This window comes from Mauremys reevesii, linkage group 2, assembly GCF_016161935.1.
Source record: "Mauremys reevesii isolate NIE-2019 linkage group 2, ASM1616193v1, whole genome shotgun sequence".
In the NCBI taxonomy this organism is placed as follows: Eukaryota; Metazoa; Chordata; order Testudines; family Geoemydidae; genus Mauremys; species Mauremys reevesii.
Window position 1 is genome coordinate 250,877,209 of NC_052624.1, and position 72,089 is coordinate 250,949,297.

General features: G+C 45.6%; 1 protein-coding gene across 2 annotated transcripts; it reads right to left on the reverse strand.

Annotated features, from left to right (window-relative positions):
- Nucleotides 1-13,165: 13,165 nt before the first annotated feature.
- Nucleotides 13,166-23,752, reverse strand: ZNF706 (zinc finger protein 706). 2 transcript variants are annotated; one of them, XM_039524747.1, is made up of 4 exons: nucleotides 23,486-23,752; nucleotides 18,732-18,868; nucleotides 16,324-16,431; nucleotides 13,166-15,655 (listed from the first exon to the last, which is right to left on the reverse strand). In XM_039524747.1, the coding sequence occupies exons 2-3, from the start codon at nucleotides 18,864-18,866 to the stop codon at nucleotides 16,336-16,338; spliced, it is 231 nt and encodes a 76-aa protein (XP_039380681.1). In that variant the 5' UTR covers nucleotides 18,867-18,868; nucleotides 23,486-23,752; the 3' UTR covers nucleotides 13,166-15,655; nucleotides 16,324-16,335. The 2 variants fall into 2 exon arrangements, with proteins under 2 accessions (XP_039380681.1, XP_039380682.1); XM_039524748.1 differs by having other exon boundaries at nucleotides 23,430-23,547.
- Nucleotides 23,753-72,089: the final 48,337 nt, after the last annotated feature.

Here is a 72,089-nt window from a genome sequence, read left to right on the forward strand (position 1 = left end):
CACTATTAGATCCCAAATCTCCTTGTTTAACAGTGGAACAAAATGTACTTTTATGTCTGTGCAGTTTGTAGCGTCAAGCTTAGGCTCTTTTCCTGCTACCCTAGGGTGCTTTCGTTTGTGCCGTCAGTATGTTCCATTTCAGTGCAAAGGTGGACTCTTAATACAGAACCAACTTCTGTCCTTATTCGTCCCATTTCAATCAAAGCCTCTGCTTAGATGATACAGGGGAGCAGATTTTGGCTCCTAGATTTAATTATGTGATTCTTATGAGTCAGTTTAACTCAGATTTACATTTTTAAAGTAGTGGAAGCTTTGTTGGTCTCATTTTTTGTAGGTGTAATAATTATTTAATTGATTATTGGCTGGTTAGTTTAAAAAAGCAAGGAGGGGGTAATATTTTGATAGTTGCTTAAGGGAGTATTTCCCGTTAGCTTTCTCTGGAAATGAAAAGAAACCAATATTTAATATATCACTTTATCAAATAAGGTCATGATTAAAGATAGTTAAAGTCTGTAATACACTCAATGGGAGAACAAACATACATCAAAAGTAACCATCTGCACAAGTAGTTCGGAAAGTTGAACCCAATCCTGCTCCCATTACAGTTAACTAGGCATCTAGTACACATTTTTAACAACTTTTGGGCCCTGTACAAAGGAATATATTAATTATAATCATGGTAAAGCTCTCATTTATTTGAGGGACTGCAGAATCAGGTTCTTAGTGGCTAAAAAGTAGCTGCACTATAAAAAATAAATAATATAGCTAGAAAAGGGATTTGAAGACTCAGCTTAGAATTTCTTCTGACATTTATAACTGTTTATTAGTTCTCCAAAACCTTATAATCAGTAGACGGTTCTAAGAGAGGGGTAGAAAATGTTCTTTAAAAATAAATTCAATGGCTGCAATAAAGAGCTCAGCTTACTGCCAAGGTGGATAAAAACTAAGGATCAAATCCTGCAACCTTTACTCATGTAATTAGTCTCATGTGTAAAGGTTTGCAGGGTCAAGCCCTAATTGCTCACACTGAATAATTTGGTTCACTCTTACAGACTGTGCATTGCCAATTCTTGTTTTGCTTCATGCCTGTGTGTTTTTTCATATTCATTTCCTTTCATGTACAATACTTGTGTCCTGCCAAAAGAAAGCATTAAGTGGAGAATAAATGAGATGAGGCATTGTGAGGGTGGAGAAACAAATCTGGGTTGGTTAGAAGGTGGAGTTTGCAATATCTGATTTTCTGCAATTAAACTTGTATTAGACATTTAGCAAAACACAGTCTGAAGGGGCTAGTAGCTGAAATGTGAGATGAAAGCTTTCATCCTAGAGCCAATTATTTTCAATAAATGCAGCAGGAAACCAGGCCCATGTTTTTGGTTGGTTGTTTGTGTCCTCAGTTATAAAACAATAAAGCTCAATATGGTGAATGTTTAAAGCATGGAGATAGGGTGCCAATTGCTGCTTCTGGGACTCCCTTTAAGGGCTGGTGCTTTCACAGCCATGGCTGGGAGGTGCATTGCAGAAACAGTTACATAGTCTTACCTTTCCCAAGCATTCTGCATGGGGACAAGACATACACCCACCACTGGTTCTGCCCTGAGTCCTTTCCCCACACACTCTGCCTTCCCCTGGGGATCCCTGTCCCTAAAAAAGATTTTCTGTATGGTCCAGCCAGGGAGGAAAGGTATCAGAGAGTAAACTGTGGGCATGAATGGAGTGTTTCTGCATGAGCTAGGGTGTGGAGGGCCAAGAAATAGTCCCAGATTACTAAAATTATAGTCCAGAGAAGCAAACATCTGCTGGGCCAAATCATTAATTGTTTCTTGTGATAGAAATTCAGGTATGTGATCCCACTATTGGTCCCACAAAAGTTCTCACTTTGCCTTAGGGAACATCAGGATTTAGGCAAGTGAGGGCACTTGCAGCTATTAATAATTTATTCTACAAATAAAAGTAAAAGAGTGTGTGAGTTCAGTAGAAATGACAACTTCTATTGGAGCAAAACATATTTTCTGTATGGGACACTCTTCTCTAGGTGAATCATGACAAAGAAATGAATTATTCCCAAAAGTAATACGTGGAATACTCCATACAGTTGACTGATGGGGGAAGAAATTGTTTAAAGGTAGGTGAGTCCCGCTTTGTTTTAGTTAAACTAAAACCATTTATGAATGCACAAAAATGATTTTATGCAGCATTGTTGTAGCCGTGTTGGTCCCAGAATATTAGAGACACAAGGCGGGAAGGTAATATTTTGTATTGGACCAACTTCTGTTAGTGAGAGAGACAAGCTTTCAAGCTTACACCAAACTCTTCTTCAGGTCTGGGAAATGTACTCAGAATGTTCTTGTTAGGATATAGATATTCAGGCCTGTCTGCAAAGGCCTATACTTTAAGAATTTAGGTGTATTCTTATCACTAGCTAGTTATAGAGGTATAAAAGAAAGAATCAAAATCACTGTCTGTCTGTGTAATGGCCTTCTCTTACTGTGATAGGCTAAGGCCTTCAGCTAAGCAGCAGAGGCAGCCATAAGCTGGGAAGCGTATGGTCACATCCTCACATTCCAAACTAGTCACATTGAAATAAGGTGCATGTCAAGCTCATGCTCCAATACGTCTGTTAGTCTATAAGGTGCCACAGGACTCTCTGCTGCTTTTACATGTTACAGCATGTTAGGATTGGTTAGTTAAATTTCAGTAAAATGATTGGTTAAGGTATAGTTAAGGAGAAGTTTTACTATATAGTCTGCAGTCAATAAGGAAGTAAGGGGTGGGGAAATAGGAACAGGGACTGGGGATGGGGGAATTGGGATCACGTTTTGCTAAAGGGGGAAATGGGAACAGGGGATGGGAACAGAAACAGGGACACAGGCAAGGCTCTGTGGTGTCAGAGCTGGGAAGGGGGACACTAAGGAAGGAAACTGGTATCATGCTTGCTGGAAGTTCACCCCAATAAACATGGAATAGTTTGTGTCTTTGGACTTCGGGTATTGTTGCTCTCTGTTAATGCGAGGAGGACCAGGGAAGTGAGAGGGTGAAGGAATAAGCCCTCTAACAGTTCTTACCTCCGTTTCCCTAGAAACCAACCCAGGGTTACACTTATATTGGTTTTATTAAATGCTGCTATTGGATCAAACAGAGAAGGGACGGAGCTTATTCATGCACGCACACATTCATACCCTCATGCACCCACACACTCAAACAGGTGGAGAGTTACTGGAGACAGCAGAGGAAGCCGAGAAGCTGAAGCATAGTAGATCTGGTGCGTCCGCCTGCGGTCACGGATCCAGGTCGGCAAGCAGGTCAAGAAGCAGCAGCCTTGTGTGCATGCCTTCTTCCTTTTTGGAACTGGGCAGCTCCTGTCACATACGCTGAGTTTCTCTTCTGTGTCCGTCACCGAGAAGCATTCCTAGGCCTCGTTCCTTTCATGCGTACCAGGTTCTTCGTTTCTTTACAGCACCCCACGATTGCCTTCTCAGGGCAGATTACATCAGACACACCTGTCTCTGGGCTCTATTCTCCTTGCAGTTCCTCTCTGCCCAGTCCCACATACACTCCCTTGTTCACACTCTCTTATCTCCCACGCACACTCCCTTGTTCATACTCTCTCTGATTGAGTGATGGAATATTGCATAGCTTGGAGGTTTATACAAACTGAAAAGGTTACAAAGCTTGCAAAAGTTACAAAGCTTAAAAGGCTATGCTAACAACAACTAAAGTTACAAAGTTTGCAGAAGGTTACAGAACTTAATGATCGTACTAGCAATGACTGAAAAGTTACAAATCTTACAATCACATTCTGCTGGACTGAGTGGAGGCTTCATATAACAAGTGTCACAATTAAATACAAGATGGAGCAAACTGTTTGGTGTAAGAAGTTAACCCATATTTCAAGTGACCCATTAACACCCCTCCAGTCATAGCAGGGAGTGGAAGGAGGTGGGGGGAAGGCAGCATCACAAAACCAATGATAAACCTGAGATACATTGATGATATTTTCACCCTCTGGGCAGATGACCTAAACACTCTCACCCTTTCCACCACTACTTCAACATCCACCATTCATCTATTAAACTCTCTGTGGAACACTCCCACACTTGCATCAACTTCCCGGATACCACAATCAGTTTCAGCCATGGAGCCGTAGAGACAACTATATACAAGCAGCAAAGAATCCTGTGGCACCTTATAGACTAACAGACGTTTTGCAGCATGAGCTTTCGTGGGTGAATACCCACTTCTTCGGATGCATCCACGAAAGCTCATGCTGCAAAACGTCTGTTAGTCTATAAGGTGCCACAGGATTCTTTGCTGCTTCTACAGAACCAGACTAACACGGCTACCCCTCTGATACTTAACTATATACAAGAAACCCACAGATCACCAGACCTACCTCCACAGATCCAGTAACCACCCTAAACACACCAAGAAATCTGTTATCTACAGCCAGGCACTCAAATACCACAGAACATGCTCCAGACAGAAAGTTGGATATGCACCTTAACACACTTAAAACCTCCTTCACCAAACAAGGACACTTCACCAGAGAAGTAGGTTGCATCATGGAACAGGCCACTCATCTACTCTGAGAGAATCTGTTTCAATATGGAAATAAAACCCCTCTGACCAATATGGAAATAACCCCCCTGGTTGTCACCTACCACCCCACACTGGAACCCATATGGGGTTTTATTAAACCATGCTGGATGGGGACCATATCCTGAAAAAAATATTTCCTGAAACCCCACTTCTGGCTTTCAAACAACCCCCGTGCCCAGGCCCCCTGCCAACTGAGGGGCTCAAGAAAAAATCTGCCACTGGGCAGTGGAAGCTCAGAGCACCAGCTGCTCGGTGGGCAGGGCAGTGGAAGCTGCAGAGGCCCCTGACCCTGTCCCTGGCAGAAGCCACCATGCAGCAGGGAAAGCCTCCTGCACTCCACAACCCTGTCAGGTTGGGGGGGGGCAGCACCCAGACCCTAGTCTCACACAGAAGCATGGAGGGTGGGGGGAGAAGTCCCAGCACCTGGACCCCTGCTGCGGCCCCAGGACTGGAGGATATGTCACTCCCCACTGTGCCCCGAGACCGTGGCACAGGGACAGAGCTTCTCCTGTCTTGGGGGTGGGGCAGAAAGAAGAAAACAGGTTGTGGGGGCCACAGTGGGCTGTCAGAGTGGGGGAGGGGGCTGCTTGGAACAGGGGAAGGCCTGAGAGAAGGGGCAGAAAGGGGTTGGGTTGTGGGTGGGGCCGCAGGTGGAAGGGGTGGAGCGGGGGTGGGATCTCAGGCAGAAGGGGTAGGGAGGGGTCCCCCACTTGCTCTGGCCCAGGGCCCCTGGAAAGCTTAATCTGCCTCTGCCCCAGCCTCTCCAAGGTCATCATCAGAAGCACGCTTCCAACAGACCAGGATACACCAACTCAAAGTGGCACCAGACCCTGCCAGAACAACAGATGCAAAACCTGCAGACATAGCTCCACTGCTATGATGATCAACACCCACCACAACATATCTTTCAAGATCCCTGGGTCCCAGCCATGCCAATCACATCATGTGGTGTACCTCATCCAGTACACTACATGCCCTGATAACAATTATGTGGGTGAAACCAGACAATCACTATGCTCTTGAATGAACTCACACAGACACAAAAATGATAAAAGACAAATACACCATATCACCTATGGGTGAACACTTTTCACAAAACCATCACTCTGTATCTGACCTCTCAGTCCTTATCCTCAAAGGCAAGCTGCACAACACTTTCAAAAGACAAGCCTTGAAGCTTAAATTCATAACTTTGCTAGATAGTAAAACTCATGGACTGAATAGCAATACTGAATCTATAACCCACTAACAACCCCCATGCCCCAGCTGCCTTTTGTTATCCTCTCCCTTCCTTTCCCCACTATGACTAGAGAGATGTTAGTGGGCCACTTCAACCTTGAATGGTCCCTTGAAATATGTGCTAACTACTTATGCTAAAGTATCAGAGGGGTAGCCGTGTTAGTCTGGATCTGTAAAAGCAGCAGAGTCCTGTGGCACCTTATAGACTAACAGATGTATTGGAGCATGAGCTTTCGTGGGTGAATACCCACTTCATCGGATGCATCATGCTCCAATACGTCTGTTAGTCTATAAGGTGCCACAGGACTCTTTGCTGCTTTTACTTATGCTAAACAATCTGTTCCACCTTGTATTTAGCTGTGATGCTCTGAGTACGTTTCCCAGATCTGAAGAGCAGCTCTGTGTGAGCTCATCTCTTTCAGTAACTGGATCAGAGATAGGAGCCCCCTGAAGGAATGCTTTCCTTGAAATCCTTTTCCAATTCATTTGATCCGATAACCATATCCCTTCCCAACAAGCACAGGTGCCAATTTTTGGACCCCTCCCCAAATCCCCGCCCCGGCCCTGCCTCTTCCCCCGAGCGTGCCGCGTTCCTCCTCCTCCCCCTCCCTCCCAGCACTTGCCGTGTGAAACGGCTGTTTTGCAGCGCAAGTGCTGGGAGGGACGGGGGAGAAGCAGGACATGGCGGCGTGCTCAGGGGAGGAGGTGGAGGTGAGCTGGGGTGGGGAGGTGGAGCGGGAAGCTGCCTGTGGGTGCAGAGCACCCACCAATTTTTCCCTGTGGGTGCACCAGCCCCAGAGCACCCATGGAGTCAGTGCCTATGCCAACAAGTACCTGCACTGGACATCTGCCATGGGTTTTACATACTAACCTGCCTGTTACACCTCTCCAGGTCCCAGACCTGCTGTGGGGAAAAGGAAAAAAACCCACCTCACCTCGGTCAACCTAGCAGAAAGGGAAAAATTCTTTCCCATCTCCCAAAGGAAAGGGTGACTAGGTTAACACCCACAGTGAGGCATGAGCATACCTGGTCCTTTTACAGATTTCATGGGTGAGCTGCTAGCCCGATCCAGGTAGGAGAGGGATTTTCCATGACTGCACGAGGTATAAAAACCCCCATATGCTCTTCCAGTTAGCAGAAAGGACAATGCCTTGTCCCTGACCTGTTCCAGCTTCATCCTTCTCTTCTTTCCTGCTCTGTCTCTGTAAACATCTCCCCATCCCCCGCACTACCCATTGTAAGGGAAAGGCTCCCTTAAAGAAGGCAAGAACACTTTTCCCCCTGGAAAGCCAGACAAGGGCTCATCACAGCAATGCTCCAGGGAGCACAATTTCAGTCAATAAAGGCAGTGCTTACTTTGTGCCAGGGCTTAGCCCTGGCACCTCTGAGCTCCCGGTTAGCAGCCACCACTCTCTGGCCACCCAGCCATGCAGAGCTGCTGCCAGCAGCAGCACAGAAGTAAGAGCAGCAAAAGCAATACACTATGCCATGCCATCCTTACTTCTGAGCTGCTGCTTCCTTCAGAGCTTGGCACTCAGCTGCCCAGCCTGAGCCCCTCTTTCATTATAAATTAGGCACTGAATAAAGGCAACCTAGTTCATAGTAGTGTCTAAGCAGGACTCTCTAACCTGCTTGAGGTCTGAAATCAGCAACACCTTGTAGAGATGTGCTGGGGAAGGATTCCTTCTGGCTGTTGGGCCCATTACTGGTCTTTGCTTTGGCTGAGTTTACATTTTTGGTTCATGTTCCTGTCCTTTTGTACTCTCCTCTTAACTTGAATCTGTTTCAATGAGCATTTTTTGTTCGTTTTCTTCCTCAGTTCATTGAAGATGGAGCACTCTCCCCTTAAGCTATGTCTACACTGCAATCAAACACCTGCAGCTGGCCTGTGTCAGCTGACTCAGGCTCACGGGGCTCAGGCTGCAGGGCTATAAGATTGCCACCTAGATGTTCAGGTTCAGGCTGGAGTTTGGGCTCTGGGACCCTCCTCCCTCATGGGGTCCAAGAGCCTGGACTTCAGCTGGAGCCCAAACATCTACACTGCAATTTATAGCCCTGTGAGCACTGCAAGCTGAAGTTAGCTGACATAGTCAGCTGAGGGAGTTGTATTGCAGTGTAGACATGTTCTTAGGGGCTTGACTAGATTCACATTAACAGCATTTGTTCTCCACTGACATTTCTTTCTGGGCTGGTCCCAGTAACTTATTCAGTTCCTGGCTATGCACTTGGAAACAAATTCTTGTCAAATGACATTTGAAAGTTTCTTTACTGACAGTAATGGCTCTTTGCATCAATTTGAAATTTTACTTTGTCTCTTCGGTCTATTTTCTGAAATATCAATTCCATACCCCCAGTGCAGTATTGAATTTGGGCCAGTGCTGAGCCCCAACACCTCAAGGCTTGGCAAGTTATAGCCCCTGCACCTCTAAACTTGCTGCATCAGTTATGAAATCACTTATCATAATCTTTGGCTATGTTTGATTGGTGCATGTCATTTAATCTGTGTATTCATTTTAGATTTGTACCCAAAGAAGAGAACTGTGAGTGCAAGTTTGAAAACAGAAGCTTATCTTTGACAGGGCAAGGGGTGAGGGGAGGAAGAGAGAGAGAGAAGCAGGCACAAATATGTTACTTTCTTTTATGACTTAAGATTTATCAGAGAGTTTGCCAGGTAATAGCAGTTTTACTGTTTTCTTTATTTGGCATTTCTGAATGCATCCCTTAAGAATAAATTTTAGGTGGTGGTTCTTGTGTCTGTTCTTGAGAAAAATATCTTTTGTGGATGCCACAAAACACACAAACTCTTGGAGAGACACTTACAGTACTTTGCCTCTTGAATAGATCATGGCCATCATTAAATGATCAATCCTGAGTTCTTACAAGAGCTTAAAAACAAACATTTTACATAAGGAAATACACATACTTATTCGTATTGCAGTAGTGCTTAGGGGCCCGTGTCAGGGATCAGGGCCCCATTGTGCCAGACACCCTGCAAAAAGAAAATTGTATCTCACTGGGTTGGAGGAGGACACATGACACTTGGGCCCTGTGGAATCATGCAGTGAGTCTGAGAGACTATTAAGTTAAATCAAATTTAGGAATTGTCTAAGTCTTTAGTCCATCTTTTCAGTTATGACTTGTGAAATATGCCAGATGTGCCCTTCTTCATTTTGAATGGGTGTCCTCAGATCAGTTTCCCAAGACATGTTTCACAAAACATTGTGTAAAAATTAAACTAGGGATTAGTACAATTATTTATCTCTTACATACCATAAACATGACAGTTTGTGTCTTCTTTGGGGTAAGGAGCTTGCTTGAATTAATCTTTGTAATACAGAGGACATTACATCTAATTCGTAGAAACCTGACAAAGTAGTTGTGGGAGAGGTTGAATGGAAATTTTACAAAGGTATCAGAGCTATTGCCTTTCTGCGTTTGTCAAATGCTGAACTATTTAAATACATGCAATGATCATGGTTGCTTGATGTATGGTTCAAAAAGTTATTCTCTCTTCAGAGTTTAGAGAATATTGTATTATTAAAGTCTGACTCTGCGCCTACTGAAGTCAATGGCAAAACTCTCACTGATTTCAGTGGTGCAGGATCAAACTCTTACTTGGGAAGAAATGTAACCACAAAACATGAGCCAGGTTAGGAGACACCCTAGCTGAAGTTAAAGGGTTTTCCTCAATACCAAATTGCAAAGCTATGTTCACAGTCTTTCAGGTGACCCTACAAGGATTTACATTAGCAAAATATAGCTCACTCTTGTATCAAATATATTAAGTGAAAACAAACCATAGTATTTCTTCAAGGAGGCATGTCCTTGGATAAAATATTTCTTAGCTCTCTTCAAAAAACCCTCTTTACGGCTCATTTACAAGAGCCAACAGGAGTACTGCAGAATCCATTTACAAAAGAAACCAAACCATAAATACTTATATTCTAAGTATTACAATATTTATAACACTACAAAATTGTTAAATAAACTAAACATAACTCCTAAGTAAGAAACTTAGCAAACCAAAACCATTCTTAGTTTAATAATATAAAAACAACTTCCTCGACTAAGATGAGGAGTTTTGCCATTCTCAACTCCTGTATGGAGAAAAAACACACTTCCATTCACAAGGAATTCAGGTTCTTACACTGCACCCATTTCCAGATACAAGTTACAACATGGAGCACAATGGCACCTTTGTCTCTAAAGTGTTACCACGATACAAATAGTAATTTATCATAATTGCGTACAGAACTCCACAAGCCACCACAATATTAGCAAACATTTTAAAACTTTCTCCAATAGACAAATTAGCTCTTCTTTTGGTTGGAAAAAGACTGATACCCATTTTTTTTCATCCTTAAGATGAAGATCCATAAATACCTCAAAGTAAAACATGCTTTTCAAAGTTTTATTCAAAAACATAAAATGACTATTACACTGTGTGTGTGTGTGTGTATATATATATATATATATATATATATATATATATGGAAATGATTGACATAACAGCAACTGGTATTTTAAGATACATCCGGAATTAAATAGATTTAAAAAAGAAAACTCTACTCTCTTCAAGCAGAGAATAAGTTGTGTATAATTAACTATTTATATTCTAGTTCTCCCAGTGTACTAGGCACTGTACAAAACACTTGGGAAGGCTTGGTTTGTGCCCAATTCAGACAAAGGGTAGAGGAGAGAGAGACAACATATAAACAAAATGGGGAAGGTAATGACGGGCCATATCTTGATATTAGCATTTATTATATAAATTACTCCATTTCCACTCAATCATAATATTATTACTTGGTTAATTTGCTATAAGCATCCTGGTAGAACTAGACCTTTCTGGGAGTGGTGGGGCAGATTTAGCATGAGGAGAAGGTAGAAGCCTTGGAGACCAATTAGGAAAGAGATTTTGTGCCTAAGGAGTGGCATGGAAGAAGGCATACAGATGACTGTGGGGGAGGCAGACAAGTGGTATACTGAGGCTGACGTCAGTAGGGTGGAAGGAACTGGTGTCAAGTGAAAGGAAAGAAGGATGGGTAAGTAGGAAGGGATAAGTTTATGCAGGGCTTTGAAAGCCAGAGGAGGGATTTTAGTAAATATGGTCATAATGACATACACTGAGAATGAAATTAGAACCACATTTAATTCAGATTCTGAACAAATCAGTGCTATACAGTGTTTGAGAGTACATCATAACTGTTACCAAACACACAACAGATTAGAACAGTCTTGTCTAGGATGCATTCTCTTGCCCTGCAAATACTCTCATACCCCATACTCCTTTGTATGTTGAAATTTAGCCATACCCAGCACGTAGAGTAAATGCTTAGCACAGCTTAAATCTTTGTGGGAAAGTTTGCAGCTTTGACTTTTATTTGCCATTGATTTTTATCATAGTAAAGTGTTTATGGCTTTAATACCAATTACAGTGGAAAAAAAACATTCAAGGAGAAAGAGGCAGGGCAGTCACGTGAACTGCTCTTCTGCTTGATTTATTAGACCCGATACCACCTCAAGGGCAGTGTGTTGATGCTGTAGCCCTCTCTGCACTGGCTCTGAGATCCACTTTTAGAGAATTGAACATTGTTCCAGCTAAACCTGTATCAAACATATGCTGGCTCCCTGCCTTGCACAGGGCCAAGCTATGTTAGAAACATTTTTAAAAGGCATGGTCAGAGCCTGCTTTTAATATGGTTTAAGCAGAGTTTGTGTCTGTCCAGACTGGAGGACCAAATTAGGAAATACAGCACCATAACTAACATTTAGGCAGGTTAGAAGTCAATATAGTTAGGATCATCTTCTGCATAAGCAAAATTCTTGTGATAATTTACATGCTCACCCCTGGCAGTTAAGTACATGGAAGACACTTCAGCCATGTTCACATTAGCCAAGTTTTTCAAGGACTAGTGATTTTGAAATGTCTTTAAAGAAAGGTTTATTTTTAGAGAATAGGTGCGCAACACTTTTGAAAATCAGACCTCAAATTAAGTTCTCAGGTTTGACCCCATAAAATTGAGGCATCCAAAAATCACTAATCACTTTTAAAAGCTTGAAACCCCGTTGAAAAGTTTTAAAACATGATTTTGGGCACCAAGGTTTTTAAAAACAAAAACCCCACAGCTCTCTAATGCAGACAGACATATCCAGATCATTTTAAAACAGTTGTTGCTAGCAAAACTTCAGCTACTGCATAGACAGGGCCTTTAATATCCTTTTTGAATGATAGGACCTCTCTGGAGATACCACTGAATATGTAATAATTACACCAAATGTGTAAACCCAGAATGAGAAGCCTACAACACTTGGCTGAAGGTACAGCCATTGCAAAAGCCTTAAAGCAGTGGCTCAAACTTTTTTAATAGGGACCCATTTCATGTAGCAAGCTTCTGAGTGTGACACCCCCCCCCAATAAAAATACCTTTTTAATATATTTAATACTATTATAAATGCTGGAGGCAAAGCAGGGCTTGGGGTGGAGGTTGACCACTCACGACCCCCCCATATAATAACCTCGTGACTCCCCGAGGGATCACGAGCCCCAGTTTGAGTACCCATTTAGAACCTTTAAGGCAGGAGTTAACTAGCCAGGGGGCTCTAGTACAAAAACACTTTGCAGTAGTGAACTGAGTAGACATAAAGAAAGTTGACCCTTTACTCTGTATTCTTTAACAAAGTAGTCAGTGTGCTGGACAGAACTTTGATTTAAATGGTGTAAGCATTCAACCCTTTACTATGCTTTGACTTTGAATCGATAAACACATTGCAACTTGTCAATCTTCACTATGCTACATTTTTTAGATCTGCATTAGAACTTGACTCATGTTTAAATAAGATTTGTAGATTCTATTACATAATTTTAGTGATATTGTATTGTTTCAACAAAAGTAAAATTTGGAGGAACCCAGATCTTCATCACTATGTAACTTTCAAATATAACTAACGCTCTTGGTCAATCTTGCAGTGAAGAGCACTCTGCTTCACGGGAGAATTAAGAGATGGGGAAGTCTCCAAAGAGATTGCCAGAACACTGCACAAAACACAAGTACTGCTTTGTTAAGGTTACATATGAACTGTCCTTGATTTCTTTTGTTGCAGAGAGATTCTTCCACATCCTCAGTGGTAGGCCTCTAAAGGGGAGAAAGCAGTCCCTGCATAGAAGTCAGTCAGCCTTGCAGGATGAAGGTGGGAAGTTTGCCCTGCCACAGCTACCTTTTGTAGCTGATAGCTTCAAGATTTAGAGCCAGCATAAATTAATTTAATAAAAATACAGGAATACTTGCTTTTAAAAGGCAGGAAATATCACATTTTACACTTTAGGTTTTTTAACTTGCTCTTTAATCAGACACAGTACAATGAACAATTGTGTCTTTTTAGCCAGAGTTAACAGGGTGCCATCCACAAAGTTAGAAGTGAGGAGACGAAACTCCCCTATTCCTTACCCCACACACAACTCTTTAAATCCATACATTGAGTATTTGCAGACAATACTAAATGAGGATAATTCCCCCACTAGTCCTGCATTCTCCCCATACTTTTGGGTTCAATTTATGAGAAAATGTTACAGTATTTCAGATTGCAACAGCTGTAAATAGGGAGTTTATCAATGTATAAAACTGAAGATCACCCTGGCCTTTACCAGTATCAACCGATGGTTATGTAGTTATCATATAGTTTTCAAAATGCAACAAAATTCTTAAGTAGTTTAATTTGTCCTACCAGTATGATGCCACTTTCCAGCCACCTTATTTGCTCATTAACTACATTTGCTACACAATCTGTAAATTAAAGCAATAAAAACATGTGTTTCAGCTTAGGGCTTTTTTTTGGGGTAAAAGATGCATCCCAGAACCTTCTCCTGAGAAAAACCAGACTACCAAATATCAGTCAATGTAAGGAACATTTTGTTCAGGGTATACTCATCTTATTTTTTGATGAAATTACAGTATGAGAACATTTAGGTACCCCTCAGCAACAAGTTGAAAGGCAGATTTCTTGTCTTGTGGGAGTCAGGCTAACTTCTAACATTAAGAAAAAATGAAGAGCTACATTCTAATGTCAGTACTAGTGCAGTACTGGATTATTTTCAGCAAACAAACAGGGTATCTATAAAAGTTCAGTGGTATACAGATTATGTCAGAGTGGGTATATTACAACGAAACTTTAGGCCAAAGTGAACATTTACAAAGAGATACAACTTAATATCACAGTAAGGAGGGTGGGAGGCTAGCCTGACACAAGTAATTCATTAAAAAGGGAAAGTAAGTGGACATAGAAAGAGGCTGTATTTGACTTGATACACCAAAAATACCACTTATTTCACGTGAATTTCATTAAAATCAAAGAATGTGTTCAACATGTACCAATGGTTACTTGGTCTGTCAGAAATAAGATTAGTTATTGTGGCTGCAGTTTGTTGTAACCAGTTTCTCAGCAATTCATAACATTTCCCCTCTGTCTAACCAATTTCAGAAGGTCTGTTCTTTGGCAGTACTACCTCAAATATATTTAGGATGGCTACTACTGTATACTGCAGACCTTCCAGCACAATTCAAATACATCAGTTTTAGATTCCCCCCGCGCCCCCCACCCACCCACTTTTGTACTCTGAGATTAGAATCAAGTCCATGATACACTTTATGAAGGTTAAATCTGTCCTCAAGTGCTCTCATCTAGGGGTTTCAGGTAAAGCTTAAAATTTTCCCTGGTAATGTTGGCAAGTCAGGACTGATTTAAGTTTAACTGGAAGTGATGTAGCTAGTCAGTCATTTGGCTTGTGTGCTTTCCAAAAGGCTTATTTTAAAGTTAATTGTCAAATAATTAGATCATTAGAGTTTGATTACTTTGCACACTTCTTGAAAAAAGTTGCTACTAAGATAGCCAGAGACTTTGGAGGGCGGGGGTGAAACGCGTGGTTCACTGCTTATGTGCATTTACAATCTTTCCAACTGAATTTTACAATGAAGAGCACAGTTACTTTAAGTTGATATAGCATTTGTGAACATTATTCAGATAAGCATGTCCAGAAATATTAAACTCTATTGTGTCTCAGCTTTGCCAGCCATGTACTAAACATTAAGGTTCACTTGTCTAACAAGAGTCTCGCCAGTGCATGAATAGAAGGAACAAGTTCCCTTACAGCAAAGGAGACCTGTTCTAAATGGCTTGTAGTACCCACACTCCCTAATAAACAGAACAAAAAAAAGGAGGAAGTCCCATAATTCTTATGCAGCTTCTTAGAAGTTGGCTATACCTCTTGAGTCAAGAAATTAAATTTTAGTAACCGAGCTCAAGCAGGCAGAACATTGGAAGGTAAACATAAGCAGTTTCCCTCTTAGGTTAGCTTTAGCTCAGCTTATTCTAATGCACATTAACTTTCAGTGGAATGAAACTGCTCACGTTTCTGGCAGGATGGAGAGAATTCCACTTCGTCCTCATTAGGATTTTATAAGGCAGATAATGTGGAAAGTTGAAACAGAACTTCTACAAGCATTTAACCTGTGATATTGTAAAAATCAAAATACTACTTTATTAAATGAGTTATTTTACACAATATGAACATCAGTATAATTACAATTGTAAAAAATGTTTATGACAAGTATGGACTGGTTTTCAGGATTTCCAAATAGGGCACAACTGTACATTTACACAGAATCGTCTTTGCATGAAGCTCAAGAGGGAACAGCATAAAAATATGAATGTTTCTGTAACCCCTTCATTTTTGCTGATCAACAGTTTGTTAGAAAAGCAGCTGCAGTTTTGTTATGTAAGGTCTGACTGTAGACGAGTCAATAGGTGCCATGAATTCACCTATTAAAAAAAAACACAAGAATTCAGTTAAACTGAACTGTTGCCCAACACTGCTCTAACTACTGCTTAGCTTCCAATCAATGAGAAGTGATACTGAACTAACTATGAACCAAAGGGTGTTTGATTATAGGTTTTTTGGGGGCAATGGTTTAGCTACCCTGCAAGTGTTCTCAAAAGATTAGTATCTACATAAATACTTTCTCTACCCAAGCCAAACAGTATATTTTTTTTATGTTGTGTAACAAAGCCTAAACATTTGGTCATGTGCTCAACAGCTCTAACTTCATTAAGTCTTGTATGGCAAGAAGGAAATAAAGTATCCTTTAGATTAAAGCATAAATTTTATTATAAATACTTTTTTCAAACACCTGAATACTCACATTCATTAGTTTGTATCAACCGCATGGGCAAGCCTCTCACCTAGCATTATATTTTTTCCCTTTAAGCTAGTATCAGTGATCCAAGCAAGGACCAGGCCTCCTGCTGCTGCAGTAAGCATGAGAAGCAACTTCATCATTACTAGTGATCTGAGGATGTGTTTTTAGTGTCAAGCTAACTAACTTCGGAGAAAATGAAGTAATTCTCAGATAGTGAATTAGCCTTGCTCACTGGCTATGATGATAAACAGTACAACTCAGATTTAGTTTTAAAAAAGTATATGTAATGACCTGTAAACAACTTTATGCCTGAACATCAGCCAATTCTGGAGGAAGCGGAGTCTTAGGGTGCTTGCTCTCAAAGTGCTGTTTGAAGGTCTTGGGGTCCGGCATTTGTGTCTGATTAAAAAACAAAATTATCTTTATGCATGGCAGAAGAGTGTTAGGTAAAATCTTTACACTGCACTGTTCTCCCCATTTCAAACCTTAAATTTTCTTCACCAAGGTCAACACAGGGCTTGACTTATTTTATTTATGAATGCAACATATGTATATAATTACCAAGCTTAGTGCCACAGTACTTCCAGCAGACAGGCTATCAAGATGCTATTGTGCATTACTATGCTAGTTTTAGAGAATCTCTGGCTCTATATTAACTACAATCCTGATTTTTAACTCCTGTTTTCAGCATATCATCACATACTTGTTTTATGCCACCTGTCAAGAATGCACTGAAAGATGTGCTCATTTTTATTAGAAATCTCCTTGCAGACATCAAGTTTATTTAATCTAGGATTTTACAAATAAATTATGTGAGAAGCCTACTCCCTTCAAAACCTCAGCCAAAGGATAAATATCTATCTTGTATAGAACTATGAAGCCAATTCATTTTTTATGGCTTCACTGGTACACTGAGGCCCAAAGAGTTGTTTGTAGTCTCTTAACCGATTGTTTCTAGAAATGTGTAGACTGCAACTTCTGACTGCATTAGTAGGAAAGCTGGCATATTTTGCAGAAAAGAATGGGGGGTGCATGCATCTGAGTGAGCAGTCCTTCATTGGGAAGCTTTCCATTACAGTTTATTACAAGTGACAGGTCTGTTCTAGGGCTGGCCCTTTAAATGAATGCACTCTATAAGAGGAAAGGCAGGATTCAGGAGAGTCAGTCAGGAGGAAAGTCAGAATCTGATTAGGTGCGTAAATTTCTGTTCTCTTGTCAAGACAAACTATTCTGGCAGAAATACGTAACTATTTATTAAACCCTGGCTACAGCTCTTAGCATCATGCTCAACAGTATCAGCCATCAATGATGGTGAGTCAGGAGCATCTTTTCTGCTGTGTATTTTACTTCATCTTTAAATGAAAAGTGGTCTCAGACCTCTAGAGAAGCCTTGTACTGCATACCAACTGAAAACATGAAAACTTGCAATTAAGCAGTCTGGAACCACTGGTCTACAAGGTGCTGATCTTTTACATGTAATCACAGGAAGCTACCTTCCCTCTTTCTAAGTTATCTATGTAGCTAAGGTTATACAGCCCAACAAAGTAATAGGGTTTCATATTATATGCACATAAACTACAAATATGCCTGGAGCAACTAGCCAGTTAACCCACTACACCTCTACCCCGATATAACGCGGTCCTCGGGAGACAAAAAAATCTCACCGCATTATAGGTGAGACCACGTTATAATCTAACTTGCTTTGCCCCACCCGTTCCTTGTTCCCTGACCAACCCCTCCAGAGACCCCCATTCCTAATCACCCCCAGGACCCACTCCTACCCAACCCCCCAGTCCCTTGACTGCTCCGACCCCTATCCACCCCTCCAGACAGGCACTCACCAGCAGCGGCGGGAAGCGGAGCAGCCTAGCCTATCCACTCCACTCCGCCAGCTCCCAGCCGCGGCGCTCCGCTTCCCGCCATTGGGGAAAGGATGCCCCACCCCCCGCACTCACCTGCGGCGGGAAGCGGAGCACTACTGCTGGGAGCTGGCTGGGGCTGAGCTGCTCTGCTTCTCGCCACCGGTGAGTGCGGGGAAGTTAGGGAAAGAACATTCTCCGCACTCACCTGCGGCAGGAAGTGGAGCGATGCAGCCCCAGCCCGCTCCACTCTGCCACCTCCCAGCTGCGGTGCTCTGCTTCCCACCGCAGGTGAGTGCGGGGAGGCTGGGAAAGGACGCCCCCCGTACTCACCTGCGGCGGGAAGCGGAGCACTGTGGCTGGGAGCTGGCAGAGTGGAGCGGGCTGGGGCCAGGCTGCTCTGCTTCCGCCACTGCTGGTGAGTGCAGGGGGATCCCTTCCCCCAAGCAACACGGCTGGGGCCAGGGTGAGGGAAACGGAGCGGGCTGCTCTCAGCCCACCCCTAATTTCCCGGGCCACTCTGGGACTGCAGGGCCCCCAAAAGTGCCCTCCCACAGCTCCTGCCCCCCAGACTCTGGGGGGAGCCCCTGACCACCCCCAAGACCCTATGCCCCTTATTGAACCCCTCGGCCCCAGCCTGGCCCGGCACCCTTAACATGCTGCTCAGAGCGGCATGTCAGAGCTTTACCATGTTGTATGTGAACCTGCGTTATATCCGCGTAGAGGTGCATTACCACAGAAGTATTTACTTTGTGGTTTCCACAACTTCTTCCTATAAAAGTCCTACTCTAGACTGGAAGAGTTGCCCACTGTAATGCTTTGTCTTCTGCTCCCCCTTACCCTACAAACAGTGCAGGTATATATTAAAGCAGCCTTGGCTGCAGCCTTCTGATCATGTCCTTGTTTCTTTTTCTGTCCAGCTTGCTTTTTGGCATTTTTCTGCTGCGACTGAATCTTCTGCTGTCCACGAGCCATATCTACAAACAAAGAAGGATGTTTAGTCTAAGTGAGAAAGACTGTTTTGGCTACCGACTCAGAAGGTATCCTTATGAGCAAAGAGTCATATGCTCTCTCCATATGGCCTACTCAATTCACATGAGGCAGACACATGGACATCTCTGTTCAGGTTCCTTGTGTAAAATACCTCTGTACTTAGAGTACTTTTTTTATATGAAAAGTGGTTAGTAGGTTCCATGCTAAAGCTTCCTCCTAAATGACACTTCAAAGCCCATCTTTTAGAGAGGTATTTTCAGTGGATAAACAGTAAAACCAATTAGTTTCCCTTTATATGCACTTATTTTCTAATTCCAGCTCAGGTAAATAAATTCAGGTTTAAAGATCTCACTTTGGTTTAATCAATTGATTTTCTAAGTAATAAAGCCCTAAACATTTCCAGATGAAACCTGAATTGGGCCATAGGTGTCAAGACAGTGATTATTGAACTGTTGTCCATGGATCACTGGTTTCTATGGAGCACTTGCTAGGGGTCTGTGTAAAGCAAAGTAACACGGTGCTGCCTCTCCCTAATGCAAGCTGGAGCACAGAACTATAAAATCAGATCCAATGGAGCCAGGCTAGCTGCCTCCATCAAAAGCCACTACTACGTATAGAACAGGGGTCGACAACCTTTCAGAAGTGCTGTGCCGAGTCTTCATTTATTCACTCTAATTTAAGGTTTCGCGTGCCAGTAATACATTTTAATGTTTTTAGAAGGTGTCTTTCTATAAAAGTCTATAATATATAACAATTATTGTTGTATGTAAAGTAAATAAGGCTTTTAAAATGTTTAAGAAGCTTCATTTAAAAGTAAATTAAAATGCAGAGTCCCCCGGACCAGTGTCCCAGGACCCAGGCAGTGTGAGTGCCACTGAAAATCAGCTTGCATGCGGCCTTCAGCACACATGCCATAGGTTGCCTACCCCCTGGTATAGAATGACAAGAAGAGGAGATAGGAGCTGCCCTCAGGGACTGAAGTCATCCACCATCAGGGAAAGGATGTCAGACATGGGAATAGGATAAATGGACAGTCTATATAGTGGAGCAGGTATTTCATGGAAAACTTGCTTCCAAATTTCTACTCTACCTGCCAATTCCTCATTTAAAGTATTTTTTTTTAAACTGATGTTTATTTGTATTGCAGAAGTACCTGGAAACCCAGTCCCACAGTGCTAGTCACTACATGAATATAAAAAGACAGTCCCTGCCCCAAAGTTTTTACAGTCCATGTAATTCTATAGCTACCAACTGTAAAAGAGGATTATGAAGTCACAAGGTGAGAAAAAAGCATGAAGTGAAAATTCCATGCAAGTTTTCTTAGAAAGAAGATACAGAAATGCAATAGATTTCTTATGTTCAACAACTTCCATGAAATAGATTTTTGTTTAAAAGAATCTAAGGAGCCAGTTTTAACTATTTCTGTACCAAAACTATTTAAAGAAAAGCTATAGTGATTTTATCGCATTAAATAAACAAACACTATATTAGTAATGAGTTTTCAGGATGTTAGAAAGACCTGTCACAATTTCACTATTAATGGTTTCAACTGAAACTGTCATTACACTGATACATGCTATACTCCTGGGGGAATTCTGTGCCAGTGCACGCACACAGAATTCATGCCCCCTGCAGATTTCTTTGCTTCCCTGCAGAAAAAAGATTTTGACAGGGAAGCAAACGGAAGCCGCAAAAGCAGCCATGCACCCATCCCCAGAATGGTGGGTGTGTCGCTTTGGGTGCCCAGAGCAGCCAGCAGTGAAGTAAATCACCACTCTGTTTGGAGGGGGGGGGGGGGGAAGAGGAGAGAGAGAGAGAGAGAGAAGAGCTAGGGATGCCCTGGCCAGTGGCTCCTTCCCTGTGCCAGGCTCAGCTGCTAATCCTGACTGGGCAAGGACTGGATTTCCTCTTTGCCTGCAAGGAGTGGCCGGAGCCAGGTCAGACCCACCCCCAGAAACCTTCCCATAGCTGCAGGAAGCTCCACGCTGCCCTTCCCCTGCTTCCTGCTCGCCCATCTGCCAAACCCCCTAATGTATCCAGAGCCCCCTGTACCCAGACCCACACTACCCCTGTGCCTCACCCGCTGCATCCTCCCACACACCCACAACCTCTGGCACCGGAACCCCCTCCCCCATGTCCTACCCCCTAAGGTTCCCCCTGCTGAGCCTCACCTCCTCAGCATCCAGACCACCACCCGCTGAACCTCACCTGCTCCTGCACCTGGACCACCCAGAGAGCCCTGCCCCACCAAGCCTCACCCCCTTGTACTCCCAATCCTCCTCCAATATCCCTACATCCGAACCCACACCTCACTGAGCCTTACCCCCTTCATCCAGAGCCCCCCTGCAAGCAGACCCCCACCAAACCCCATCTCCTTGCACTTGGATCCCTACCCCCCTGCACCTAGACCAATCTCTGCTGAGCCCCACCCACTGCACTCAAACCCCCACCCCGATGAGCCTCACACCCCCTACACTCAGACCACCCCCTCCTGCACCCAGATCTCCATCTTACCCAGCCCCGAGACCCCCTCCTGCTGATCCCCAACTACCTTCAACAGGACCCCACTGCTGAGTCCCATTGCTCCTGCACCCAGAACCCCACCCCAACAAGCCCCTGTGAATCCAGTCACCCCTGCACTGCACCCCCCAGTGAGCTGCCCACATGCAGATTTCCCCACCCAGAACCTTCTCACCCCAGATCAAGTCCCTCCACACTTGGAACCTACGGGACTGAGCCTGCCTGCCCATACCTGGTGCGGAGGGGCAGGGCCCGAGGGTGTTTCTGGGACAGACCCAGCCCTTGTACTGCGTCAGAGCTGGGCTGCAGCCTCACTGCCAAGTGAAGAGTAATTTCCCACCTCCCTGCAGCCAGTGGCCTATCCCACCTACTGCCTTGCTGGAATCTCCACATTTACTGACAAATAAAATTTGCAGAATTTTAAAATATTGTAATTTTCACGTTTTAGTACAGAATTCCCTCAGGAGTAATCCCAGCAAGGGCCTCAAACTGTCTATGTAGCGTACACGGAAGAATGTGCACTTCCTGTTTCAAAAGCAAGGGCCTTCAGTTAACTGTAAAAATCTTTACATTTCCTAGTTAATTTAATAGAAGACTTCATTCATCTAAAGGCTGCTCTACACTAGTGTAAAGATTGTTTTAAAACAAATACGGAGAGACTAAAATTCTCTTTAAACAACATCCAGATGTGGAAAACAGAGTGGGTTTTAGTAATCTCAGTTATTTCTCCTGACAACAGTTGCACCTCAATTAAAAAGTGTTACAATATGTTTTATTTAGTGTCTTGATATTAGTTTGCTAAAAAGGCCACTAGACAAGCACAGTGGCTTATTATATTGAGGATGCCCATAAATATGGAGCTGGGTTTTTTTGTTTTGTCTAGTTAACTAAAAAAAAGCATTTCTTTGAAAAGATTGGGCTTTCAGATTTGGCCCAGCTAGACTTAGTTTAAAATACTGTAAGTTACACAATGTAATTCCAATATGCAGAATTTGAACATTAAGTGTACTGGCAAGCTAAATATTTCTAACTCTCTTGGAATACTACAGTACTGTCACTTCCAGAGTTTGCTTAAAACAATTACATTCAGCCACAACTCAACCAATTCCATATTTCAGAGTTAAAGTAATATATTATGATGACTTTCCTGTTTTCTTAAAGAAACACCCTTCAAGAACTTAACAAACTGGCCCAAAATCTTGATTTAATACAGACTTGCATGACAGGACATAAAAGAAACTTTAAAAAGCTTGTTAGAAATGTTTAACATTAGAGCAGTCACAGTGAAGTTAGAAGGCGCAAATGCTAAATAGCACAACTCGATTGACGCCCAGGGTATTGCAATACACCTCATACTAAGTTGTTTTCTTGTAAAACAACAAGGATTGCAAGTAACCAAAACCGGAAAGTCAAACTAGAAGCAGAACGTTCATATTCTGAGACTAGACAGCAGCAGCTGCTTCCTCTGATACTTTCAGAGGCTACAAATAGGTTAAAAATGTTCAGTTTAGTTTCCAGCAAGATCGCCCAGGGCCCTAGGCTCAAACTCCCTGTGATGAAGCAGAACCAACCTCAGGCAGCAGCAGCCTGGTTGGGACCGAGAATTCAGTCCGGCTCCGAGGGCGGCGTACAAGCACTTCAACCCCTTCGGGGTGACCCCGGAGGGCCGGGGAGAAGCCAGCGGCTGCAGGGCTCCAAGCTGCGGGTGAGCGCGGCCCCCCCGGACCGGACTGCAAGGGACGAGCCGGGGGCACAGGGACAACGCTGCGCTCGGCCGCGCTCCCTGACCCCGGGGCCCAGGCAGGCAGGGACCGGGAGCGCGGAGTCCGCCCCCACCGGCAGGTTTCGCCACCGCCCAGCCACCGTGAATGCGGATTCCCTCTACCGGGAGAAGCGCCGCCGCCGCAGCCCGGCCTCCCGCCGCACCGGGAACACCCCAGCCCCCACCTCAGGCCGCGGCCCAAGGAGATGCCGGGGCCGGGGCGCTCCCCGCCCGCCGCCCACGGGCCCCCTCTCCCCTCATACCCGGGGGAAGGGTCCGGCTCCCGCCTACGGCAGCGCCCTGCGGGGTCCCCGCTTACCCGGACGAGCCCGGCCGGCCCAGGCGCTAGCGAGCAGGGTGGGGGGGAAGGCTCCGTGCGGCCCCGCAGCAGCCGCGGCCGCCGCCTGCCCGAGAGGAGGATGGAGGAGTCGGCGCCCCCCAACTGCGCATGCGCGCCGCGCTGCCTCTCCCCCTCCGCGCGCCGGCCAATGGCGGCGGCGCCGCCCTCTTACATAACGCAGGGGCGGGAGCGGGGCCGCCACAGGAACAGGGGGCGGAGCCGCAGAACCGCCCCCGGTGCCCGGATGCTGCAGCCTCCCGCTCCCGGGAGGAGCCGGGGACATTTGCTTCCCGCGGGGACGGGAGAAACGTGCTTCCTGCGCGTGCCCCGGGTGTGCGGGGGGTGGGCCTGAAAATCCCGCCCCTCGGCTCGGGGCTTTCATGGAGATAATGGGGACTAAGGGGCGTGGCCTCCCCTCGGGTGCTAGAGAGGGGAGAGCCTCTGCCGAGTCACGTGGGGACAGAGTCGGGGGTAGGTTCCCGGGCCCTAAACGTTCAACTGTCCCCTCAACAAAATCCGAGCTGGGAATGGGGGCGCGAGCAGGGGCATCCCTGAGCATGGGACCCCTCTTAACTCGGCCGCCTGTTCACACGCCACAGGCGCCTGATGCGCTGCCAAATCCTCCGTCCCCTTTCTCAGCTGTACACGTGCAGATTGTTGAACTCAAACCACTCTTAGCAGCGCTTTAAATAGAGGCCACTTCATTTCCCCATCAAAGACATATTGACTGCATCTACATTGAGGATTTGAGGGCAATCTCTGTTGCTCTAGCACCAATGCAGCTCCACTAGTGCTGGTGTGAAAGGCACTTGTGCTGTGGTCTATTGTGCACTGCCATTAAACTGAGACAGGTGCATAGAGGGATACCTTAAAGCACAGAGACATTGGGACTCAAGAATTAAGCTCCCCCTTTCACATAGTGCCTGTGTCACTAACAGTGCCACCAAACCAGTAAGTCAATTGCAAATGAAACCAGTTCCTGAGTGTCTGTGTGACTCTCAGGGCATGTCTACACTGCAACGGAAGGTGACACTGTAGCATGGGTAGGCAAAGCTAGTTCAGGTACAATCTAGGGAGCATGGGTAACAATAGTAGTGTAGATATAGAAGCATGGACTAGCAACTAGAGTCCCCTGTGGGCTCATACTCTGGTTGGGCTTCAGCAGAGGCTAGCACGTGGCCATTCTACACAGCAGCTGGGAGATGTAATTCCCAACATGGCTAGAAATACACGTGCTAGCTGTGTTTGAACTAGCACCTAAAAATAGCAGTATGGTCATGTGGGGCAGTTAGCCTGAGTCGCTGCGGGTATGTACACAGGGGGGTTGGGTGGGGTTGTATTCTGGCAGTTAGCCTGAGCCACTGGCGGTGCTGCTGTGGCCACACTGCTATTTTTAGCATGCTAGTTCAAGCAAACTGCCAGAGTACAATCCTGCCCAACTCCCACTCTGATACCTTCTTGTGGCAGGTTGGGAGTTAAGTGGGTGCATTAAAGCCTAAATTTCCTTCTAGATTATTTCCCAATTGATCTGGCTCATAACTGTTCAACTTTGTGAAACTGTCCCTCTTAAAGCATCAGGTCCATAGATTCCTGGTTTGGACTCTAGTGCACACACAGCAGACATGCTAGTTAGAATGCAATAACACTCCAACACCACTTTTCACCTTGTCTACATAAACCCTAACCCTGAATGAGGAAGATTAATAGAATAAGGAATGTTGTTATCTTTAGTTACTGTGTCTCGCTCTCCTATTCTGCACTGAGCTCCTGCTTAGGACTTTGCTATTCCCTCCTTCTTGCTACCAGGGGCGGCTCTACAAAGTAGGCTGCCCTTCCCCAGTCCCGCGGCGGGTCCCCTCTTCCCGCGGCTCCGGCATCCTGGGGAGGGCGGCATTTGGCTCCGATGGAGCTCCCGCCGGCATGCCTGCGGCAGGTCCACCGGAGCCCGGGACGAGCGGACCTGCCGCAGTCATGCCTGCGGGAGCTCAACCGGAGCCGCGGGAAGACGGGACCCGCCGCAGTCATGCCTGCGGCAGGTCCGCTTGTCCCGGGCTCCGGTGGACCTGCCGCAGGCATGCCGGCGGGAGCTCCACCGGAGCCAAATGACGCCCTCCCCAGGATGCCGCCCCAAGCGGGCGCTTGGCCCGCTGGTGCCTAGAGCCGCCCCTGCTTGCTACCAATTGAAAGAAACAGTACACAATCTCAGAATGGGTGGATGTCCTGCTTCTGAGGTGAAGAGCTGAACTCAGATGTTAAATGTAAGTAGACAGAACTTGGTCCACTGCATCAATTTATCCAAGAAATGTATATAGTCAACAACGCACTTTTCACACAGTTTGAAGTCTTAATGAAAATTTAGGCAAGAGATGTCAGTGATCAATGTTATCCATAAATATCTGTGGAAATGTACATAAAGGTCCTTCTTGTCGCAGATTTAGAACACCTGAAATAATAGGCTGCATTACCAATAAGTATTTATAGGGGAGCAATCCTGTGATACTATGGATTAAATCTTCACTAATACAAAAGGGCACAGTTCCATTGACTTCAGGAGAGGTACAGACACTAAGCCTTGTCTACATTACAAAATTAAGTTGACTTAAGTTACGCTGTTGTACAGCCACTGCAGTAATTAAACTGCTGTTGCATGTCCACACCATGCTCCTTGTGTTGCCAGTGTGTGTCCACAGTAGCAGCACTTGCATCAATGCAGAGAGCAGGGCACCATGGGTAACTATCCTACTGTGCACCTTACCACCATCTAGCACGGTGTGTTTTGGGAAGGGTTTGCAATGTCACAGGGGTGGTAGGGAACATATGTTCAGCATCCCATGATGCAGTTTTCTCCATCCCATCATTCCATGGACATTCTATTACGTTTTGCGCCACTTTTCAAAAGCCCCACTAGCCTGCATGTCTACCATCTCTGTGAGAAGCATGGAGCCAACACTGCTCTTCAGTATTGCAACAAACACAATGCGCCTAATCCTGTAATATTTCAGGAGGTGCGAGTCTGATGCTGATGCCTTGGTGGCTGTCTTGCTGTGCGCTGTGGAAAGAAACAATTCAAGATTGCTGTCGGCATTCATGGAGCAGCTGCACATGATGGACCACTGGTTCTGGGCCTTAGAAACAAGCACTGAGTGGTGCAATCGCATCATTATGCTGGTATAGGATGATGAGCAGCAGCTGCAGAACTTTCGGATGCGCAAAGCCACATTCCTAGAACTGTGTGCAGAACTCGCCCCAGCCCTCTGGCACAGCGACACCAAAACGAGAGCTGCACTCACGATGGAGAAAAGAGTGGTGATTGCTCTGTGGAAGCTGGCAACACCAGATTGCTACCGATCAGATGGGAATCAATTTGGAGTCGATAAATCCACTTTTGCGATGCAAGTGTGCAGGCCCATTAATCACATCCTGTTATGCAGTACTGTGATTCTGGGCAATGTGCAGAAAATAGTGGATGGTTTTGCAGAAATGGGGTTCCCAAACTGAGGTGGGTGATAGATGGCACACATATCTGTATCTTGGCACCATACCACCTTGCCACAGAGTACATTAACAGAAAGGGCTACTTTTCTATGGTGTTGCAAGCACTGGTGGATCACTGGGGTCATTTCACCAACATCAATGTGGGCTGGTCAGGGAAGATGCATGATGCACACATCTTTAGGAACACAAACCTGTACAGAAAGCTGCAAGCAGGGACTTTCCTGACCAAAAGATTACCAGTGGGAATGTTTGAAATGCCAATAGTGATCCTGGGAGACCCTGCCTACCCCTTACTTCTGTGGTTCATGAAGCTGTACTAAGGCCATCTCAACAGCATCAAGGAGCACTTCAGCAACATGCTCAGCCGATGCAGAATGACAGTTGAATGTGCCTTTGGACGTTTGAAGGGCCTCTGGCGCTGTCTACTCAAGAGATTAGACCTCAGTGAGGAAAATATCCCCATGGTCATAGTTTCCTGCTGTGGGCTTGATAATACCTGTGTAGCAAAGGGGGAGAAGTTTCTACAGGAGTGGAGCATGGAGGTGGATCATTTGTCTGATTTTGAGCAGCCATATATGGGCTATAAGAAGGGCTCAACGGGGACCTATTCAGCTCATGGAGGCTTTGAAGGAGCATTTTACAATGAGACACAGTAATTTGTGTTGCTGTAGCATGCTGTGCCAGGCACTGTTTTTTGCACCATGCTATGAACCTTGTAATGAGTGTTTGTGCTCTAATATAACAATGCAAATGCAACTGTTGCTGTTTATAGTATCTTTGAATGTTGGGCACAGCCGCCATATGTTGGAGACTAGACGAATAAAGATTGATTAATATTTCAAAAATAGATTTTTATTCCACAGCCATGCAAATATTACTATTCAAAGCTAAAATAGTTTTACCTGAATGTATAAAGTTTATATTTAAAGGGGAAGAAACGGGGAATTTTCAAATGCATATACCAGTGTAGTTTCTCACAGCTGGGCATATGTGTGTCTGTCATTTTGTATACTCTCTCGCAAGGTGGAGTGGCTGGGGGTACTTATGCGGCCCCGGAAGAGATGTGAAATGTGTGTGAGGAGAGTTTGGGAGGTCCTGGAATGCAGTTCTTTATGGGCTGCACGGGGAGGTAAGCATGGATGTATTCAGTCTGATGTTCGATCAGGGACTGCAGCATGTCTGTTTGCTTCCTAAGAAGTGCTATCATCTCTTGCTGCCCGTTTTTCCTATCCTCATCATCCTTCTGCATTTGTCATTGATCATGACCCTTCAAGCCCTCTGCTCACAATCCAAAGTGCCAGAGGCTTGCAGGACATCCTGGAACATGTCTTCCTTTGTCCTCCTCCTTCTCCTCTTTATCTGGCTGATGTGGATGGAGAGATCCACACAGTCAGGGCCGGCTCCAGGCACCAGCATTCCAAGCTGCTGCTTCGGGCGGCAGTCTGCATGGGGTGGCAAACCCAGTGTTTTTGCCCCCAAGTAGCGCGCCAAATTGCCACTGCAGACAGCAGGGTCAGTCTGTGTGCCGTTAGGGCAGCACGCATGTTTTCGCGGCGGCGGCGGCAATTCAGCAGCAGCTTCTATGTTCAGCTGTGCGCGGTGGCGCAGCTTCTGTCTTCCGGCAGAAGACAGAAGCTGCCACCAAATTGCTGCCGCTGCGGAAACACATGTGCCGCCCTAACGGCGCAGGGACTGCCCCCGCCATCAGCGGTGGCAATTCGGTGCGCTGCTTGGGGCGGCAAAAACAGTAGAGCCGACCCTGCTCAAGGTCACTTTTGCAGCTGCTAAAGAAACAATGGACAGATGTACTTCTGTGAGTGCATTCACTCCCCTTGATCCGCACATGTTACAAGCACAACATTCTTACTTCCCCTTGGGATTCATACAGCCTGGTAGCAGTCCCAGCCATGGTGAGTCTGGCTTGGCGGGGAAGAGGTGATTCGGGACAATAAAGTGGGGGTAGTACTCTGGCATCAGTACAAGTAGATAGGGTAGTTGAACTGAATGCTGGCACCATTCTCCACAGGTGGTGGTGATTTTTGCTGATATCTCATTCATGAGGATAACCCAGGCTGAAAGGGAACAGCTCCTGCACGCATCCGGCTACAGACTGGCTCCATATGCTGCTAGCCTGTGTGCTGCAGTGGTGCCTTCTGAAATAATTGCTGACTGGCATGGGAAAGTGTCCTACCACAGGGGAAGAAGTAAGGCAGCCCTCTCCAGAAACCTTTGACAGATGTGTGACAGGTTGGATCACAGAAACCCCCTTGGAGCTGCCAACTGATGTGCAAGACTACTTCTGCCTCTGCTTTCCCTGCCAGCTCAGGACTCCATAGCCCTGCCAGCCACAAACACAGACCCAGGTCTGAACCATGTCCCACAAACTGCAGGTTTCACTGAAAGCAGCTTAAGAAGTGTTCCTGTCTTTAACACTCAGATGCCCAACTCCCTATGGGGTCCAAACCTCAAATAAATCCATTAACTCATAAATTGTTCGCCCTCTATAACACTGATAGAGAGATATGCACAGCTGTTTGCCTCCCCTCCCCAGGTATTAATACATACTCTGGGTTAATTAATAAGTAAAAAGTGATTTTATTAAATACAGAAAGTAGGATTTAAGTGGTTCTGGGTAACAGACAGAACAAAGTGAATTACCAAGCAAAATAAAATAAAACACGCAAGTCTATGCCTAATACAGTAAGAAACTGAATACAGATAAAACCTCACCCTCAGAGGTGTTACAGTAAGCTTCCTTTTACAGACTAGTCTCCTTCTAGTCTGGGTCCAGCACTCACTCACCCCCCCCAGTTACTGTCCTTTGTTCCAGTTTCCTTCAGGTATCCTTTGGGGGTGGAGAGGCTATCTCTTGAGCCATCTGAAGACAAAATGGAGGGCTCTCCCATGGGCTTAAATAGACTTTCTCTTGTTGGTGGAGACTCTCTCCTCTCTCCTATGCAAAGTCAAGCTTCAAGATGGAGTTTTGGAGTCACATGGGCAAGTCACATGTCCATGCATGATTCAGTTTTTACAGGCAGCAGCCATTGCCCACATGCTATCTTGAATGTCTCCAGGAAGACTTCTTATGTGGATTGGAGCCTTCCAAGATCCATTGTTTGTTAAATGTTTCTTGATTGGGCACTTAATTTGTACATTCCTTTCTCAAGGAGCTGACCAAATGCTTTACTAAGGCTACTTAAAAATCAAGCAAGTACACAGCCAATATTCATAACTTTGAATATAAAAATGATACATGCATACAAATGAATAGATTCAATAGATCATAACCTTTACAGAGATATGTTACATGGCATATATAGCATAAAACATATTCCAGTTATGGCATATATACATTCAGAAGCATATTTCCATAAAGCCTTAGGGGTGCAATGTCACAAGATGATTGCAGACTACCTCCAGGAAAGTTTCTTAGAGATCTCGATGGAGGATTCACGGGAATGAGAAGCAGATCGCAACTGCACCCCTATAGGTTATTTCACTGTTTTAGCCTGATCTTTAAAAAAGATGTGTCCCTGTTATATTGAAGCAAACTGAGTACTTGCCAGAGGTTCCCTCCCCTGCATCAGGCTTGCTGATGCTGAACTACTGGGAGTGGCTTGACTGCTTAGGAGTCAAAAACAGGTCCTGGCTCAGGATCACACACCACTGGATCCAGGATCCACAGCACTGGATCCCCCAGTCACCTATTCCGTATATGCCACCTCCTTCCTCATTCTGCACCTCATCCTCCAGGTTCACTGCAGTGCCCTGTGATTCCATCTCCCCTGATTAGGGTTGCCACCCCTCCAGGATTCTCATAGAGTCTCCAGGAATTAAAGATTAATCTTGAATTGATGATTATGGCATGTAATGAAACCTCCAGGAATACATCCAACCGAAATTGGCAATGCTACCCTGACATATTCACAGGGTGCTTGGCGGTGGAGGTGAGGTCACCGCCAAGGATGCCTGCAGCTCCTTGTAGAAGCAGCATGTTTGCAGCTCTGCACCAGAGCGATTGTTTGCTGCCTTCTGGCACACCTGCCTCAGCTCCTCGACTATTCATGCGGCACTGCTGCATGTCCATGTTGTAGCCCTTTTCCACCATGCCTTGAGCAATCTGGCTATAGATATTGAAGTATGACTGACTGCACAGCCTCCTTTCACCACAGATCCAGGAGATCCACCACCTCTGGTGTATTCCAGACAGTTGCTATATTAGCTCTCCATGCTGAGCAAACAGAAAATGGAATTTCAAAAATTCCCAGGGCTTTAAAAGGGGAGGGATATGCAGCTGTGTACCTGACCACTGGCAGTGGAGTTCAAAAAGGTGACCAAAGCCGTCACAGTGGAGCATTGTGGGACATTTCCTGAAGGCCACTAAAATTGATGTAAACAATGCAGTGTTTACACTGACACTGAGTCATCCTAACGATGTTGACCTAAGCCTCTTGCTGAGATGGATTTATTAGGTCAGCGGAGCAGGAGAGTTACAGTGCTGAGAGGAACATAATAGTGTAGATACCTACATAATTAGGTCAACATAAGTTGCCTCATGTAGCCCTAACTCTGTTGAGTAGACCAGGCCCTAGACTGATGGTGAAATTTGGTCTGATATATTTTTCTCTGTAAGGATGTAACTCACTTAACTGGTCCAACCAATTAAATGGAAATACTGGGAGAACTTCTTCTTACCTTTTGCTCAATTTTTTCTCCATGACTTCTCCCAGAGGCCTGCACATGTGCCTCTTAACATTCCCATTGAAAAATTGTTCACTTATGTATGTGTCTCTGTAACGAATGGAAAGCCAGGTCCAGTGTTCCTTATCTGTGTAACTTATCCCAGTTTACTGTTGATTTTTGGATTTCTCTGCCACTCATGTTCACGGTCTGCTAGTTCCTGTGTTTGAGGTGGAGCTTGATCCTTTGCATTTAAAGCTATAGGACCCAATTCATTTCTAGTGCAGCACCACCAGAGTTACTGTGGGGTGAGTTAACCCATAGGGTGTAATTTCTAACTCAGAAGTAGCTCTAATTCCTGCTGTCAATAGATAGGCTACAACTAAAATAAGTGCCTATACAGTATTTTTGAGGACTTTCTTTTCAAGAGACATTTGGTGTCTTGTGACTGGTTGCTAACCTCAGAGGAACTGTTATGGATATTGGGGGTACCTTAACCCTACTACATTCAGAAAGTAAAATTTGTCTATTTACATGATGGCTCCCTTCCAGCCTCAAATCTGATCAACTTTTATTTATTTAAGCTTTTGTCTGGAACCATGTCATTAGAATTACTTTTGCTTATTGGCATAACTAGTCCTATTAATGAAATGCAACAGATTGACAAAGTAAATGTATATTAAAGTACATTGACATGTATGCTGTGAGTTCAGTTAACCTCTTGCATGTTTGATCTATGGATACTTTCTTGTTACTGTTCAGTTACTTGTAGAACAAATAAGTTTTAAAGTCACGTGAAAATTTGGCTCTCATTTCAGCTACTGAAGTCAATGGAATTGTGAGTAACAGAGTTCTGCGCTCAGTCTGGAGTAGAATCAGCATCTGAAATAACTCACCTAAGATCCTTTTCTGATGAAACTGAGCTGTATACATGTTGAATTTCATAAAAGTGGGAAGAGTCTGGGGCTTGAGCTTGCAAAATATGGATCCACTGGCTTTGGCAGGAGTTGAGTATTCACCAGCTCACAGGAGGCATTCAGCTTGTAGGAATGGACCCTTATTTATTACTTTTGTTGGGGTACAGTGTTCTCTTCCATTAACGTGTGTCTCCATATAGTCTTTCTTACTGTACTACATAATTAAAACAACCTTCCTGTTAACATACTGTGCTTCCAACTTATCCATCTTCTGTAAAGTGTTCTGTTCACATTCTCATGGGCACACCCCACTCTACATGTTTTGTTCTGTCTTCACTTCTAAACTATAAACGCTTCAGGGCAGAGGCTGTCTGGCACCTGTCTGTGTGTACAAAACACTGTACATTTCTGACCCTACTTGGGCACGTAATAGTAATTGTCTGATAGAAACCTGTTCCAATCCTAGCTTGTTCAGTCTGCTTTCCCATTGCTAACCAAGATTGGGGGTGGGGGATGGGCACTCATATCTGGGCACTGCAGCATTTGTCCACAACTTGCAATCATTGAAACCCAGATCTGTGACTACAGGTGGTACCCCTGAGCTACAAAATTACTATGCAGTGTCTAAAGAGGATTGCTTGGATGTGCAATCAGTATTAACCCTGTGGTGGGATTTCTCTAGAGTCTAGGGATATCCATTGATGTTAGTGGGGCTAGGATTGCACTTCAGGTCTTGTGAGAGACACTGGGACCCATCATGTTGACTTTGATTCATTCAGAAAACCATAATGTCTTGCTTTCCTTGGATATTAATGAGCATTGGACACAACTGAGCTCCTTATGCTTTTTTACTGATCACTGCTGGACAGATAGCAGGCCAATAGCAAAACTCTATGGTTTTTGTACTGGGAAGCTGGTTTGGTACAGCAGCAGTGCTGTATCTGCTTTACCACCACCCCCCCCCCCCGCCATATACTTGTATGGGGCTCTTCTCCTAGGGTATCTTACCAATATGTGACAAATAACCAACTTTTTCTGTTTGACTTCCTAGCATATTTCACAATACTAATTCAAGCAGAAAATCTACCCAATTAATCCTTTGTACCATTATTGATTTTATATGTAACACTTGGTAGTTTATCTTGTTCTGTTCATAACTAGTCTCATTGTTAGACACTTCTGTTGTCCTTTGATTGTAACTGACTTTTGTGCTTGATTTTTTTTTCTGTGATTCAAAAATAAAAATGTATTAAACATTGAAGTGAACTCAGGCTCAGCTGCAGTTATTCACTTCCTTATGCCGCCTGGTGGATCGTAGCTGTAAAACACACAATTTGGACTGCCATTGCAATTGTGTGACTAGCCTTGTGTTGATATCTATTGAAATCTAATGATAACACACATCACATGCCCTAAAATTATGATGCCTTAAGAAGACTCCTTTAAGTTATTGGATGCCAAGCCAATTTGCCACAGCCTCATCAGCAAAGTGCAGAGCTCTCAGACCACCATCAAATCTGGTCAGAGTGCAGCCATCAGTGATGTGAGACATTGTCTGTCTTTGGCTGCAGCAGCACCTGGGATCCTCTCACTGGCCCCAGGTGTGAAGGCTGGGCTGCACATTGACCCTGTCCATTCAAAATTGGTTCAGAAGGGCCCATGAGCAGAAGGGCAAATCAAAGCTAGGTAAGTGCATGGTCAGGTCAGTTATAGGAGACTGGTTTCCCACATCAGCTGCAGACTATTCTTCACACCACATCAATGTCACAGAAACCTGGTCAGGGAAAGTGATGTGAGATGAATGGAGCTAGACTAGAGCACAGTATTCCGTGGCAGAGCAACAGGGCTAAACTGCATGATTGGAGAGTTGGAGTATTTGCTTCCCATGAAGTGCCAGCCAATGTGCTTAAAAGGTTGTTATACAACCTCACCTTAATTGCAGCTTTCCTCAAGTGGTTGAGCTGTAAGAGTGCTATCTGGGGTTATACAATCATAGAATATCAGGGTTGGAAGGGACCTCAGGAGGTCATCTAGTTCAACCCCCTGCTCAAAACAGGACCAATCCCCAGACATTTTTTTTAACCCCAGTTCTCTAAATGGCCCTCTTAAGGACTGAACTCACAAGCCTGAGTTTAGCAGACCAATACTCAAACCACTGAGCTATCCCTCCCTTGTCCCCACCTTATTCTGAGGTAGACTAGGTGGGATTTGTTTCAAGTAAAGTCCATTGCAGGAGATTATGTTCTTGGGCTGCTCTGCCATTGGAAAGATGAAACACACTCAAAACAGTCTTGGTCACACTTGGTTGTAAATGCCACTAACTTCAGTGTTTGGCTATCTTCATCAAGTCAGTGTTTAGGGTGTTTTCAGGTTCTGGGAATGATCATGCATGGATGCCTAGGCAAATGTCATCTTGTCACATGTAAACTTGTAGGTCTAGGTAAGCAGAAACTCATTTGTATAAAGGTTGAAAAGCATTGGTGCCAGCAAAGGATCAGCATTCTCATTGCACACCCTGTGAGTGCCTGGTTCGTATCAGGGAAACTGATGATCCAACCAGTGGACTGGATTTAGTCCTTTCTAGGACTAAATCTTGGTCACTTGCCAGCTGATGTTCCTGGTGCAATTCCACCCCTCAAGTTCAAGCTATCATGCTGGCCCTGGGAATGCTGTGGCTCAATGTTGAGGGAATAGCTAAACACAGCATTATCAACATAAGTAATCCTGATTGTTCAGAGTGGTGGCTTTGTGAAGCAGTGATTGGTTATTGTTGCTAATAGAGTTTAGAGGCATTTTTTTAAAAGGTGAATGTAGGAATGAGTTCCTAAAATTAACAGAACTACATAGACTCTGAGTGAAGGAGCTGATCTCCTCCTCTCTGAGACAACACCTGACTCTGCATTTGATTCTGGATGCCTCATTACCAGATGGATATAAGGCCAAGTCCTCCTCATTCTTCTAACTCCAGTGGAGTTACATGAGTCCCTTATTTTTGAGGGAAGCTCTCATTTTCATTGAGCTAAATATATGTCGTTTGGGTAAGCAACACCTTAAAGGGCATATACAGTATTTCAAAGGATGGTTTAAGTATTAGTGTGGGAAGGGGAGGTATGACTAGGAATAGTGGGATAAAATTAAGAAATAGAATGTTTAAGACACAGATCGTGAAAGTAGTATGACACTGAATGAATATGGAATAGTTTCCTCCAGGAAACTATGGAAGCCCACTGTGAGACCCAAACTCGACTGGACAAACCACTGGAAGTGTACAGCAGTGATAACCCCACGTGGAGTGGAGAATGGAATAGTGCTTTTGGCCAAATAACTCTCTTCCATCTCTGTCATGCTGGCTGCCACCTCCTGTATAAAACCTATAAAGGGCTACACAGCCACAGGGGCCGAGAGAGGTAGGGGGTGGGCGGGGAATGGAGAGGGGAGCAATTTGGGTCACGCAGGGCTGCTGCGAGCCTCTCCCCACTCCCTGGGGGCTCACTGCTGCTGGTAGGGAGAGGGCTGGGAGAGTCCTACGTGGGCTAGAAGTATAACTATATTGCGCTGACTACACAAGTAAAAGTAGCAAATGACTAGATCTAGAGTGGAACCAAGTCAAACTACACACTTCGGATCTGTTTTTACCAAAATTATTATTTGGGCATCTCTGCAACTTTCTGAACCTCTAAACTTATGGCATTAGTTCTTGTCATCTCAACTGTAGTTTGTAAGTTGTGATATTGTAGCCAATTAACTGACTTAAGAGCATGTCTGAAAGACATGAATCAGATTTGTCAGCGTCCCAGTATCACATGACCAAATGTGGTATCAAAAAACAGCCTCTTTTCCAAATGCATGAATTATGATGGTCACTGATTTGATGCTGTAAGTTTATGCAGAGAAGCTCTCCAGTGAAGAACTTGTTAGAATTCAGAAGAATAATTAGATATAGGGATATGCCTGTTTTAAGCTTTCAACTCAAAAGCCAACTTCAAAAACGTCCATTTGACTCAAAGTAAACAACTAAACACAGCCTGCCTCTTCATTAAAACATTAGGTAATAGGCTTGCAACATGTTCCAAAGGACAGCAGCCTTGGGCCCACATGGACAAAAGTAGTAAGTTTCAGAGCAGAGAGCCCCTTCCGTGGGATCACCTGGCCTCCAGCCAAACATGCCTTGGGACTGTCCACTCAAATGTCTCAGCTAATTTCAATTGCTGGGACAAGACACGAGCAGAGGCTGCCCTTGGGATACATAGGACCCAAATATTGTTGAGTTATATTTGAATTGTACTCAGAAATAAAAAGGATGCCAGTGCAGTCTCCATAGAATGGGTAATGTACAAAGGGATCCCTGCTTGTTTACTGGAGATTGGATTCAGATTGAGGTCACGTCTCTTTAGGCTAATTGGCGCAACACAGTACAAGGTCCTCTGCTGACACTTGGAAGGTTTGGTCTGTTTATTATCCTAGCTGCAAGAAGTTTTTTGACCTCAGTCTTCTGTTTTTATCTGAATTGACTGATTTCTTTGGCCCCATCTGCATCTGCTGGTATTGTATAGCCTTACTAGCTAGGCTCTGGAAGCAGCTGCTATTGCTGTCTTTATATGGCAGGGAGCCCTTGTAGAACCTTGTTTATGTTCTGTACATATAGTCCTGATGTAAATTCCCTCTAAGCTGTGTAGCCGCGCAGCCGGCTATAAAGGGCTGCACAGCCACAGGGGCCGAGAGAGGTAGGGGGTGGGCGGGGAGCGGGGAGGGGAGCAAGTTGGGGCATGCAGGGCTGCTGCGAGCCTCTGCCCCCTCCCCCAGAGCTCACTGCTGCCAGCAGGGAGAGGGCTGGGGGAGTCCTCTGACCCCAGCCCTGGGGCAGCCAGCACCTGAAACTCCTCATCCCTGGCCTCACCCCAGAGTCTGCACCCCCCAGCTGGAGCTTGCACCCCTGCCCCCCGCACCTCAATGCTCTGCCCCAGCCCTTGAGCTCCCTCCCACACCCTGAACCCCTCATTATCGGCCCCACCCTGGAGCTCTCACCCTCGCACCCCAACTGTCTGCCCCAGCCCTGAGCCCCCTCCCACACTCCAAACCACTTGGCCCAACCTCCGCCCCATGTCATCTCCATATTGGTGCACATAATAAAATTAATTCTGCACACGGATATAAAAAATTAGAGGGAACATTGATCCTGACCTTTTTTTGTTAAAGGTTCTTCTTTAACAAGGAATTGAGGAATGAGAGCATTCTATGCAGCCTGATCGCCCTGAAGTATTACGTACCTTTTGATGAGAGTTAAAATTGGTTAAATTGAATCAATTATATACAGTAATGGCAAAGTTCTTGGTTCAGGCTTTTAGCAGTGATGGAATAAACTGCAGGTTCAAATCAAGTCTTTGGAGTACATCCCCCGCTGGGATGGGTCGTTCAGATCTTCAGTTTGTAACAAGGTTCCTCCAGAAGTAAGAAGCAGGATTGAAGACAAAATGGAGGGGTTTCCAGGGCCTTTTATATTCTTTGCCCTGTGGAAGGACCCCTTTGTTCCTACTGTGGAAAACCCCAGAAGCAAGATGGAGTTTGGACTCACATGCGCAAGTCACATGTCCATGCATGACTCAGTTTGCAGGCGGCAGCTATTGCTCACGTGATATCTTGAACGTTCCCAGGAAGACTTCTTATGTGGATTGGAGTCTCCCAAGGTCCATTGTAAGTTAAATGTTTCTTGATTGGGCACTCACTTTGCAAATGTCTTTCTCAAGAAGCTGACCAAATGCTTCACTAATGCTATTTAGAATCAAACACATTGAGAAACAAGTGCATAGCCAACATGCATAACTTCAACTACAAACATGGTACACACATACAGATAACATGATCATAACCAGCAATGTTGTACAACCTTTTCATAGACACCTCACTTAACCTCCTTTGTACAAGATTTGGTGCCACTATATGACGTTGGTTGCAACAATGATCTATATGGTCACAGTTTATGTCAATAACGTCACAGGGGCTATAATGTTCAAAATCAGTCACTGCTGCACACCTAAGCAGTAACAGACCTTGGAGGCCAAAAGGTACATAATATCATATCTTTCTTTTTATGAATAAACCTTTAGATTTTAGATTCTAAAGGATTGGCAATAGTGTGATTTGTGGGTAAGACCTGACTTATATATTGACCTGGGTCTGGGGCTTGGTTTTCATAACCTTCATCCCCATAACGAGTGGCACTGGTGGTGATACTGGGAAACTGGAGTGTCTAAGGGAATTGCTTGTATGACTTATGGTTAGCCAGTGAGGTGAGACTGAAGTCCTCTCTGTTTGGCTGGTTTGGTGTGCCTTAGAGGTGGAGAACCACCAGCCTGAGGCTGTGACTGCCCTGCTCTAAGCAATCTGTCCTGAATTAATACAGTAATTCCTCACTTAAAGTCGTCCCGGTTAACGTTGTTTCATTGTTACGTTGCTGATCAATTAGGGAACATGCTTGTTTAAAGTTGCGCAATGCTCCCTTTAATGTTGTTTGGCAGCCACCTGCTTTGTCCACTGCTTGCAGGAAGAGCAGCCCATTGCAGCTAGCTTGGGGACGGGGGAGGGGGCTTGGAACCAGGGTGGACTGGCAGCCCCCCTATCAGCTCCCCGCTCTCCTAAGTTCCCTGTGCAGCAGTTGCCCAGCAGGCTTGAATTGCTGGCAGTTCAGCTGTCCCTCCCCCCACTGCCATGTGCTGCTTCTGCCCTCTGCCTTGGAGCTGCTCCCCAGAGCCTCCTGCTTGCTGTGCTGGAGGGAGGGAAGAGGAGGGCTAATGTCAGGGTGTCCCCCTCCCCCCTGCTTCTGCACCCTGCTTACCCCATCGTCCAGAGAGCAAGGGGGACACACGACAGGGCTCAGGACGGAGGGAGCTTCCTGGCAGCAGCTGCCATCTCAGTTTGCTGATCTACTTAAAAAGGCAGTGTACTTAAAGGAGCAATAAGAACGGGAGTACTTGTAGCACCTTAGAGACGTAACAAATTTATTTGAGCATAAGCTTTCATGGGCTATAGCCCACTTCATCAGATGCATAGAATGGAACATATAGTAAGGAGATATATATACACATACAGAGAACATGAAAAGGTGGGAGTTGCCCTACCAGCTCTATGAGGCTAATTAATTAAGATGAGCTATTGTCAGCAGGAGAAAAAAACTTTTGCAGTGATAATCAAGATAGCCCATTTCAGACAGTTTGACAAGAAGGTGTGAGGATACTTAACATGGGGGAATAGAGTCAATGCGTGTAATGGCTCAGCCATTCCCAGTCTCTATTCAAGCCTAAGTTGATTGTATCTAGTTTGCATATTAATTCAAGTTCAGCAGTGTAGGAACTTTACACTTCTCAAGCACTAAGGGGGTTGGAAAACCGCCCCCGGATTTAGAGCGGCCGAAGTGGTTCCCACCCCCCCACACTCGATCAGGAGACACACAGATTAAGCGCTGACCAGGTGTTTACCACTGGAACACGCAGTACATAAGGCACCAATCAGGGGAGGGGGCGAAGTAGTTGGATTGAGGTTGCACATGCGCATAATAGAATGATTTATGTAACCATTATAATAAAAGGACGTGGAAAACCCCCGCTTGGGGTGCTCCACTGGAACAGACTGACTGACTTGGCTTCGTTATTTGCAACATCTGGTGACCCCGACGTGATTCCCCCTGCTCACCGGCTGGAATAGCCTCCAATGCATCGACCCTCGCTGAAAAGCCCCGTTTCGTGAGTATGGGGGGGACACTGTCAGCTTGGCAGAAAGTTCATGCGAAAGAGCTGCAGGCTATCATAAAACAGGCTGGCAGGCCAGTCTCCCTGGGTCAGTTAGAACAGCTATTTGCTGAAATCAATCGCCAATGTCCTTGGTACCCGGATCACGGGTCACTGTCGGTAGATGATTGGATAAAGATAGGGGCGACACTGCACGCGGAGCCTCGAGCCGCGGTGCAGTGGCTCCTGCTTTGGCAGTGATGTACGGAGGCTCTGGAGACAATCGGGGTTGGAGCGTCATCCAGGGCTATCCTTCTCGCCCCCGCGCCTTGGGCCCCCCCTCCTTACCCTCGGATCTTGCCCCCAAGCCGCCTGAGGCGGTACCCGAATGCCATGATGCATGTCCGGGTACGGATGGCTCTTCACAGCCGACTTCTCGGCTGTCCCCTTTTCAGGCAATGATACAGAGGGAAAAGGAGGAGGGAGGACTGAGCTCTGAGGAGATAAGGGAGTTGTTGGCTGCGTTCCCAGTGACACATCGCCCTGGCAACGCAGAGCGGGAGGTTGAAGTGGAGATCACAGCCCTCCCCTATTCCGTTCTCCGAGAGGCGAGACGAGCGGTTACTGAGTCTGGATCGAAATCCACCTTTACCCGAGGCATGTTAGAAGGGATTGCAAACGGATATAGCATGCTCCCCCAAGATTGGAAGGATTTTTGTAGGATGCTTTTAAGCCCCGCGCAGTATGTTATTTGGGATAGTGAATTTCAACAGGAAGCATTACAACAGGGGCGGGCATCGGGGGGGGCCTATACTCCCGAGCAGCTGTATGGAGCGGGACCGTTTGCCAGCATACGGGAGCAGGCTGCGAATATCCCTCTCATAACGCTCCAAGTTGTGGGGCGTTGTGTTTTAAGAGCCCTGTTTAAAGTACCGGTGACGGGGAAACCCTCCCGGTCCTTTACCGTCACCCGCCAGAGCCCTCAAGAGTCGTATGTGGAATTTATTAATAGATTACAGGAGGCTATTCAGAGGCAGGTAGATAATCCTGAAGCCCGGTGGGAATTAATGAGGAAACTCGCTTATCGGTATCCCCCTTGAGGGCTGGTGGATACTGGAGCTGACGTTACAGTCATATCCGCTCGGCAGTGGCCGTCCACCTGGGACAAATCCGAAGTGCCAGCCATTTGGGGAGTGGGCGGATTGCAAGCTGCTCAACAAAACACCCGATGGATTGCTATAACTCCGCGAGAAGGGGGAAAGGAGATTCTCCTTAAACCCTATATCATGGATATTGCTGTATCCCTATGGGGAAGAGATTTGTTAAGCAAATTTGGATTACATCTTACCATTCATGACTGAGTTTACTGCCCTTCCCCTTTTAGCTAACACATTCCGTTAGTGCCTGGCCGAGTTTTGCAGCTCTCATAGCTTTTGGGCCCAACCAAGCCCCCCTTTCTCTTGGCTGTCCGCCAAGTTTTAGCTCTAAGTGGTGTCCTTGACTGTGGTCAGTTTTTTTTTTCTTTAACTTTTTCAGTTAACTCATTCTGTTCTTTTCGGATCCCATTGAAAGTCATGCATTTTTTCATTAAGATGCTAAATTTTTAGTGAAGTATTTTAAGATCCCCCTAATTCAGGCCCAACATATTGTTCAAACTTGTAATCATTGTGCAAGTCTTCATCATTATCCCGAACTGGGTATTAATCCCCGCGGCCTCCAATCCAACCAAATTTGGCAAATGGATGTCACGCTTTATCCCCCTTTTTTTTTTCTTGGAAATATTTACATGTTACCATTGATACCTATTCCTATTATATTTGGGCCACCCCCCAACGGAGCGAACAGGCCAAACACGTGATTAATCATGTTCTTGCTGCGGTGGCCGTTATGGGCCGCCCACGACAGATAAAAACCGATAACGGCCCCGCCTACATTTCTCACAGGTTTGTGGATTTTTGCACGCAGTGGCAAATTAACCACATTTTTGGTATTCCGTACAATTCCACTGGTCAAGCCATTGTGGAACAAACCAATCGTACACTTAAAGAGTACCTGAAAAAGCAAAACAAAACAGTGGGGGATGATGGGCCAACCCTGGGCGCCAAGCAAAATCAATTAGCGATAGTATTGTTTACCCTAAATACTTTAAATATTTTTCAAAATTTTACAGCCACTGAACGACATTTTAAGACAGAAACCCCGCTCCCACGCCCATCTGTCAAATATAGGCAGAGCCCGGACCCTAATTGGTATGGCCCCGTTCCATTGATAACCTGGGGACAGGGGCATGCCGCTGTGCTTACTCCCACAGGTCCGTTGTGGGTCCCTGCCAAGAACGTGCGACCGTGGCACGATGATGTGGCATCAAAGCCTCAAGAACCCGGTACCCAACTTCAATCTGAGCCTAACCGAGACCTTTCCAGTGTGCCGAGCCACAAAGATGGCACCAAAGGTTACCTGGGGGCAGGTGACGCGGCTGGCGCAGCAGGCTCAGCAAACGCTGGAGAATAACAAGGCCAAGCCTACCCCCGAGAATTTTACTGCTGCTATCTTTGCTTGTTTGACCGCTAATTCTTTTACCATATTGTTGTGTTGTTTTTGTGTGTCATCGGTTGGGGCCGAACCCGAATTGCATAGCCGCATGCGTTATAATATATGGGCTCGACTTGCGATCCTTGCCAATCAATCCTCCTTTTGTTTACAGCAGGCCCCTGAGATGCATGGCCTGTTGGGCACCTGCCTGGTCCCAGTATGTAAGGCGCTGGGCAGTGCTGCACATGCAACGGGGATGTCTAATTTTATAAATGCCATCCATGGGATGGGTTCGAACTGTTTTGTAATATGCTTTGCTTGTTATCGCCTGCTTGATTGGTTTTTGTTGCTTTGCTCAGTGTATTCCTAATATAATTGGGCTGTGTTTTACACCCTGTCGGCGCAAACCCCTGCCTACACTCCAAGCCGTCATGTATGCATATAAAATCATGAAACATGCGGACCAGGCACGGGTCGACAAAACAGAAAAGGAGGGGATGTAGGAACTTTACACTTCTCAAGCACTAAGGGGGTTGGAAAACCGCCCCCGGATTTAGAGCGGCCGAAGTGGTTTCCACCCCCCCACACCAGGTGTTTACCACTGGAACACGCAGTGCATAAGGCACCAATCAGGGGAGGGGGCAAAGTAGTTGGATTGAGGTAGCACATGCGCATAATAGAATGATTTATGTAACCATTATAATAAAAGGACGTGGAAAACCCCCACTTGGGGCGCTCCACTGGAACAGACTGACTGACTTGGCTTCGTTATTTGCAACACAGCAGTTTCTTGTTGGAGTCTGTTTCTGAAGCTTTTCTGTTGCAAAATTGCCACCTTTAAGTGTGTTGCTGAGTGACCAGAGAGGTTCAAGTGTTTTCCTGGTGTTTGAATGCTATGATTCCTGATGTCAGATTTGTGTCCATTTATTCTTTGTTGAAAAAAATCTCCCTGGAACCAACCCCTCCTTCCCCCTATCTACATTAATTCTTATGGGGAAATTGAATTTGCTTAACATCATTTTGCTTAAAGTCACATTTTTCAGGAACATAACTACAACATTACTCTCAGTTGTGTCCCACCAAAGGCAGCATTGTTACAGCCCCTCATGTCTGTCAGCATATTTTAATGGCTGGAAGCTCATAATAGAGTCAATGCAGGTGAAGAGGGAGATCCAGGACTCTTCTCAGCCCTAGGTATGGCTCTTTTGTTCCTTTTGTTGTAAGCAGAGTCTGAATGAGCTCTTCCCTGACATCTAATGATGAGCTGTGGAAGAGAACTTCAGGAACTGATCTCGTTTGCATGGGCACACCCACCCTGCCTAGGTGCTCAGCATGATGGGATTGTTTGTCCACATGATCACTTTGGGCTGGTGTTGGATTCCCAGTCTCCTTGTTATTGGGGCAGGAGTAATAAAGCATTGTTATTCTTGTTGTGTAAATTGAAGGCAGCAGAACTGTGCCTCCTGGCATACCCCAATGGAGGGACTCACCCACAACTAAACAGGACTTGCTAGGCAGGGGACATGAGTTCCAAAGCCCAGTAAATTGAGAGATGGATGGATTTCTATTCTGGCCATGTTTAAGGGTCTTAGATATTATTTAGTCCTTCTTCTCTCCACTGTGTAGTTAAGAGAGAATTTAGACTCAATTGAGAGCTTTAGCATGCTGTAGAGCTGGAATCATTAATACTTAGGTCTAAGTGTTAGACCTATTTTGGAACAGTGTCTCTGATGCAAGAGACTGCCTAGAGTGCACTAGCAGTGAGGCTCCTCCAGTAACAACTGAAATCAGTGAGAGCTGTGTTAAGTGGTGGTCCCTGAAGATATTTTGGTGAGTAACCAGCAGAGCAACTGGTGAAGAGGTGCAGCAAGTGAGTGCCTAAGCAGCAGAGCATGTAAGGTGCCTCCTTACCTCCCCATCCTTCCACCCATGGTGGGAGGTGAACTCTGCAGATGAACCTCTGAACTCTAGGGTTACACTGACTGAGGACAGCAACTGTGAGGTGGGGTGCAGAGAAGGGATGAGCACCTTCAAGGGACTTTTGTGTTGCTGGACTTAAGAACCTGAGGCATAGGTGCCGACTTCCCCTCTTTCCCATGGGTGCTCGACCCCCCCCCCCACCCCAGGCCTCACCCCACTCCACCCCTTCCATGAGGCCCTGCCCTGCTCCACCTCTTCCCACTCCTGTCCTGACCCCATTCCAACCCCTTCTCCAAAGTTCCCACCCCAACTCCGCCCCCTCCCTGCCCCTATTCCAAGTCCTTTCCCAGATCCCTGCCTTGGCCACACCTCGGCCCCGCCTCCTCCCACTCCCTCCTGGAGCATGCTAAAGCTGCCAAACAGCTGTGTTTGGCAGCAGCTGGACAGGAAGCGCTGGGAGGTAGGCGGAGGAGCAGGGATGCGGTGCGCTCAGGGGAGGATTTGGGACGGGGGGGGTGAGGGGAGCTTGGCTGCTGGTGGGTGCAGAGCACCCACTAATTTTTCCCTGTAGGTGCTCCAGCCCCGGAGCACCCACGGAGTTGGCGCCTATGACCTGAGGGGAAAAGGACACTGCCTAACTTACTTTGGAATGGCTCTTTTGCTCATGGTTTATGTTTATGAATCCTATTTACAGTGTTTTCCCAAATTAATGCTGAGTTACTTCCCTCCTTTTATTAATTTTTTTGCTACACTCAGACTCTGTGTGTGTGAGAGGGGAAGTATTGCCTCTTAGAGGCACCCAGAGGGTGGTGTGTAATTATCCCAGGTCACTGGGTGGGGGCTCCTGCTGGTTTTGTGTTGTATTGTTGAAAAGGAACCCCTAGATACTGAACCCGGCCCTTTGTTGCTGCCAACTTTGACTGCCAGAAGGGTTACACCCATGTCTCTTCAAATCCTCACTAGCATCACAGCATCCACTCAAGCTGGAGACAACAGCATGTCCAAAACCACAGTACTTCTACACATGCTGGTAAAACTGCTCCTGGATGTTTTCAAGACCTAGTAGTTGAGACCAGCTGAGGTCTTCCTTGTGAGATACACTCTGGAACAGGGATCAGCAACTTTTGGCACGCGGCCCATCAGGGCAATCTGCTGACGGGCCAGTTTGTTTACCTGCAGTGTCTGCCGGTTTGGCCAATTGCAGTTTCCACGGGCCGTGGTTCGCCGTTCCAGGCCAATGGGGGCTGCGGGAAGCAGCGGGGGGCCAAGGGATGTGCTGGCCGCCGCTTCCCACAGCCCCCATTGGCCTCGAACAGCGAACCACGGCCAGTGGGAGCTGCGATCGGCCAAACCTGCAGATGCTGCAGGTAAACAAACTGTCCTGGCCAGCAGATTTCCCTGACCAGCACATGCCAAAGGTTGCTGATCCCTGCTCTGGAAGATATGATGTAATAGAACTGATACTGGCAAGACTAGATTCTGTAGTAATATGCTTTGTGAGAATACAGTCCATGAGCTGTTGATTTAATCTTTGTTTCAGGATGAGTGTATTGCGCAAGCAAATCAATAGTAAAATATCTGCTGTATACATCTCATTCAGAATTAGTTATTCTGCATTACTGACCATAAGCAAGAGCCTCTTTCAGCCCTGCCTAGGCTGTAGGGTCTTCTGCATCCAAACACTGACTCCTAACTGACATGTTGCTCTTCAATTGGAAGGGGGAAAACAATAAGAAACAAGGCACAAATATTCATGAAGCATAACAATTAACACTCAGCATCACCAGCAACTGCCTTAGGCACAACACCTACTGCTGGAGAGCAAAGATTACACTGAGTTCTCTCTCTGGTGGATTAAAATCTTACTAAAATCCACATGATTCATTTTAAGTGTTGGGTGTATTAGTTCGCAGCTGCTGACACTGACATCCTCAATCTAATGAGCAGATATAGCTGGGAGAGCAGCAAGAGCAGTTGCATGGCCTTCCCTTCCGCACTGATCTATCATGGTGATGCATCCCTGTTCTGAAGCCAGTTCGCTCACCAGGACCCTTTCAGTCCCTAGGCTTTTTTCCTGAGACTTCCAGTTACATTGCTATAAGGAAGGTTATTACTCTTGGCTTACAGATAGTTAAAGAAGGGGACTTGCTCCTTAGTGAAAATCAGGCATGGCCTTGTTGCCAAATGCTGAAGTAATGGGATAACACACACTAAGTGGGAAGCTGGGTTTGGAATTTCTCCTGGAACTAGTGCTCCTCAGCGGGGTTTTTCTCTGGAATATTTCTTGTGGAGATAATGTAGAAGCTCACAGGTGAATATGGTATTAGTCTGGTGTAAGGGCTAGAAAACTTGGGCCCTAAACCTGCAAATACATACAGTGAGGCTACGTGTGTGCACAAAGTAAATTGTGGGTAGTTGGAGCATTGACATCAGAATATGGTTCTCTGGTGCTGAAGCATGTGAGGAAATCCTAGCTGTGGATGCTTTCTCAAGATGAGTAAGAATGTCTGTCCCTTGATCTTCGTGCAGAATTCCCATGCATGTTGAAAATTCCTCACCTGAAAGGAGTTTAATATGGCTCAGGTCAGGAGGTGAGGTGAAACCACAGAGCTGAAACACGGATAAGGTTGCTAATGGTTCTTACTGTAGCTAAGCACTTTCTAGAGGGGAAGATTGGAGTAGACAGTGTGAATAACGTTGTTGTTGTGTAGTTTTGTTTTCAGTTTGCTGGTAGATTTGAAAAATTGCAGAGAAGGAGGATCAGTTTGGATTGAATTGAAACCAACATTTTTTGGTAAATCAATCCTTTTCAGGTCAAATGAAACATTTTTGTTTGACCCAAAATCTAATGTTTCATTTTGTTTTGAGGCCCTTAACTTCTTTTAAAAAAACAATAAAATAAGGAGTTAGATTCCCAAAATGGAGGAGCCCACCCCCAGCAACCGTTAGCTCAGTGGGTTGGAGCACAAACCTGGGGCTACACCATCCCAGGGGAGAATTCCCATTGTGGAGCAGGACTTGATGTCAGGGACCTAACTCCACACAAGTGCCCTAGCCATCAGGCTATTGTCATTCTCTGGCCTACTGGTTATTCAGGCACTTTTGACATAGGCGTGGCAGGATTTGATTTTAAATTGGCAGATGTCACTCAGGAACCATTGACTTCAGCTGACACAGAAACAGTTGATTGGTAACAGTGGGTAGGAGTGCAGCCTCTCTCTTGAGCCTGCAGGGATTGGGAGCAGGAAGCCCTGTGCAGCCCTGCTGTCATGGCCCCACTCACTCACCAAAGAGGAGTGGGGAGCTGGCCCTGGGCAGGCACGGTTCAGCCTCACCCTGTGGCTGGGGGCTCATTGTCCTCCCTTGCAGCCCTGGCTGGGGGACTCTGCTCTGCTCAGCCAGGACCATAGCCTGCCCTATGCCTTGTGCCTGGGTATGTTGGCTCTTCGGCCACCCAGGGAGCCCTCTGCAGCCCTGCTGTCAGCACTGCCCTTACCCTACCCCCTTAACTTCCAGTAATTGTAAAAATAAAAATATATTAATCACTGAAATGAGACAAAATGAAAATCAAATTCTGCATCTATTTGTATAAAATGGAACAGCTTCAACAGTAGAGACCAAGCGAGCCTTATGTTAGACTAGCTAATAGCCTACTGGTTCCAGCACTGATGTGGGAGAGCTGGGGTCAAGTCCTGCTTCAGACTGGGCCAAAAGTTAAAGCAGCGGGGGAGACTGCACCACTTTCTCCTGTGGTGCTCTGAATGGTGCTCTCAAATTCCCTGGTGAATCTAGCCTCCAGTCTAAATGTTTTGTTCTGACACATCCAAATTTTGTGATTCAGTTTTAACTGAAACTACTTGCTGAAAGACTTGAATTTGCAAAACTCTCTGGCTGATCCAAATCGGCATTTTTCAGGAAAAATAGCTCTGAAGGGCCTGATTCAGGCCTTGGTCAGGCAAAACTCTGCTGAAGTCAATGCAAGATTTGTGTGAGTGGGCAAACAGCTGAGAAAAGAGGCTGTAGTCCAGAGACCTATGGCAGCATGAGGCAAGAGTGGCTTAAGTCATTTTGCTATTGCTTGCATGTACATTTTTTAACTGACTTCTATTGACCCTTGTTAGTGACAGCTGGCAGCCCAGCAGGAAAGAGCAAGGAAGCATTATGAAACCTGTTATGTCAGTGCTCTGGGGAACCTGGGAAATCTATAACATACGCTGAAAGAGCAAGCTTGTTCTGACTGTTCCTCTGTCACTAAATGTAAGAGGTGAATGGGAAGTCATGAAAGTGGACAATTGCCTTTGTAGACTAGAATGTTCCACTTCCCACAGGCAGCACTCTTTCCATCTAGTTCCGGGCAAATCCATTCCCCTTTCTGTGATACCAGGGCTCTTCAGCAATAGAAACAGGAAACTGGTGCAGGGCAGCCATGCAGGGTGGGCACAATAGAATCATAGAAATGTAAGAGTGGGCGGGACCTTGAGAGATCATCTAGTCCAGTCCTCTGCACTGAGGCAGGACTAAGTATTACCTAGACCATCCCTGACAGGTTTGTCCAATCTTTCTTAACCTCCAGTGACAGATTCCACAGCTTCCCTAGGTAACTTGTTCCAGTGCTTAGCTACCCTTTCAGTTAGGAAATCCTTTCTAATTTCTAACCTAAATCTCACTGGTTGTGTGGTTTGGCAGCATTGTGTGGGGTAAAAGGAGGTGGAGTGGATAAGAAGGGCCAGAAATCTGTGACGTCTCTTGTTTGCACTCCCTATGGGGGAAGGGTTCATCTAAGGGCCCTGTGGATAGCTACTTCAGTCCGGTGGTGGCTGTAGCCTCTGTAGTGGCTCTGTATCTGGCTCCCTGTGCACCCACCCAGCCCAGTAGCTCAGGATGAGCGTTTTTGGCTATGTCCACACCAGAGACCTGATAGTGGCACAGCTGTACTGCTGCAGCTGCACTGCTGTAAGGTCTCTGTATAGCTGCTCTGTGCAGACAGGAGAGAGCTCTGCTATCAGCATAATTAAACCTCTCCCAGTGAGCAGCAGCAGCCATGCTGGCAGGAGAAGCTCTCCCGCCGACATCGCATTCTCCACACTGGCACTTCTGTCAGTGTAACTTATGTTGCTCAGGTGTATGTTGTTGGATTTTTTTTCCACACTCCTGACCAACAAAAGTTTGACTGACAAGGTGCTAAAGTCCACACAGCCGCTCACTGGTGCTTTTTCAGACTGTATTGACAAGCATGTTTTGACACACAGTGTGTGATCCCCAACTGCTGGGAACAGCCTCTGACACTATGTGTACATTAGCATTTACTGCGGTATAACTTATGTCGCTCAAGGGTGTGAAAAAGCTCTCCCTGCCCCCCGAGCGACGTAAGTTACACTGACCTAAGTGCCGGTGTGGACAGCTCTGTGTCAGTGGGAGAGCTTCTCCTGCTGACATAGCTACCGTCACTCACGGGGCAGGAGTAGTTAAGCCGATGGGAGAGCTCACTCCCGTCATCTTAGAGCAGTTACATTAGAGAGCTTACAGCAGAGCCGCTGCATCACCAGATTCTGCTGCTGTAACAGCACTTTAGGAGGGGGTCTCTTGTCATCTTGGCTAATGCATAATTGTTATGATGGGAGCTATGGAGTAAAAACTAGAAGTGTCCATATTGTAAGAGTGGAGGAACCCCTTAGTCCTTCTATAGTCTCCTTAGTTCTTCTAGATGGAATGTAGAAAAATCAACCATCAATACACTGTTAATGAGTGCCCAGAGCAATGTGCAACTAAAGGATTCACAAAACAGAGCTGCAGAACACCATTAAACAAAACCATATGCTCTTATCCAGTGTTAAAAACAGCCATGGACATTCTATTTCTCAATCCCAAAGTGCTGACTTCCACAGGCTTAGAGCACTATAGGTCAAAGATCAATCACTAATCAGAGGCCCAAACGTACCATGTTTTCAGTAAGCCAGACAGAGTGCCTAACCTTTCAGCATAGCTCTTCAGAGATTCCAAAGCCAGAAGTGACCCTGGTGATAATCTAATCTGACCTCCTGTATAACACACGCCATAGAACTTCTCCAAAAAAACCTCCTAGAACAGATCTCTTGGAAAAAATCCAGTCTTGACTTTAAAATTCTCAATGATGGAGAATCCACCCTGACCCTTTAACTGTGTCAGTGGTTAACTAACCTTATTTCCAGTGTGAATTTGTCTAGCTTCAATTTCCAGCCACTGGATAGCGCTATACCTGTCTCTGATATTTGCTCCTCATGTAGGTACTTATAGACTGATCAAGTCACTCACTAACTTCTTTGTTAAATTATACTCAAAGAGCTCATTTTATCACGCTGGCAAGTTTTTCTAACCCTTTAATCATTCTCATGGCTCTTCTTTGAGCCCTCTCCAATATAGCCACATCCTTCTTGAATTGTGAACACCAGAATTCCAGCAGGGGTTGCACCAGTGCCCAATACAGAGGTAGAATAATCTCTATTTCTGCTTTAGGTTTCCCTGTTTATGCAGCCAAGTATCATATTAGCCCTCTTTGCCACCATATTATACTGGGAGCTCATGTTCAGCTGACTATCCACTGCAGCGCCCAACAGAGTCACTTCTTACCAGGATAGAGTCTCCCATTCTGTAGGTAAAGCCCACATTTTGTTCCTATCGCTATACTTTAGCACTAAGCCATAGTTAAACACATTGTCGACTTGCGCCCAGTTTACCAAGCAGTGCAGATAGCTCTCAATCAATAAGCTGTCCTCCTCATTATTTACCACTCCCCAATTTTTGGCACTTGCAAACTTTCTCATTTATTTTTGCTTTCTTCCAGGTGACTGGCAAATGTTAAATAGCATAGGGCCAAGAATTGTTCCCTGCAGGACCTCACTGGAGAAACACCCTATTGAGTCCCTGCTCACAATTACATTTTGAGCATATTCTAAAAGAAAGGTGCTGTGGCAGGGTGTAGATAACAAAAATGTGAATGATCATCTGAATAATATGAGGACTTAGTGGTGGTGAGGTGCCAGAAGATCTTGTTGCTGTGAGTTTGGGTTGGCTTCATCACCACCAAGTGACTCTTACATTTCAAGGTCACAAAAGCAAAGGGCCAGTTTTTCAAATGTGGGCAATTAAAACATGCATCTGCTGTGTGTGGAGGGGACACTGTCACAAGCAAATAGAAATTTGCAAATGCTTATTGCGCTGGAACTGCAAATGGATTTTTGTCTGGGTGCCTCTTCTGTAGCACTGATTTATCCTTCATACTCAGAATTGCTCCTCTCCAACCTTCAAACCTGCTAGTGTGACAGCAGCAATTGGTGTGTGTCAATGACTAAAATGTGAAACATCTGTATTATCTTGTTACACCATAACTTACAGGTAGGTTTGACCATAAAAGCAGTTTTAAAATGGTCTCTTAGCTGTCTGGATAAATAAACTGGAAACTGCTTACCACATGTGCCCAGAAGTATCTCCCCACCCCCATAGGTCATTGGCAGAGTTTGTAACCTAGATCTTCAAATCCCCAGCACATACCTTTGCCACTTGAACTACAAGAATAATGATTCACTGCTGTGTGGGCCAGCCACTAGAAGGGGAAGCTTAATGCACACTTAGCCAGGGGCTTTCGTGTCTGTTTGCTAGACAGCACTTGAGTCCTGGTGATAGGAATCCGGGATTCTGTTTGTGTCTCTGGCAGAGTAGGTCAGTGATTAGACACAGGCTAACAAAGCTCATCTGGCACATTCAGTCTGAAAGGCAGTGTGGCTCAGTGGATAAGAGTTGGGCTTGTCACATGAGATGGGTTCTGTTCCTATTTCTGCCTGAGGTGACTTTGTTCAACATCTGTTAACTCATTTTTAAATGGTGAGGCTAATACTTGACTGCTTCCAGGGTTGATCTGAGGTCTTGGTCAATAAAAGCTGAAGTGCATGGAAATATAAAAAGCATCAAGTGAAACTTTGAACTTGTGATTTCTTGGCACCTAGCTTGGAGCACTTTCTGCTGGGCTATGGGGTATTTGCATGAGTCTGTCCCACATATGTGTAAACTCTGGCAGTGTTCTGGATTTCCAGGTCATGATGGAGCCACAGGCATGGGACCAGAAGGATTCTAGTCTGAAGCTTTCAATAGATGGCACTTATGGTGTGGTTGGAAACTTGTAGATGATCAAAGTATTACCCCTTCTACAACTGTGTTATCACTTGCGTCAAATTCATAATCAAGATTTACACAAGCAACGAGACCATACCTGTACAGTATGTCTACACTGCAATGTAAACACAAGCTCAGCTTGGGCTCTAGCCTTCTGTCCACACACATCTTACTTGGGCTAGTAAACCCTCTGGACCTGGGCCCTAGGACTGAGCAAAGGGGGTGGATCTGAGCCAGAGTCTCAGTGGGACTCTGGTCCAAAATATATCCTTTTGCAGCGTAGACACAGCACAGACCCCACTCCTCCAGAGGCGTGCCCTGAGAGTCTGCCAACACTACTCCACAGGCCAGTGTTCTTATCCTTTTCTATCTCCAGACTAGCCAATCAACTCCCAGGAAACAGGCACGCTCCCCTGGTTCAAGAACAGCAGCTCAGCATTTAACCCTTCCATCTCATTCTGATCACTGAGCTGCCAACAGGAGGGAAAGTCTCCTGCATTAACTATGGCCACTGACAAGAAGTCAGTTGCCAAGTACACAGCTACCTGGTCACGGGACAACAATCAGATTCTGGTAAATCTGCGGTGCAAGGTGATCAAGGTCTTTCTCTTCAGTAAGAATACCAGACATGACCATGCGTGCCAAGAAATAGCAGACAAGCTGGCAGCGTTGGGGATTCAACAGATGGGTGTTGCAGGGAGCAGATTAAGCAGCTGTAGAGTGACTACTAGAAAGCCAGTGATGAGAATTGCACTTCTGGAAACTCCCCTTCCCCCCCATTCATCCTGCCTCTTTATGAGGACTTTGCCCCCCAGTGGTTCACAACATCCTGGTCAGCTGGAATGGTGATTTTCTGACTCCTGAATGTAGTACAGGACCAGAGGGGAAACAGCAGGTGCCAGATCAGGCTAGCAAAGTGACCTAGTGCTCACACCAACCCCTGAGGAGACTTTACCACCAGAGCAACTGTGGCATGTCCTCTTTGTTTGACACCCCTTCCTTTGCCCGCCCCCTCCCCTGAGAAACAGCCCCCTGCAGAAACAGAAGAGATAGTAGTAACCCAGGAGCCGGGTAAGAGCCTGGCTCTGTTTGATATACAAATGGGAGGGATTTCTGGTTTATGACCAAATGCAATTTTTATTAGGAGCTGCAGGTAGCAGCATGTATCTGCTAATAGCAGACTGCATGCTAGTGCCTTGCTGTCACTGCCTCCCACCATGTGGAATTCACTTCCCTGTCTCCATTTTGCAATCAATTAATGCTTGTTTAACACTCAATTTTTACGAGGTGTACTCTCATTCTTATGAAGATGTAATGGAGTGTTAAAAGTAAACTGTATATTGCCTTCCCATTTAGTGTGCCGCACTGGAGAACTTGGCCATGCCACAGAGTTATGAGCTGCCTGTTGACTCTGTGTGTGTGTGTGTGTGTGTGAGAGAGAGAGAGAGAGAGAATAGGGGTAAAATGCAGTGCCTGGGTAACAAAATCAATGTCTGAAATATAATACCCCCCATCCCCCCACCCCCTGTATGCAGTCCAGAAACGAGGTGGGAAGGCTGCCTGTGCAGCTCTTTGAGAGTCTAGTGTGTGTTTGCATGTAGGCCATAGGTAGGTGTACTCATAGCCATAGGGGAGATGTTCATCCATGTGGACACTAACGCAGCATCCCGTTGATTCCATTATGAGTTTTAACCAAATCCTGGATGATAGCTGGAAACTTTTCCTGCAGCAGGACACCAGCTAGGTAGTCATGTTTTGGGGAATAGTGTGTTTTCTGGGCCCTCTTCGATAGGACACCACCCACTTAACTCATAGATGGATTGCGCAGTCACCACCTGCTTGAAAAGCTGTGTGGCATACACAGGTGGCTTGCCATTAATAGCTTGGAAAAGAATGTCCTTTTGCCATTCAGGAACCTCCAGGATTATGTCCTCTAGAATGTAAATCCTTTCAGGCATTCCACTTGTAAGTGTGATCAAATGCACCCCTGTATTTACACACGACACACATTGTAGTAATCTCTTTACAAAATATGCCTTGTGAAACTAATAACTCACTGGACACTATCAGGGTAAAATGTGTGTAAAGTTCTGATTTCCCCCTGTATGAGTGTGCATGTTAAAACCCACATAGCCCCGAGGAGGCAGAAGTTGTTGTTAACTAGGTCTATCCTAGACAAAAATGTGTTTACCTCAATTTACATATAAGTAGTAAACAGAGTCCTACTCCCAAGAGGGGGTAAACTAGTTCCTCAAAGACAAAGGACAGGCTGATGCTTCTAGCCAGGTGTCACCTAAATTGATTGGCAGTCACTAGTCACGCGGCCATTCTTTGGCAGCAAAGGGGGGCAGAAACAGATCAATCTGCATTTTAACAAAAAACAACATGGAACCTCTTTCACCACGAGACTCCACATCTCTGTCCTCACAGCAGGAGGGAACTTTATCAAGGGGTAACCTCAGGACAACGCATTTCAAAGGATGACTGGACTATAAAAGGGAGTGTTAAAAACACCCCGGTTATCTTTGTCTTCTTAGGTGACAGAGAAGGAGAAAGGAACCAGCCCTTTGATTTGGGGGGAAATTCCTGATCTAGGAACTTGGTCAGCAATGTTGCTGGGAACCTGTGGGAAAGATTTTTCTTGAACCAAGTCTAGTCTGTTTTTTAGCTACTAAAGAGTGTTTTTTCTTGCACCCCTTTCTGGCTTTAATGCCTTATACTTGTACTCACTTAAAATCTCTCTCTTTGCAGTTTAAAATTGTTTTATAAATCTAAACCAATCCAGTGTTGTGTTTAAACTGAACTGTTTGGGTAACTCTAGTTAAAATAGTAAACTGTTGCATATTGACCCCTTAGGGGGCAACAGACCTGTGATATCTGAACTGCCCAGGAAAGAGCTTGACGGAGTAGAAGACACGTTTGGGGGGAAACTCAGGACTGGGAGTGTGTAGGGGTGACCCCGCAAATAGTAACCAAGGCTGGTGGAAGCCAGAGTGTGACTGGAGTGTGACAGGCTGCTGGCGTTAGAGCTGTTGTACCAGGGCTGCAGCTCTACAGACGCTTAAGGTGTGATCTGCATGCTGTTTTATAGCTCCCAACCTGGGCTACTCACTCTGCAAAGGATTGTGAGGTATGTAAGGTTGCAGGGCAGGTGGTAACAACCCCTCACTGGTCTCGATTGCATCCAGGAATGTGACCCGTGGACATGCTAGAAAGGGGAAGGTGACCAGGGGATGTGCAAAAGTAGGGAATTGATTTGTTTGGGCTGGTTCACTGTTTTGCAGTGTTCAATGGACTTTATTTTATTCCTGGTGTTGCAAGGCAGGCCAGCTGCCATCACAATACTGGAATATTGTTTTTGTTATACAGCCATGTTTACAAAATAAGGCTTTTACTTTGTCAAAAAAGCTTTATTACTACCACTGCTCATCACATCATATAAGCTGTATTTCAAAGAACAAGGCAAGGCACAACTGGGAAGCTGTATTCAAACACAATTTCTCAATACATCTACTCAGATCAATCCATAATGAAAATCCACAATTCATGTCTCAAACCACTGTCCCCAGTCATCTCATCCACAATTAACAATTCATGACAATCACCCCCTTTGTAGTGTACAACAAGAGTGCTTCATTTACTGTAAAAAGTGCTGTACAAATACATCAGACATGCTATTCTCCCTCAACTGTTGGTCCATGCAAGTTCATAATGTGGTGCTGAAATCATCCCTGATCTCTGTTGCCAGTGAGCATCCTGCTCCAGCTCTGACAGGTGCGCTTTTCTGGTCGAGGGTACCAGTTCTGCAATGCGTTGCTGTCCTAGGGTCGGGGCAGTCAGAGGGCGGGGAATGGAGGGGTTGAATGGGTGCAGGGGTCCTGGGGGGCAGTCAGGAAGGAGGGTGGGTTGGATGAGGAAGCGGGGGGCAGTCAGGGGTGGGGTTTCCAGGGAAAGTCAGGGGACAGGGAGTGGGGGCGGATGTGGCTGGGGCAGGGGTCTGGGGGGGGCCCATCAGGGAACAGGGGGCATTGGATGGGGCAGGAGTTGGGGGGTGGGGTGTCAGGGGGCAAGAGGCAGCAGCGGGTTCGGGAGTGGGGGCCAGGCCATGCCTGGCTGTTTGGGGAGGCACAGCCTCCCCTAACTGGCCCGCTATACAATTTCCGAAACCCGATGTGGCCCTCAAGCCAAAAAGTTTGCCGCCCCTGGCTTATGCCCACCACCTTTGGGTAAATCACACACCTGATTGCCTCAAACCTCCATCACCGCTTTACCCACATCTGACTTTCCAACACCAAACTGGTTAGCAATGGTCCTGGGGTTGCCATCTTCCAGATGGTTATTGCAATCTGCTTCTTGACCGGCACGGCTGGCCTCATGCATGTGTCAACTCTGGAGGATTGGGAAAAGCTGCTGCCAAGCCTCAGCACTGTAGTTTACTTTATTCAAAAGCTCTGGAGCCACTGCTGGTCATCTCAGGGCTGCATGAGTATGTGACCCTACCAGACTGTGTTTGTGACCCTGCACCAGAAGTGCAAGCTTCTAATGGGGGCATCAGTAGCTATACCACAATTCATGAGGGGCATCAGCCAGTTCAAATCTGTCTTGTTCTCCTTCTCCAAATGCCTTTGGTAGGTCAGAAAATGCCTCTGAAAAGTCCACCCACATCTCAGGGCTGTTCTGTCAGTTTCCTCAAAGGGGAGTTAAAGCCCAAGCAGGACAGGTGCTTCAAATGGTGACTCCTTGTTGCTGGCTCCAGCTGCTAGGATTGTGCAGATCCAAAACACTACTGAGCAGGATGTGTTGGCAGGCTGTGACAACTTCCAGTCAATTTTTCCTCCCACTGTGCACCATGACTAGAGTGGCTGTAGCTAGGAAGCCTAGCATAGGCTGGTTTGACTCAGGTCTGTGTAATGCAGTGTAGACATCAAGTGCAGGTGTGAGACTTGGATCCAGAAATTCTAAAGAAAGAGACAATAGTCAGTGTGGACACACAAGGCCTGGCTTACAAACCCTGAGCCTGCAAGCTTGAGTCCTGCAGACCCTGGACTTGTATTGCAATGTAGACATACCTCATCTGAACTGCCTGTTTCTTCACTCTTCTCTTCTCCCTCCTGAAAGAGAGGTGTGAGACTTCAGCAGATGAGTCTTTTGTCATTTAAAATTAATACTTCCACTTCTGAGTAGGAGCAGTGTCTGGGAAATGTATAACAGTCTATATAATGTGAAGCCAATTTTCAGAGTTTATAGTGGGGAAACCTCAACAAAATGCCTGCACTTTAGACAATACTTTTCATTGGGTACTATAACGCTAATCTGTGCTCTTTGTTTTATGGAATAAGTCTATTAACATTCCTATTCAAATGAAATGTAAATCCTTTGAAAAAGAGCTCTAATGCCAGCTACGGGCATCAAGAACTGGCGAGAACCAGCAAGCGTGACACTAGAAACTGTTCTCAAGTTTGGCAAGATAAACGCCTAAAGGAACTGGCATGATATAGCTAGACTTCAATGTGATTAAGCAATGGTGCTGCAATAGAAACATCATAAAAGCTATCTGTTTTATGAGTGTTATGTAATACAAATCAAAGCTGAATAAAAATGAGTTCAGCATATTTCTTCTTACATTGTTAACATAGCTATTAAAATCTTGGGAAGGGCCTTTCAAATGGTATTGCCTCATGAAAGCACTTTAAATACAGTATTAGGCATCCATCACTCATAATGCATCAAAAAGCCATCTTTGAGACTTTTCATTCTGAATTGAAAGTTTCTGTGGGTAGCCATCATGCAGATTAAGATTATCTTGAAAACTTTGGACTTCTCAAACCAGACAGCATTGGAGATGCTACTACCAAGTAAGAAATGGGAGAATTTGTACCTATGAACTTTGCTTTTGCCTTGGACTCCTTATGGAGAAGGATGCAGTGGGAGAAACTAAATAGAATGTCTGCTTCTTTCACTAGTCTATGATGCAAGTCGTACTAAGGTGGCCTGTCTGCTCTAGCAGAGGCAGACTTAATGATGCACCCAGAAGTCTAGTTTCAATCCTGCATCTGGCATAGAAGGGGAATATATTAGGATGTGCATGAGGGGCTATTGAGCTCTGTGTGCTGTAGTGTACGCTATGCCTGGATGCTGATGGAGCACCATGGCACCAGCTGTACTGCTGCTCCCACAGGATGTGCTTTCCTGGCCAATGGCTGTTGAGTACCTCACTTTCATAGTGTGAAGAGAGGCTCTGATACTATTGTCATAGGAACATCCAGTCCCTTCACCCCAACACGCCTTTTGATTGCTGCACACCCATGCCGAAGGTAGTGTGCGCACAGGTGCTGACACACCAAGCTGGGCACTGTGTGACTTTCTTTGTCTGCACTGGCAGTTACCATCTACACAACAGCTGAGCACATGAGAATTGCTCAGGAAACATGCATTTCCCTTCCACATCCTTCTGCAAGAAATAGGATTGATCACTGGGTCAATCTTCTGCCCTCATTTACAGTGTAAATCTGGAACACAATTGGGCCCAAAGGCAGTTTGACATTGGCTTTAATGGCTGCAGAGCATAGGCTTGATAATTTTCAAATGAAAAAGAGGGCCAAATTCCAATCTAGATTTGTGTGCGACGCAGCAGAGTGTGGACAAAAGCCCTGGGCTTCTATCACCGCTTTACCAGGAGGAATGTGTTTGAACCCCATTCCTGACAACAGTTAAATGCTTAAAACCCTAGTTCTGTGTGCTGGAGAAAGCCAACTATTATTAGATGCAAAGGCTGCATGTCTCAGTTGTGTTTCCAGAAAGTGGTAACGGAACAAGAGCAGTTCTGCAGTTGAGTCCAGTGGGAGGAGATGGTACCCGTAATGAGTAATGCCCCAGGTGACAGCTGTGTTGGCAACACTAACGATATCCTGAGTGTTCCAGTTTGGGGCAAATTTCGGAAGGCGGGGTTGTAATCTTCAGAACAAAAACAAGCAGCTCAGGAATCCTTCCCAAGCTATCTGCAGTTTCCCTCTATGATTTAGGATTGCCAACCCTCCTGGATTGTCCTGGAGTCCCCAGGAATTAAAGATTAATCTTTAATTAAAGATTGTCATGTGATGAAACCTCCAGCAATATGTCCAACCCAAACTGACAACCCTACTATGGCTACTAGAGGCCTCGGTGACTACCACTGCCTGCCCTAGGGGGGTGCACTTGTGGGTTCTGTGCAGGCGCAGCAGAGCTGAGCTAATGCTGAGCCCATCTAGCTGGGCAACAGGCTCCTGCACGTTCCCTCCACCGCAGCAGGGAGTTAATGGAAGTAAGAGTGGGAAAGCTCCTCCCTGCCGGCAAAAAGAGGGAAGCTAGGGAGCCTGCTGTGGGTGGGCTGGGGCTGGAGGAGAACGGGGGATGATCCAGGAGGGCTGAGGGCAAGGTGTATTTTGGGTTATATATTGTATGCAATTTGGAGTTGAATTTTCAACCAATAATTATGGCACATCTGGAGCAGCTGGGCAAAAACCAGAGACCAAACCAGGAGTTCTGACCTCTTGGGGTTGTGATATGGTCAACTGCTAAACATACAGGACCAGCCTTACGCACACGGGCACTAGGGGAGCAGCAAGGTAGTGTTCAGAATGCATAAGGGTTTCACAATCCCACCCATTGTGAAAGCAAGGTGCCTAGAACAGGTTTACTAGCACTGCTTGCTGGTTTCCCTCCTCCTTTGTGGAAAATTGACTTTACACTTAAAGTGTTCAACTGAACTTTCCAGGTGTCTAGTTTTGAGAAGTTGAAACTTTCCATAGCAAGCAGACGCTTTCTGCAAAAAAACAAAAACAAACAAAAAAAAAACTGTCGAAAACCCAATTTTTCTTCAGATAGTTTCAATGGAAAATTTGTCACCAGCCCTATTTAAGTCCTTGTAAACAGATCCCATTGTAACAGATTTAGCAACTTCCGTTTGCACTGAAGTTTCCGGCTTCTGACTCTCTGGATTTTTTAGTAGTTAAGATTAGTCATGGAGCAGTTGTTGATAGCCAGGCAAAAGGGCCAAATCCTGTGGACTGCACACAGGGAGAAATCCAGCAGAGGTCATCACACCTGATTGTTATCTACCAGCCGCCTGCATTGCTCCTGAGTTACCCCCGTACAGCAGACCAGTGCCACTGGCTATACTTCCCCTTTTTAAAGGTCAAAATCCCCATCTCCAAGGCATGGCCTGAATATATGGACCCAAAGAGTTAAGGTCACTTTCCAATATTAAACCAGGTTCAGGGTCTGGAACAGAGACTTCACCCTGCTTAATACCCTGACAAACATCCTTAAAAATCATTTTAACCTTTCATTAAAGATACAGGGGGAAAGAAAAACAGGCAAAGCATTTGAAATGTAAAGTACTTAATAAGGTTTTCATTTTAAAAACTCTTGTTCCCTTTAGTGGCAGATTTTACTTTAACAGCTCCAGCCCTCTCAGCTTCTTTTCCTCAAAAAAGGGCAGTTATTACCATCTTTAATACCATCTAAGAGAATGTCACAGGGAGGTTTTTCTAATTCTATTTCCTAAAAAGACAAACGCACCAAAGAGGAGAGAAAAGGATAGCACAGATAGAAAATGCAGCTTCCGTCTCTGCTGTTGACTTTCACTTGCAATGTCTCTGCTGGGAAAACATAAGGCAATGTGTTGTGCCTATCAACCACTCTGAGATCTGGCAAACTTGTCAAGCATCAGGCTGTTTAGGGCATTGCTTTTAGTTGCCTCTTTCTAGTCATAGGTTTACAGCATTGTTGCAAAATATACAGTCTTGGCCAGACTCTTATTAGACAGAAGGAAAAAAAGGACAGGGATAGGAAAGAAGAAAAAATAAGGTGGGAAAGGAAAAGGACACAATGGGTGGAGGAGAGACAGTCTCATATCTCAGGTGGCATTTGGGTTTAAATGGAGCTGGTGAAGGTGGCAATGTCATTTGAGCCCCTCTCTCTGGCCTGAGCTGGTCTGGACATCTCTCAGGATTAGGATGGAAAAGGTCTGGGGTCCCAGGAGGCAGTGGGGCTGGCAGCCATGAAGGTGAAGATGCTCGAGCAACCAACTCTTTTCCTAAAGTTTCTTTAATGACCCTAAAAGGAAGTGATGTGTAAAATAGCCCATACTATCATCTTGTTCACCAACAAAGCCTAGATTCTGACACCAGTTTTGGTCTGCAGATTTCTGGTTCCATACTCCTCTTGTGTCTCAAGCATGATTTAACACAGTCCTTGAGTTATGTAATATTCCTCTTTGTTTGGGTCATTCAGCTTTTCTGTCTTCTTTTCATATCTGTTCTCATCAAGCCTTTTTTTTTAGAAAGGCCATGATATTTTAACTTTTCCAGTTGAGCTCACAATCAGAGTAAATTTTGTAGGCCCGATTATTGCAACAGGCCCTTTTAAAAACAGATCTTCTGGGAATCTTAGTCTAGAACAGGGATGGGCAAACTTTTTGGCCTGAGGGCCATATCTAGGTACGGAAATTGTACAGCAGGCCATGAATGCTCATGAAATTGGGGGTTGGGGTGCGGTAGGGCTCCAGCTGGGGGTGTGGGCTCTGGGGTGGGGCTAGGGATCAGGGGTTGGGGATGGAGGAGGGTGCTCTGGGCTGTGACTGAGGGGTTCGGAGGGCAGGAGTGGGATCAGGGCTGGGGCAGGGTTTTGGGGCATGGGTGGGAGTCAGGGTGGTAGGCTCTGGATGGTGCTTACCTCAAGCAGCTCCCAGAAACTGTGGCATGTCTCCCCTCCAGCTTTTACGTGAAGGCATGGCCAGGAGTCTCTGTGTGCTGCCCTGTCCGCAGGCACTGCCTCTGCAGCTCCCATTGGCTGCAGTTCCTGCCCAATGGGAGCTGCAGGCGGTGGCGCTTGTGGTGGGGGCAGCATGCTGAGCCCCCTGGCTGCCCCTATGCATAGGAGCTGGAGTGGGACATGCTGCTGCTTCTGGGAGCCATGTGGAGTGGAGCAAGACCCTGAACCCACTCCCCGGCTGAAGCGCCGGAGTGGGGCAAGCCCCAGACCCTACTTCCCTGTGGGAGCTCGAGGACCAGATTAAAACATCTGGAGGGCCGGATGTGGCCCTCGAGCCGTGGTTTACCCACCTCTGGTCTAGGAGGCTCATGTGAGTGCAGGTTGGAAGTGGTGCCTCTTTGGGGAAAGGAGCAAAGATATTAAAGAGCAGCCTATAGTTCAGGGCAGGAGTTCTCGCAAAAAAATTTTGGTGGCCTCAGAGTGTGGCCACCAATCCTCACTGGTGGCCACACTGACACTTTTTTCCTAAAATACTTAATTAACTTTAGGAAAAACAATTAAATATGCGCAGATTCACATTAAAATCATTGTAATGTATATTTGTTGGGGTTTTTGGCAGACTCGGTAACAAACAGGGCCAGCTCCAGGCACCAGCTCAGTAAGCAGGTGCTTGGGGTGGCCAAGGAGAAGGGGCGGCACGTCGGGGTCTTCGGTGGCAATTTGGTGGCGGGTCCCTTGGTCCCTCTCGGAGGGAAGGGCCATCCGCCGAATTGCCGCTGAAGAAGAAAGCAGCGCGGTGGAGCAGGCACCAATCACGATAGCGACTTTTTTTTTTTTTTTGCCACTTGTGGTGGCAAAAACTCTGGAGCCGGCACTGGTAACAAAAATAATGCTGCCTCCCCCTTCTGTAACTGAAGTGGAGAACTTGGAATGAAGTTGTGCCCTGGGGAGGGTGAAGTTATACCCTGGAGAGGGAAAAAGATAGATCCTCAGGGAAGGGCTGTGACTAGTAAAGAGTCTGGCTGACCTAAGTGAAAGTTTCCCCTTCCCTGCTGGGGAGCAAATTGAGTGCCTCAAATGAAGACTCTTGATATAGGCAGAAGGTTAAGTCATCACCACATCAAATGACTCTACTAATCTAGGGAACACTGCCTTCAAGGAGCAACTGAGCAGTGGATGCAGCTCCATGCTGGAGGGGAGAGGTGTTCCTTTGGCAATAAAAACTGAAAATGGACCTCAGGATATCCCTTAACACTTATATTAACTGCCCCAAAACTTCACTTACAGAGTTGAGGTTACTCAGCACTACCTCCTACTCTTCCAGAATGTGGAGTGGCTTTAAAAAAAAACGGATCAGGTCCCAAGAGTTTTTTTGTTTTGTTTTGTTTTGTTTTGCAGCCTTTTGACAGCACCAGTCCTTGGATGAAGTAACCTTCTATTTTCTAAACATCACCGATAATTAGCTAAGTGGATTAACATAAGGTAAGTACCTTATATTTCCCACCATTTGCAGGTGATTTGCTGCATATTTCAGAGAAATCAAGACAGTGATATCCTTATATTTACAGTTCGTTTAAATGTTAATATCATCTTTGATTTCTGAATTAACAGAATACAACGGTAGATAGAAACTGTTAGACTACATTTTAACAATATAGATGTAAACACACAAAAATACAAATATTATCTATCAATATTTCTCTAAAGATTGAATCTGGGTCAATTATCCTACAACTCGCTTAATCCTTTCTGGACCTATGTTACAATTAGCTCTTCTTCCCACTAAGTAGAGGACTTACACTTTCCTTCATCTTTCTCTATGTATTTAGAGAACCTTTCCTTATTGCCTTATGACATGTCCTCCTTGCTAGGTGTAACTCATATTGTGCCTTAGCTTTTCTGATTTTGTCCCTAATGTGCTATTCTTTTGTACCCCTCAGCAATTTGTCATGTTTCTACCTTTTTGTATGCATGAAAGGTGGCCCTCACTGGCAGTGAAGTCTAGTAATTAGGGAGGGGTGTGGTAAGTTGTCCCTTCCCTGATGTCTCCCCTTTCCTCTCCAACTCCATCCTATCGGGTCTGTCTCTTCTTTTGTGGCTCAGCCCTCCAGCAAGGTCACACATTCTAGTCCACCCCTGCTGGAGTATACAAAAAACTCTAATGAAAAGTCTTTTGAGGCCCACAAAGACTTCAAGCTTTCGCCGTAGCTCTGGGATTGGGGTCTGGACCCTTGTGTATTCAGGACCTTCCCCAGCTAGATTCCCCACTGAGGGGTAGACTCCTATTGTCCCATCTATAGGGATTCATAGGGGAGCCCAAGCCCAGCCTTTCCAACAGGCTCTGATCCAGGCCCAATGGTGGGCAGTGAAGTTCTCCTTGTGGTGGTAAATGGCTGCCTCCCTGGGTCACTTCCTACCTGAATTTCCCTTTTTCCATCCAGGTGCAGTGCCTGACCGGAGCAGGGTACACACTTCTGCCACAGACAGGAGGAGGAGAGACAACCCAAGCCCGAGAGGGTCTGGTTCTTTTCCCACTTGGCCCTTGTAGTCAGGTACTGTTGGGTTCAGGTTGGGATGCAGGGCTATACTGTGCATGTCTCTCAAGCATCTGTGAGGAGTGAGCGGTGGACAGGGAACACTTAGGGGGAAGAGGTGGTGTGAGGGTGGCGCCATGGGGGAAGAGGCCAACAGGGCAGAATGCAGGTGGGGCCACAGTCCAGGTGCCAGTGGTGCGCCCACCCCGCCGCACTTTCAGGAAGTTTTGCCTCCAGCGTTCCACGGCATTTGACTTCCTGCATGGCCAGCCTTTTTTGGAGAGGCTAAATCCACAAAACTGAGGACTCAGTTGTAAGAATGTTTAGGACAGTGCAACAGACGCTTGAAGCTCAACGACGGGATATCCGAGAACTTCATGCCCGTGTGAATGAGCTGATGATGGAAGGCCAAGGCTCAGCAACCTTGAACCGTCCAGTGGCCTCCGTTGATCCATCCCCTTTTCCCCAGTGGACAGCCACTCCTCCAGAATTGGCTGCCTCTGAGGAGATAGAGGAAGAACTCTTAGATTATCTGTCAGCATATGCTGCATGACTACAAACAACCCCGAGTGTAGTCATAACCCCTTTAGGCAGGGATACAAGTGGAAGACCCACAATATCTGCAGTGATAGAGGGCCTCGACAGGAATCTTATTATAGATACTGGAGCAGCAATTAGTATTCTCCATGTCGAGGATCCTAGATCCTCTCCTCTATCATCAGGATGTACCAAGACACTTGCAACTTTTGCAAGTAATCAGGTTGTTACCACACTTTCTACACCCCTTGAAGTACAAATAGGTCACCTAAGAAAGAATCATACTTTTGCATTGATGAAATTATGTTCATCTATGTGTCTGACAATTTTGTTCTTTATGATAGTTTCAACCAATTTCCCTGGTACTGAAGTGAGGCTTATTGGCCTGTAGTTGCCAGGGTCACCTCTGGAGCCCTTTTTAAAAATTGGCGTCACATTAGCTATCCTCCAGTCAATTGGTACAGAAGCTGATTTAAATGATAGGTTACAGATGACAATTAGTAGTTCTGCAGTTTCACATTTGAATTCCTTCAGAACTCTTGGGTGAATACCATCAGGTCCTGGAGACTTATTACTATTTAGTTTATCAATTTGTTCAAAAACCTCCTCTAATGACACCTCAATTTGGGACAGTTCCTCAGATCTGTCACCCAAAAAGAATGGCTCAGGTTTGGGAATCTCCCTCACATCCTCAACAGTGAAGACTGATGCAAAGAATTCATTTAGTTTCTCCGCAATGGCCTTATTGTCTTTGAGTGCTCCTTTAGCATCTCAATCGTCCAGTGGCCCCACTGCTTGTTTAGCAGGCTTTCTGCTTCTGATGTATTTAAAAAAAAATTTGCTATTACTTTTGGAGTCTTTGGCTAGTTGTTCTTCAAATTCTTTTTTGGTCTTTCTAATTATATTTTTACACTTCATTGGCCAGAGTTTATGCTCTTTTCTATTTTCCTCATTAGGATTTATCTTCCACTTTTTAAAGGATACCTTTTTGCCTCTCACTGCTTCTTTGGAACCCCCACAGCTTCTCTGCTAGGAGTTCATCCTCGCCTTCACTCCCCCTGGCCCTCACCAGTCCACTGGCTCCAGCTCTCCAGCATGGAGATATCAGCAGGCAAGCCCCTCTCCTCCTTCAGCCTTCTTTGGCCCTTAGCTTCAGCTCTCCAGCTTAAGTCAGCCAGCAAATCCCTCTGCTGCTCTCTTGCCTTCCCCCGGGAACCACCTCCAACTTCTTACTGGGGTCTCCTGGTCCCTGCCAATCTTACACTTTCAGGTAGCTTTCTCTGTTCTTATTCTGACTGAACCCCCACTTCTTGTATTTTATGGCATAACAGACTCACATTCTGAGTCTATAACTGCCAAGCTGGATTTAATGATATAGTCAGTCTCTTTTGCTCACTATTTTTTAAAAATTGCAATATTGCTTTCTTAATGGTGCCCCATTTTCCTTATGCTTTTACCAGGCATTCTAGCATAATCTTTGTCACTTTTAGGTGCCTGAGTTTGTCATACAAAATTCCCCAATCAGTATTATACTCTTTACACTCCCACAGGATGTGATCAACCATTTTTTTGACCTTGCATGTCTCTCATAGCCTATCTTTGTGCTTATTAATGAAGGGCAAGTTACTGTTTAAGCCACAGTGTCTGGCAAGTATGTGGAGTAGAACTACCTCACTCTCTCCCTGGTTCTTTCAATATGTCAGTGCTTTTTTATTCTAGGGAATACTTCCTGGAATCTTTCCCCCATCTCCTTTGTTCATACTTCCTGCTACTCCTTAGTTCATCTTTAATGAGGTTTTTAAACTCCTGTTTACTTAAAGGGATCAGTCAATTTTTTCCCCAGCATTTTTTGCTGCTGCGTCTGCTACCTACCTTCCTGCTATCCCAGCCTGCGCGGGAATTGATGCTATTTCAGCGTTCACTCCCATCTGTGCCAATTCTGTTAGTAACAATGTTCATTCATTATATAACTTCTGCTATCTGAATTCTGATTTGATTGCTAGTCGTTCTAATAATGAATCTCACAAGATGACAATGGCTGTTGGGTTGCACATTGAGTATCCACTAAAATGCCAACATTAGCCCTGCTAGTTTGTCTGCCAAAACAGCTATAGAATTTGATAGTCTAATGGATTTCTTTATTCCAAGTGCTGGGATGCAGAAGGCTGTGAGGCTTTCTCATCTTTAGAGCTGTCAAGGTTCCTCCCCCACTCTGAACTTTAGGGTACAGATGTGGGGACCTGCATGGACACTTCTAAGCTTAATTACTAGCTTAGATCTGGTAACACTGCCACCATCCAGAAATTTCAGTGTCTGGATCACTTTCTGTCCCCCCAAAGCCTTCCCCTCCCGGGGCAGCCTTGAGAGGCTTTTTCACCAAGTTCCTGGTGAACACCCATCCAACCCCTTGGATCTTAACACAAGGAGAATTTAACCATCCCCCCTCCCTTCCCCCACCAATTCCTGGTGAGTCCAGATCCAATCCCCTTGGATCTTAACACAAGGAAAAAATCAATCAGGTTCTTAAAAAGAAAGCTTTTAATTAAAGAAAGAAAGGTAAAAATTATCTCTGTAAAATCAGGATGGAAAATACTTTACAGGGTAATCAGATTCATATAGCCCAGAGGAACCCCCTCTAGCCTTAGGTTCAAAGTTACAGCAAACAGAGGTAAAATCCTCTCAGCAAAAAGGAACATTTACAAGTTGAGAAAACAAAAATAAGACTAATGCGCTTTGCCTGGCTATTACTTACAAGTTTGAAACATGAGAGACTGATTCAGAAAGATTTGGAGACCCTGGATTGACGTCTGGTCCCTCTTAGTCCCAAGAGCGAACAACCCCCAAACAAAGAGCACAAACAAAAAACTTCCCTCCACCAAGATTTGAAAGTATCTTGTCCCCTTATTGGTCCTCTGGTCAGGTGTCAGCCAGGTTTACAGAGCTTCTTAACCCTTTACAGGTAAAAGAGACATTAACCCTTAACTATCTGTTTATGACAAGACCCATCTGTAAATACTCGGCAATGTTTGTCCCATTTATTAGCTATAGATCAGTTTGCTATATTTCATACATTTATCTCTTTTTTTCGCCTTTTAATTTCATTATATGGTTCAACATTTCAGGGTTTTTTTCCATCTGTAACATTTTCCCCATGGCTATTTATACTAATTTCTTCTAGGTCTTTCTTTTCTCGCAGTTCCTTTGTCTGTACTTTAATCCTAGTAACATGAAGCATTTTTTGTTTTTCCCCCAATGTTGTTCACTGAATTCCCAGAATTCTTCATATATTTGTTTAGTGTTTTTCCATTCTCTGTGTTCCCAATTACTTTTTGTTGCCCAGAAGGTTAAGTCCAATAATTTCATTCTTAACACTACAAGCATTTCACTGGCAGCTATCTGCATTACACAAAGGGGTCATGATGAAGGCACCACATAAGATGAATAATGCCTAGACTTGGATTGAATCTAGCTTCCTTGGGTTCATTTTTGATGGTCAACTAAACGCTTGGTGTCCATATTCAATGATTAGTCTTATTAATGCTTTATAAAGTATTACTTTGCTTTCTTATCCACACCACAGCTGGTTCCAGAGATACTTTAAAGTAGATTGATTTTACCTTTACATTTATCTACAATATTTGCAAAATGATCCTTCCATGTTAGTTTGCTGTCAAACATCACAACCAAGGAATTTGTAGCTTTTAACTATACTAACGTGCTATCCTGTAGCAAAGGGGGTGTGGTCTCCCACCCTGACGGATGGGGAGAGAGTTGCGACCTGTATCTAACTTTCCTTATACATATATTTGCCACATGTCCAAACCTTTGGGATCTGTAGCACATCACCAAGGGTGGGCTATATGGTTTTGTCAAAACAAAAAAAATCTGGTATCCTGTTATTCTCCTATTGTTACTCATCTGGAAGGGTTTCTTCTTTCAATGCAACTAGCATAGAGCTGTTGACAGCTTCCCCCTCCTCCACTCCTGCTAATTAGCTGCTTTGCATATAGTACCATATCCCCTATGCCTTGCTTTACTTCACCTTCAGTCATTTTGAGCAGTACTTCACCACGGGCAGCACATATAAGATGCCAGGGGAGGCTAAGCCTCCCCAAAAAGGCCAGCCATGCAGGGGAGAAATGCTACAGATGTGGCGCAGATCAACCCTCTGGAGGCCCACTGGCCCACTGCCGCCTTTGGGGAGCACCAGAAACAAAGCTCCATAGACGTGTGGGGCGGAGGCCACCAGTTCCCGGACTGTGGCCCCACTCTTGCTCCACCTCTTCCTGCCCCTGCTCTGCTTCTTCCCCCAAGGTCTCCCCTGTCCCCCAGCCCACTGCTCACTCCTCTTTCCCCCACCCCCATTGCTTGCCTAAGGCAGGAAAAACTGTTGGGGCCATGGCCCCCTGGTGCTCCCCCATTCCAGAAAGGGGACAGAAAGGAGTGAGCGGCAGGCAGGGGGACCTAAGGGGACGGGCTGGAAAGACGCAGGCGGGAGGGCCTCAGGCGAGGAGAGGAGTGAGTGGTGGGCAGGGGAGCCTTAGGGGAGAGGGTGGAGAGATGCCGAAGGGCCTCAGAAGAGGAGCGAGCAGTGAGCAGGGGGGCTTCAGGTGCAGGGACTTGGGCCATACTCAAGCCGCTGGTGGGGCCCCCCCCACACACACTTCTAGGATGTTTCTGGCACTCAGGTGTGAGCCTCCTCAAATGGAAGACTTGTACTGCCTATGCACCTCACATACAACTCTTGTTTCTGCCAGATACTTAGGCAGTTGGCAGCTTACTTTCACTCTTCCTACCATTTTAATCATTGCTAGTTTTCTCACTTATTCCTTGGTTTTACATTAAATTAATAGTTTTCTTCCTTGTACTTTTCAAGTTTTTCTATGTCTCCAGAACTCTTTTAATCCACTCTGCCACTTTCTATCCCATCTCACAGCCTTGACTTCTTATAATAATGAAATCACAGATTGTTCTCCTTACTCTTTCCGGTCTTTCTGCCTTCTGTTTCTTTTCCTAGCTCTGGCAGGTTCACCCTCTTCTTTTTCCTAACCTGCAACCAGTTTTCCCCTCTATCTCCTTCTTGTTCTAGACTGACTTCAGTATTCTCAATTGTCATCCATCTTTCCCCAAAGTATAACTCAGCCAAAGCCACCCAGCCTTCCTTGAGCCCAGGACCCTGAGCCCACCAGCCCAGCTCCAGCCAAACCCTCCACTGTCTCTGTCCTTCCCACTCATATGGTCTGGGTGTCACCTTTAAAACCCACCTGAGTAGGGAAACACTGCAACACTATGATCCTGAGTTGTTAGCCTCTCCCTGAAGGCAGCAATGTAAATTCCCTACACATTACAGTCCCTGTGCCTCCATTGTGAATGACTTAATTGTATTTCCTGGGCTGCTATAGCATTTGGCTTTGGTGTGTACTATGGAGGATTGCTGCACTGAGGCATGGATTATCAGCTAGTCCAGGATCTGCCAGCTGGAACACTTTACCACCTGACACAGAGTTTCCTATGATAGCATAGTGCCATCTTTGCAAACTGCATAACTGAGACAACCACTGGGACAGTCACTTCCAAACGGACAGCTCTGCCATTGGAGTACATCTCCCAGATGTTATGATTCAGGCTGGGACCGCCTATTGGATCACAGCCATGTCTGCAGACAGGACAAACCTGCCAGACATGGACCTCTACCTCTACCTGAAACTGTCTGCAGACCAAATTCCTACTTTCCACTAAGGTTGGGGCTGCCTCCTGCCATGCTGTGCAGAGGAATGCTGCAGCATTGACTCGAGCAACTAGGTACATCCATGCGATCCTTGGTCCGTAGCTGAAAAATTATGGCATGCAGCATATCTGGCCCAGAAAAATTACTGCCAGGGACCCCTCAATATACAAAACAGATGAGACTTGCCTCTTGGCCAAAGGTGTGTGTTTCTTTTGGGGTGGCATTTGAGATGCTCTTGAACATGTTGTGGGAAGTTTTCCTTCACCCCAAGGGGGAAAAAAGCTCTTTTGAACTACCCCCTTGCAGCTGTTTTTCCCAGTTGTCATGTTTCCAGATCACTTCTATAGTACACAATACTTCATATTTCACTCAGTCCACTCTCCCGCATTCCCCCCTCACACACACACACAGACCAGACAGCACGATAAGAAACTCTCTCCAGTGTCTGTCATGCTAGTCTGCAGCCCTCAGGCCCTCTGTATATGTTACTGTTGTTCAACAGCCCCAGCTTTGTGGACAGTGGAAGGAAGAAAGCTGCAATAGCATGGGTGTATAGAGATAAGATGTATGGAGCCCTTAGCTGGCAAATGTAGGGATTCAAGGAGTCAGGGACTCATCATA

What these genes read in the sequence shown, in the direction of transcription:
- ZNF706 (XM_039524747.1), bottom strand. Translation starts at nt 18,866, where the DNA reads ATGGCTCGTGGACAGCAGAAGATTCAGTCGCAGCAGAAAAATGCCAAA. An exon ending in ATACCTGCACTGTTTGTAGG is followed by an intron (nt 16,432 to 18,731) that starts GTAAGGGGGAGC and finishes TTTTTTAATCAG; the next exon opens with ACACAAATGCCGGACCCCAA.